Source organism: Strongylocentrotus purpuratus, unplaced genomic scaffold (assembly GCF_000002235.5).
Source record: "Strongylocentrotus purpuratus isolate Spur 01 unplaced genomic scaffold, Spur_5.0 spur5_scaffold_12, whole genome shotgun sequence".
Lineage (NCBI taxonomy): Eukaryota > Metazoa > Echinodermata > Echinoidea > Camarodonta > Strongylocentrotidae > Strongylocentrotus > Strongylocentrotus purpuratus.
In genome coordinates, this window is record NW_022145597.1 from 2292313 (window position 1) to 2364401 (window position 72089).

The following is a 72089-nucleotide window of genomic DNA, read 5'->3' on the forward strand; positions in this document are numbered from 1 at the left end:
ATAATTCATATTAAGGGTCATTAATCGTAAGGACCGCTATTCATAATATGAAATCAGGGTCGCTATTCATAATACGACGAGGGGGTCGCTATTCATAATACGAAATGAGGTTCATTACTTATAAGGGTCGCTATTCATAACACGGGAAGAGGGTCGCTATTCATAAAAGGAGAAGAGGGTCGCTATTCATAATACAAAATGAGGTTCGCTATTCATTAGACGGGAAGAGGGTCGCTATTCATAATAGGAGAAGAGGGTCGTTATTCATAATAGGAGAAGAGAGTCGCTATTCATAATAGGAGAAGAGGGTCGCTATTCATAATACGAAATGAGGTTCGCTATTCATAATAGGAGAAAAAGGGTTGCTATTCATAAATGGAGAAGAGGGTCGCTATTCATTATAGGAGAAGAGGGTCGCTATTCATAATAAGAAATGAGGGTCGCTATTCATAATAGGAGAAAAGGGTCGCTATTCATAATACGAAATGAGGGTGTCTATTCATAATAGGAGAAGAGGGTCGCTATTCATAATAGGAGAAGAGGGTCGCTATTCATAATAGGAGAAGAGAGTCGCTATTCATAATAGGAGAAGAGGGTCGCTATTCGTGATACGAAATGACGGTCGCTATTCATAATACGAAATGAGGGTCGCTATTAATAATGCGAAATGAGGGTCGCTATTCATAATACGAAATGAGGGTCGCTATTCATAATAAGAAATGAGGGTCGCTATTCATAATACGAAATGAGGGTCACTATTCATAATAGGAGTAGAGGGTTGCTATTCATAATACGAAATGAGGGTCGCTTTTCATAATAAAAAATGTGGGTCGCTATTCATAATACGAAGTGAGGTCGCTATTCATAATACGAAGTGAGGGTCGCTATTCATAATAGGAGTAGATGGTCGCTATTCATGATACGAAATGAGGTTCGCTATTCATCATAGGAGAAGAGGGTCGCTATTCATAATACCGAAAAAGTCAAAGTGACATAAGCAATAAAATAAATGAAAGCGACATACTGGATAGAGGACACCCCATGGCTACAGCGTAGGCCGTGGCTGGGGCGTAGGCCGGGGGTGGGGTAGGCCACATGGTCCAAAACATTTGAAGAAAATACTTATTGAAAACTCACATTTCTGAAGAAAAAAAAGGCGTGCCCCAATAATGAACGTGTCCGGTCACCAGCCCCCCCCCCCCCCCCCCCCCAACAAGTAAGCCCGACCACGCTGCGCCATTCTGCCTACCCTTCTGGCAGTATTCCCTTGGTACATGTACATATTAGCGATAATTCTCGTCCACGTAGTTCATAGATGGCGTAGCCTCTGTGTGTTTAAGGGTGGGGGCGGTGGGGTTGTATCAGTGTTGCCTTCGAGCGACAGAGAGAGGGTTGTAGGGACTTAAGTTATATACCATATTCAAGCTTTTTGTAAATATAATATGTCGCACAAACATATTTTCCATATAAGGAAGTTGGATATTCAGAATCAGATACAATTTTTTGTTTTACCGTAAAACATTATGCGAACGGTTGCATCCCCAGTATTATTTATTTTTTAAAATTATTTTACTTTTTAGCTTTGATAATTATAGACATCCCCATAATCTAGCTAATATATTTCCCCCCGCTACAGCGGTGAAAACAAGAAGGAAAACACACATAATCCTATCGTCATTTGTCCCGCTCGTGGGAAATCTTGCTCACCACCCTACCCCCCCCCCCTCCCGACTAAGCCTATCGTGGCTACGCCACTGGCACATTAAAGGTAAAGACCAGTATTGGAAACGCCCCAATTTCAAAAAATGAAATGGAAGCTCTCATTACCAATCATGTGAAAGAATATGTTTTGACTTATACATGATGATAAAAAATTTGCCGGGAAACCGCCTACTAATTCATATATTTGGTAAATTTGTTTCTCTCATGGTCTGTGAGAGATATAGGGTAGTCCCATATACATCTTTCTGTGTATAGTGCTTGTAACTTTACGAAGAATGGGCCAAATTTCTTATAATTTTGATGATTCCAGAACCTTGCAGATGCTAGATGCTAGATGATCAACCTTTTCTGATCGATTCCACAACGTTTCTTTCACAATGCAATCGCATGACCATAACTGGTCTTTACCTTTAAGTAGAACAAGCATGCTCATTATCATAGCCATTTAAGGACTTAGTTTGCTATTTTAAGAAACTAGTAATTGTTTAACGAAAATAATATTTGTGTAAAAAGTAACTTTTAGTAGGACTTATGGAACTACAAATTATATAGCCTTAGTCAGATTCAGGCACACAGAAGTTCTTTAATTTCAGCCAATGAAGAGTTTCAAGATTTCAGTTTTCCATGAATTATCATGCCTCAGGATACTAATAATCATATTAATTAACCTAACTTGATTTATCAAAAAACTTGATCTCCTGAAACTTTCCTAACATCGAAAACAAACGGAGTTTGACCGGACCATTAGCCCATACACTGTGAAAATGTTGGGCAATATTGTTTAAATTGGCGTGGGGCCCAGGGGCAAAGCCCCGGTGAGGGTCAAGGAAGCTGTGATTTTAAGCTTTACAATAAGGTCAGATGAGCTTCCAGGGGCCCGCCTAGGGGCCTTTGATGGGGTCTGCATGCCCTCGGAAGCTTTTCAAAAAGGTGTGTGTGTGGGGGGGAGGGGGGTTCAAACTATGACACGTTAGCTACTAAAAATAAACCACGTTTCAAATTTGGGGGCAACTACCCCCAAGCCCCCCCTCTCTCTCTCTCTCTCTCTTACTCCCACCCTTCTTCTCTCAGGCTTCCCCCCCCCCCCTCTCTCTCTCTCTCTCCTCTTTTTCATCCCCCCGTTTCTTTTCTTTCCTTTTCCTCTTTTTGTCCTTTTCTCCTTTTCTTTCGGGTGAGAAAGGTGGAAAGACAAGGAAATGGCGCTTAGTGACAGTAACTTTCGAGCCACGGAATCAAAGTTAAACGTTAAAACACCCCTGCCCTGCAAAGTCAATTTTGTAATTAACGGTAGGGGGCCACTGCACAACTCTTATTTTGCCCTTTATTTGGCTTCAGCCATAAAGTCGCTTGAGCTTGTATTTGAGCATATGTTGGTAGTAATCATAGACAGGGCGGCAATCCTGGGCCCGATAGGAGGACACGTCCCCCAGGAAATTTAGAAATATAGCTAGAAAGATATAATTATAGCGGAAAGAACGTACATACTGGGGCTAGGGATTTCCTAGAGTGCATAATGTCAGCATTCAACATTGCAAAATCTCGCTTCGTCGTTACGCCCCCTCGCCCAATAACACAAAACTATGATATGACACTCGGTCCACGCTCCCGGCCGTCATTTATCCATGGTTGTTGCAATAATTGTTCTTTTTCATTTCTACTAACAATATTGTGTGCTATCACAATCATGATTGTTTCATTTTCCCTTTAAGGCAGGCGCGTAGCCAGAGTCGAGAATGGAACAACGAATCGTCTTCTTTCTCTAATAATTTCATTAAACTATGAAACGTCAAAGCTTACGCGCTTTGCGCAAGAGGGGGGGGGATGGGAACTGAATTCAGACAAGGATTAATAATCGAGAATGGTACAACAAATCCTCTTCTTTCTCTAATAATTTAATGAAACATCAAAGCTTTCACGTTTCGCGCGGGAGGGGGAAAACTGAATTCAGACAAGGATTAAGAGTCGAGAATGGAACAACGAATCATCTTCTTTCTCTAATAATTGCATTAAACAATGAAAGGTCAAAGCTAACGCGCTTTGCGCAAGAGGGGGGGGGGGTGGAATTCAGACAAGGATTAATAGTCGAGAATGGTACAACAAATCCTCTTCTTTCTCTAATAAATTAATGAAACATCAATGCTTCCCCGCTTCATGAGCGACCCTCATTTCGTTTTATGAATAGCAACCCTCATTTTGTTTTATGAATAGCGACCCTCATTTCGTTTTATGAATAGCGACCCTCATTTCGTATTATGAATAGCGACCCTCATTTCGTTTTATGAATAGCGACCCTTTACTTCTATTATGAATAGCGACCCTCATTTCGTATTATGAATAGCAACCCTCTACTCCTATTATGAATAGCGACCCTCATTTTCTATTATGACTAGCGACCCTCATTTCTTTTTATGAATAGCGACCCTCATTTTGTATTATGAATAGCGACCCTCATTTCGTTTTATGAATAGCGACCCTCTACTTCTATTATGAATAGCGACCCTCATTTCGTATTATGAATAGCAACCCTCTACTCCTATTATAAATAGCGACCCTTATTTTCTATTATGAATAGCGACCCTCTACTCCTATTATGAATAGCGACCCTCTACTCCTATTATGAATAGCGACCCTCTTTTTCTATTATGAATAGCGACCCTCTTCTCCTATTATGAATAGCGACCCTCTACTCCTATTATGAATAGCGACCCTCTACTCCTATTATGAATAGCGACCCTCTACTCCTATTATGAATAGCGACCCTCTACTCCTATTATGAATAGCGACCCTCTTCTCCTATTATGAATAGCGACCCTCTTTTCCTATTATGAATAGCGACCCTCTACTCCTATTATGAATAGCGACCCTCTTTTTCTATTATGAATAGCGACCCTCTTCTCCTATTATGAATAGCGACCCTCTACTTCTATTATGAATTGCGACCCTCTACTCCTATTATGAATAGCGACCCTCTTTTCCTATTATGAATAGCGACCCTCTTCTCCTATTATGAATAGCGACCCTCTACTCCTATTATGAATTGCGACCCTCTACTCCTATTATGAATAGCGACCCTCTTCTCCTATTATGAATAGCGACCCTCTTCATCGATTATGAATAATGACCCTTATGGTTAGCGACCCCCATTTTGCATTATGAATAGCGACCCTCATTTCGTATTATGAATAGCGACCCTCATTTCTTATTATGAATAGCGACCCTCTTTCTGTGTTATGAATACCGGCCTTTTGTAAATTTATGAATAGGGACCCTCTTCTTTGATTATGAATAGCGGTCCTTATGAACAATGACCCTTATGGATAATGACCCTTTTCTCCAATTATGAAAAGCGGACCTCATGAATAGCGGTCCTTATGAATAGTGGACTTTACGAATAGCGATATTGACCCGCTATGTTTGAATCATGAAAGTGTGCCGATGATGATCTAATGATGATATTCATAAATACGATAATAAAGATATTGATGATGATGATGATTTATTTGTTTTAAATGACGATGACAATGATTAAAAGAGTGGTATAGCGCCCCCTTAAGGTATTCGATAGACAATTGTTATAATTAATTTACTAAACAAGCTCAAATTTTCGCCTGATTGCAGAGCCTACCAATCATTGAACTGATATTTCGACGCACTACATACGCAACATAATGAACAAGTCTAGACTGGAATGTAGTATCATTCACCTCCCATAGGCATAAGACGCATATTAAGCAAACAATCTAATGACGTCATCAAAATGAATAAATATTGGTAATAATCTTGTGAAGAATTGTCTCAGCTACAACGTATCAAAATTTAGAAGAAAATTGATCAATACTTGCAGAGATACAATCATTTTCTGTAAATATGTTGACGTCATAATATGCAAATTCGTATTTTGATTTCCAATGCCATTATGATGACGTTAAAATGAACTTAATGGCCAAATGAGAAATGAAATCATTTCTCCGACTCATATAATCAAAATGAAAGAACAATTGGGGTCTAGGTGCATCCCAAAGAGCTGTGATGGATTTTGTGTAATCATGTTTTTGCCTATATATGCTATGTATTACATGTGCTCGTGCGCACGGCAATTTATATTAAACGGACGCGCATTCCGTTATGAAATATCATGAAAGGGAAAAAAAAATGCGTTTCTTTGTTGTGTAATGGCGTAACACGCAAAAACGCGCGTGCATAATTTCCGAAATTCATTAAATGGCCTAGAACATACTCTGTTTTGATTAAAAAGTAAATTTGAGCCTTTTAAAATTCAGACGCGCGCGGATTTTGATGAGATGTTGTTTTAAATATGGTTCAGTTTTGATGACTCATTATGAGGATATGATTAAAAGTTGATTTCCACAAAATAGCGCCTGGATGACGTCACAATGATTTTGAGTTACTGAAAAGTGTCACAATTCTAAGTTATGCTAATATTAATCATCATGGCAAGTTTCATGATAATGGCTTTATTCATTCATGAGATATCCTGCGAACAAATTAATGGCAGAATAATGAATGGGAATAATAATAACTTGAATTTGTCACTTTGACAATTTAGGTTATACGTATGCTAATGTTTTAAATAATGAAGAATGTATTTCATGATTTTATATTATCTTCTAAAATGCTCTTCCTATTAAAGGTAAAAACCAGTATTGGAAACGCCCCAATTTCAAAAAATGAAATGGAAGCTCTTATTACCAATCATGTGAAAGAATATGTTTTGACTAATACATGATGATAACAATTTTGCCGGGAAACCGCCTACTAATTGATATGTTTGGTAAATTAGTTTATCTACATGGTCTGTGAGAGCCTATAAGCGCACGTGTCGCGCACGTGTGCGTATAGTCCCATATACATCTTTCTGTGTACAGTGCTTGTAACTTTACGAAGACTGGGCCAATTTTCTTATCATTTTGATGATTCCAAAACCTTGCAGTACACACCAATACTTATATGCTAGGTGATCAACCTTTTCTGATCGATTCCACAACGTTTCTTTCACAATGCAATCGCATGACCAGGCGCGGATCCAGGATTTCTTAGGGGGGGGGGGGGGGGGGGGCCCACTTTTTTTTTTTGGTCCGAAAAAAAAATCGTAACGACTCAGCCAGCCGCTAAATAAGCAAGGGGGGGGGGGGGGGGGGGGGAAAGGACACTTTTTTTTTTTGGTCTCGAAATTTGAAAATTTGACATTTTGTTCCGTTGGGGGGGGGGGGGGTGAGGTCACCTTTTTTAGGTCAGCCATTGGCATTTTTTTTTTTTTTTTTTTTAATTTAAACAAAAAAAAATCACAGAAAGGGGGGGGGGGAGGGTTGCTCCAAAATACACACATAAAAAAACCGAAGGGGGGAGGGTCAACCCCCTAACCCCCTCCCCTTCCGAAAGTGCCTACTCGTCTGAAAAAAAAAAAAAAAGTTCTTCCCCTCCCGCGCGAGGTCACCTTTTTTAGGTCAGCCATTGGCATATTTTTTTTATTTTTTTTAATTAAAAAAAAAAAAAAAATCACAGAAAAGGGGGAGGGGGAGGGTTGCTCCAAAATGGGGGGAGGGTCAACCCCCTAACCCCCTCCCCTTCCGTACGTGCCTACTCGTCTGAAGAAAAAAAAGTTTTTCCCCTCCCGCGCGAAGCGCGGAAGCTTTTACGTTTCATTAAATCATTAGAAAAAGAAGACGATTCGTTGTACAGTTTTTTACTCTTAATCCTCGTCTTAATTCATCCCCTCTCCCGCGCAAAGCTCGGAAGCTTTTACGTTTCATTAAATCATTAGAGAAAGTAGACGATTCGTTGTACCGTTCTCGACTCTTAATCCTCATCTGAATTCAGTTTTCCCCTCCTCCTTCCCGCGCGAAGCGCGGAAGCTTGTACGTTTCATTAAATCATTAGAGAAAGAAGACGATTCGTTGTACCGTTCTCGAAAATAATCCTTGTCTGAATACAGCTTTTACGTTTCATTAAATCATTAGCGAAATAAGACGATTCGTTGTACCGTTATGACTTTTAATCCTTGTCTAAATTCAGTTCCCCCTCCCACGCGAAGCGCGGAAGCTTTTACGTTTCATTAAATCATTAAAGAAAGAAGACGATTCGTTGTACCGTTCTCGACTCTTAATCCTTGTCTAAATTCAGTCCCCCCCCCCCCCCCCCCGCTTCGACGTTTCATTAAATTTTTAGAGAATGAAGACGATTCGTTGTTCCGTTCCCGAAAATTATCCTCGTCTGAATTAAGCTCCCCTGCCCTCCCCCGCGCGTAGCGCGGAACTTTTTTTTTGTATTAATTCATTAGAGAAAGAAGACGATTCGTTGTACCGTTCTCGACTCTTAATCCTTGTCTGAATTTCAAATATGTTCTTTGTCTATTCCCTTTTCTTCCTACGTCCTCTTCCTTTACACTCCTCTCTTTTTTGGCCGGCGTTTATTGGGGGACCACCCCACCGCCCCCCTGGCTACGCGCCTGCTGTCAGATGAACATATGTTGATACCTTGTCCGCCCCGGAAGCTCAGGGGTTTAAGGTTTTAATTTACGGTCCGATTAGCATTCAGGGGTCCGCCTTAGCGCCCTAGACGGAGTCCAGGGGACAGAGCCCCGGAAGTTCAGGAGTTTAGGCATTTAATTACGGTCAGATGAGCATTATTTTGATACCTGATTGTTACAATGGCAGGTCACTAATTGGCTTGGGGTCTAGGGGGCGGAGCCCCGGAATCTCAAGGGTTTTAGGCACTCAATTCCGGTCAGATGAGTATCGAGGGGCCGCCTAAGGGCTCTTGGTTGGGTCCAGGGGGCAGAGCCCCCAGAAGCTCAGGGGTTTTAGGCGTTTAATTACGGTCAGATGAGCATTTTTGATACCTTATTATTTGTGACACTAGCAGGACACTATTTGGCGTGGGGTCCAGGGGGCAGAGCCCCAGAAACCAGAGGTTTTAGGCATTAAATGACCGTCATATGAGCATCTAAGGGCCCGCCTTAGGGCCCTAGGTGGAATGCAGGGGGCAGAGCCCTTAGGATTTTAGGCATTAATTTTAATCATGGTCAGATGAGCATATTTTGATACCCCATTATAATGTGACACTGGCAGTTAACTGTTTTTTCTTTCTCGCTCTCTTTCTTTCTATTTCTCTTTAATATACTTTTTCAAAGAAAGTGTGGGGGAGGGGCTCGAGGATCCCGATCCCCGCCGTTCCGCGGGCCCTGATATGTAGGCATCTCAAGAAGCATTTTCTTGCCTGGCTGTAAATTTAGGAATTTGTCATTTTCCAACAAACGCATGAAGTGAGGAAAATTATCTCATTTCAGCATTTTGTTAACCACCGTTATGGAATTATAAATAAACCACGTTTGAATTCTATTTCTCCAACCTCCCCCCCCCTCCCCTATCAGTATGCCAGTGCCCCCCCCCCCCCCTCCGATCTACACCTTGTTGGCGGGAAAATTGCAACTGATATCCCTTACCTTTCTTCATTCTCTTTTTTTTCCTTTCCCTTTCTCTCCTCTTTCACTTTCCCTTCCCTTCCTTATCTCTCTCTTAGGTTTGCTGGGGGGGGGGGGGGGGGGGGGGGGGGGGGGGGGGGGGGGGGGGGGGGGGGGGGGGTAAGAGGACACATTTTTTTTTTTTTTTTGGTCTCGAAATTTGAAAATTTGACATTTTGCTCCGTGTGGGGGGGGGTAAGGTCAGCTTTTTAGGTAAACCATGGGAATTTTTTTTTTTTTTTAATTTTTTTTTTTTTTTTTTTAAAAAAAAAAAAAAAAAAAAAAAAAATCCAAAAGGGGGGGATTTTAGAGAAATTTAGGGGGGTTTACACACAAAAAATTACCAAAGGGGGGGGGGGGTTTAACCCCCCAAACACCCCCCTGTGTACGCGCCTGAATGAAACAGATTTTGAGCGGAGTAATTATCTTTCGACGGAGAACTTGCGTAAGGAGCTAAAACTTAATGTTTTTTAAATCAAACATTATGGGGAATAGCAAAAAACGGCTGAGCATTTATTGCACTAATTGCCAGAGGAGCATTCATGTCTTCCACGAGGCCGCACGTGTGGATCAGAGAGCAATTTAATTGTCGGCGGAGCATCGTCTTTTGTGGGGTACTTTGGGGAGGAGCAACATTTACTGTCGTAATAGCCTTTGTATTTTACGGGGCACTTTTTTTAGCGGAGCAAAATGTCGGCGGAGCAATTGTCGGCGGAGCAAATGTCACCTGAGCAAGTGTCGCTTCAGGCGGAGCAAATGTCGGCGGAGCAATATTATTGTCGGCGGAGCAAATATCACCGGAGCAATATTATTGTCGCGTTTTGCGGAGCAATTGTCGGCGGAGCAACTGTCGGCGGAGCAACTGTCGTTCGAGGAGCATTTGTCACCGGAGCAATTGTCGCGTTTTGCGGAGCAATTGTCGGCGGAGCAATTGTCGGCGGAGCAAATGTCGGCGGAGCAATTGTCGGCGGAGCAAATGTCGGCGGAGCAATGATGTCGGCGGAGCAACTGTCAGCGGAGCAACTGTAGCGGAGCAAATGTCGCGGTACACTTGTCGCGTTTTGCGGAGTAAATGTCGGCGGAGCAATCGTCGGCGGATTATTTGTCATGGAACCTACATGGAGGGTATAATAGATCTTCTTCTTCGTTTGGTATTATAAATGGCTATTAGTCAAATTTGACTATTGTTGCCAATTTCATCGCATCTCTTTTTCTTAATGTTTTGGTTAAAAATTATTTTTTTAAAATTCCCATCTCATTTTAATATAATATTAAGTCATAGTCTACCCAGTTTTAGGTAACAAAATGGAATAATATATTTTTTCATTACGGCGTAATCTCGCTGGGCTGGTAAGAAGGCATCATAGAAAGGACAGGGCCAGCGTGAGTTGGAACTGTGCCGCAGTGCGGATCGTCGTTTAATTTGAAATAATTTTTTTTCTATTTTTTTGTTACATAACACTGGGTAGACTATGAAAAAAAATCAAAATGAGATTGGAAAAAAAAAAAGAGATGCGATGAAATTGGCAACAATAGTCAAATTTGACTAATAGCCATTATAATACCAAACGAAGAAGAAGAAATGGTTAATTTTTTAGGCCTCCACATGCCAGTATTGTTGCTCCTGGATTGATGGTGAGACGGCAGGCGCGGATCCAGGATTTCTTAGGGGAGGGGGCCCAACTTTTTTTTTTTTTGCTCCCGAAAATTTGAAAATCGCGCCGGCCGAAAAGTCGCTCAGTGGGGGGGGGGGGGGGGGGGGGGGGGGGGGGGGGGGGGGGGGGGGGGGGGGGGGGCTGGTACAGAGCACAATTTTTTTTTTTTTTTTTTTTTTGCTCCCGATAATTTGAAAAACGCGCCGGCCAAAAACTCGCTCAGTGGGGGGGGGGGGGGGGGGGGGGGGGGGGGGGGGGGGGGGGGGGGGTAGTGAGCACATTTTTTTTTTTTGATCCTCAAAAAAAATTCAATTTGCACCCCCCCCTTGAGCGCCAGGGGGGGGGCCCAACCCCCAAAAAGGTAAAAATCACGTGATTTTACATGATTTTTTTCTCAAGGGGGGGGGGGCCCGGGCTCCCCGGGCCCCCCCCCCCCCCTGGATCCGCCACTGTGAGACGGTGTGGTATAGATGTTACGTGTGTGGAATTTTTTCTCTCTGTTTCCTCTTTCAAGACCCACCTCGGATAAATTAAAAACATATACACACAAGATACGAATCTAAAACAAAACAGAGTAGAACAAACAACCCCCAAAATAATACAATACGGATGAATGCCATGCAAAAACTAAACGATTTATAGAAAAATCGGATAAATAAATGTTAAGAGATATTTTTTGTCATGTTATGCCTAGATTTTTCAATAAAATTTACGTTAGAACTGAATCCTAACTATTATATCCCACAACTCATCCAAAATAATGGTAAAAATAAGCATTAATCTTCATGATTCAGATTCAATATTGAAGAAACCGACAACGCCTACATGTTATAGATAAATGTCCCCTTTTTGATTACATAGTCTGCTGCCCTCTGCGGGCGTGCATATACGCATGCAATTTCCTTCGAGTTTCAACTTTTTCAAGTTGCTAATATTCTAGATTTAGCTGTGATTTCGGGAAAAGAAGGTCAGCCGACGGACTATGGAAAACTTACTCACGTAAATATTTCAAAGGAAGAGCTTCATCAGCAAGCTTCATTCGCTTGACTTTTATGGAGGAACGTGCTTCTCTTAATTTTTTTGAGTTTTAAAGTCGGACGATTGTTTGGTACACTTGTATTTTACATTCATCTCACTCGTTCACCGGTACCGGTACCGCAGCTCAGCGCTGTCGTTATAGTTCAGTGGCTATACTGTGCTTGTGCAGTCGCCTGATCCCAGAGCTAGCCGCCTACTGTGTGTTGGGAGTTCCCACGGTCGCGGTCAGCTGTTCATCGTCATTGCTTGCTTCGCATTACAGAAACCCGTGTGCAAGTATTGCACTTCGCTTGAATAAAGTGAGTTTTCTTCAGCGAAGAAGTCATTCAAATACACCAAGATGAGGGAGTATAAAGTTGTTGTTTTAGGAAGCGGAGGAGTGGGCAAAAGTGCCCTGACAGTACAGTTCGTCTCGGGAAATTTTGTGGAGAAATACGACCCTACAATCGAGGATTTCTATCGCAAAGCCATCGAAGTTGAAAACACCATGGCGATCTTAGAAATTTTGGATACGGCAGGTACGGAACAGTTTGCGTCAATGCGGGATTTATACATCAGAAACGGGCAAGGTTTTGTAGTAGTTTACAGCGTAACGAGCAAACAATCCTTTGGAGATGTTCTCAATATTCGTGAGCAGATTGTAAGAGTTAAAGGAACTGACCGAGTCCCGATGGTACTTGTTGGGAATAAAGCAGATTTGGAGCACGAGCGGCAGGTACCCACCAGTGAAGGAATGATCCTCGCCAACCGTTGGGGCGTGCCCTTCTACGAGAGCTCCGCTAAGAGCACGCAGAATGTGAACGATGTATTCGCCGATTGTGTGGTAGAAATCATGCATATATTGGCGCCACACAAGCAAGTCAGCGGGGGTTGCTGCTCCAAGTGTGTGTTATTGTGATTTCTTACTTATCTACATTAGGTGAGTATTGTCATTCTGATCCAAACTTAACAACAATGTCCTGATGAGTGATGAATATAAACTTTCTCAATGGAAAATGAATTATTAATGCATACAATATGGATCCAGACATTGTCAATACCGGTATACATTTCTTATGGGCGGGTGTCAATTTTTCCTGGTAGGAGGGGAAAGGGGTTTAAAATCTGACAACGATTTGAATTTCCTGAGACTGGACTATTTGCTTAACCCCGGGCTATAGTATAGGTGGGGTTAAAGGGGGTCTTAGCCCCACCTATAGTCTAGTCCGGGTTAAGCTTATTACATTTTCTGTTCACACATGTATTTACCAAAGTGGGCTAGCACCACCTATATAGTAGGGGTTAGCTGGCCCTGCAAAAAAGTAGGGCTAACCCCGCAATGGTGGTGCCAACTCCGCAATTGTAATTGCAAGCAGATGAATGACAACAGAAACGAAAATAGTCTGGTACTACGCAATGGAGCAAATTAATGAATATTCACACTATACAGCTATATGTAGTACGGGGCTAACAAATTGCAGTGAGAACAGCATGAATTTTCTTATTCCGGGATAGGCGCTTACTTAGTACAGGACTAAAAAAGCGTGTGTGAAAAGCCAAAAAAGTTAGTCCGAGCTAAGGATAGTACGGGGCTAAGCAAAGTACGGGGTTAAGCAAAAAAAGTGTGAAAAGAGACTAAAGAGTAGACCTTTTTAAGAGTCGGTCAAATATGACTCATGAGTCAATTCAATACATTCTACATACATGCACATGTACATTTAAATGCTTTCAACTACTTGGGTTGTTCTCTGACTAGTGTGCTGCCTACTACAGCTTGTACATTGTAGTTCATGTTCTCTCTCCTTTCACATAAAACATTTCAATAAATTTAGGTAGGCCTATACACCGTACATGTACATGTTCGGGTAGGTTGTGTAAACATGTATTAATAGTGACATGCTGTAGTCTGAAAATAGTGGAAGCTCTTTTAGGTGACACATCAACAGACATGGACTCCATGGAGGTTGATGATTGACGACTCTAAGCTGAACCTTGTTAGAAGGTCACACACTCATCTTTGTACATCTACATTCTAAAGATAGCAACCTACTTTATCTTATATCCATGTGCACAGACTAATGCATGCACAATCTACAACTTCATTCAATTCTGTGGTCTTGATGTTGTATACCCTGCATGTACATATAACATACATTGTAGCAATATGTTGAAACGTATGGGTACAAGTTTTTACTACATGAAGTCATGTACAGTGTACATGTTCTATTTACTTGTGCAGTGTACATGTACTTTAATAAAGGAGGTCAACATGCTTTGAATCCAATCATTATTAGTTCTTTAACATGTATATGTACATGTACAGTATACTCCAAACGACATGTACCAACATTAAAACTAACAATGAAATGCATACAGTATTGTACAGAGTACATGTACAGTAGGTCTGCATGTAAATTGAACATGGTACTTTCAGTTTCTTGTGAGACCACAGATTCTTCAAACCAATACTTGGCCTTTCCTGTTTCCTGAGAAGATCATGTACCTTGATGCTCTTCCTACAATCTTTTTTTAAATTTTTTATTCCCTAAAACTTGCATTGTACATACATGTACAGTACATGTACATGTAGGCCTACATGTACGTGTACCTGAAATGGTATTGTCATGGGTATAAATATAAAACTGGCAATAACCCAATGTAGCCTACATGTACAGTGTACCTGGATGATATTTTATTTCATTAGTTTTGTTTGTCTTCTTCCATATCACTTGGCAATTCTCATTTCCTGTTAATTGTTGTGATTTATCAGGTGGGTACTTCCTTATTGATGATCACATTATTTACTTTAATGCTGTGATTTCTAAACTAAATCTAAAGGAGGCCTTGGAGTGGTTAACCATGCTTTCAGCCAGCATCAGTTGATCATAGCTTTAAACATGTACAAGAAGGACCTAATATTTAATCACAGTAATAGTACATTAGATAGCAGAAAGAAGTTTTTTTAGAAAGGAAGGAATTTGAAAAAAAAGGAAGAAAAGAATATAATCCTTTAGTATGCATAATATATTCCTTTTGAGCTGTGGTGCTACATATACAAACATGTACTGTACATATGTACATGTACATTGTACACTGTATGTGTCAGATATTCTCACCTACACTGTATATGTTTGACACTGCAGTACAGTAAGCCCTTAAAACTGAAAAGACCAATGTTGTAGCACTGCTAAATGGTGTTATGTAAATGTACATGTATCTGTATTTACACTGTGGTACATCGCATGAATGTATGCATTGAGAAGACTTGTATTCTGCCAACATGTTTCAAACAGACAGTGATTTATATTTACATACAGAGTCTGCATGGTCCTTTGGAAAGTAGGCGTGTCTGAATCAATGTTTAATACATTGCTTCTAATCTGGTCTAATCATGTTTGAAGAGTCATATCATATCTTTTATTGGTGCTACACCAGATAGGGATGAGTCAAGAAAGAAGTATTTAGGATGTGCATCTGATTTCATTGCTAGGTAGTAACCAGACACTCCTGTTCACATGTTAACTCAGTAGGACTCCAATGCTAGCTGACAACTACCTCTCAGTACACAGTGCATCATTCCTTCATGCATGTACATCTGTTGGTACAGTAATGCTGTATTTTAGTCTATTTATCATACTATCTACAAAATACATTGTACAGTGTGTACATGTACATGTAATGTAGCTCAGGGCATGTTGTAGCTACAATGTACAGTACTGTACATGTGCATCATGGCTTGAAACTATAAACAGGCTTTGAAGGGCACCCAAAATTGATGTCCAGACCTGCAAAATATTTAATTTTGTACCTACATGTACATGTACCTGTTCATGTACTGTAGTACTGACTCACACTGACTGTAAAAATGCAATACGGACCCCTTTGAATATACATGTAGGCCTATAGATATATTTTCATTATCATTATTATTATTATTTTAAAATTATAAATATTTGTGTATAAATGTGCTAGTCAATCATTTTAGGATGTTATTTCTGAAGAGCATGCTTCTATTATAAAGCCCTCTAGTCATTCACAAAATAAGCAGAAGAGTCATGTTGTCTGTTGCTTCAAATACAGTAAAGTTACATAAATCTAAATTGTTTACAATATTATGGAATATATTAAATAAAGCTTTTAATACTGGGTGATCAAAATTTTGCTGAAGTCACATTTGATAAATAGAAATTGATAATATGACAAAAATGTATGCAATTATGAAGGGTATGTTGTAATGCTATTTGGGTATATATTTATTTCATTTTCTATTGAATGTGGGACCCCTTTGTGTTTGTGACATTCTTGATTGTGATGTGTCACACTGTTTCATAGAATCTCAGTGCCATTGAACCTTGTTGAATGAAACTCTAAACCACCTATGCATTGTACACAGGATCCAGTCCTATACTAGCACCACTGGACATCAATCCAGTCTAGTTTACATGCACCAGTCTGAGTCAGTCGTAGTGAGTGAGTATTGAGTGTCTGCACTATGAGACTACTGTTCATGGACATTGATGTACAATGTACTTGTAGATCTATGCAAATCTACTGCACCTCATACCCACCATAGCCCCAGACTGACAGAGTTAGGCTTGGCTTCAGACAATGTAATTGCATTTAATATTTAGTTATTAGTGTCCAAATGGAGCCTGTGCATGCAGACTAAATCCAATCTACAGTATCACATACACACCCACATATTTCCCATTTCTATTTCGTTTCAACCCAAAATGAAACTTCAGATCCCGGTCGGTCGGTCGGTCTGTAGTGCTGTGTGACTTGTTGTACATGTACATGTATGAGGGATGGGTTGTCTGCTGGCTTGTGTCAACTCAAGTTCAGGAGAGGTGGAGAACCCTAACTCCTAAAGGAGAGATCAGAATCTGGGTCAAATGCCGGAAACTTGAATCTGTCTTCTTTGAAATGATGATACTTTGCAGATCGGTACATCATGGCGGTGGTGGTTGTAGTGGGTCTGAAGATTCATGACTAATGGTGATAGTGTCATGTACATGTACAGTGTACATGAACAGTAGTATTGAAGTTCTAGACCATACATTGTACATGTACTTCCCCTAAATGTGTACCGACATGTACATGTACATTATCATTTATGAAGAATTTGAATTGGCTAATATTTTATAAGATACATGTACCAGTATATACATGTACATGTAGGCCACAAGCAAATTTAGAAAGAAGAATATTGAAATTTATTTTTTTAAACATGGTTTGTTTGCGAAAGCCAATACTTGTGAAATAGAGAAAACTTTGTGTTTTTTTTAAATCTAAAGTATGCAATGTACTTCTGACAGCTTTACACAGCATGATGGAAAAGAGCCCATGTATATTTCCTCGCATAAAAGTGACCCAAAACTATCTGAAAGCATAGTAGATTGTATAACATTGACACCAACAGTGAAAAAAATACACGGGGGCTCGGGGCGAATTAGCCCCGAAATGCCTAAAAGAGCCCCCGAAAATCAGGAAAGAGCCCCTGTAGTTTGCATAGAGTTCAATGCAAAACAAATTTTAGATTGTTATTTCATGCAGGCAAGCTTGAAAAGTAGCCCCCGAAAAATAAATATTAATTTTTTCCCTGGACACCAACCATGGTACATGTACATGTAGTACACCTTACACCAACAAACAATTCTTCTGTACATGTACCATGTTAGTACCAACTACAGCATGTACCATCCTACAAAATCCTTTGCATTTGCATACATTGTACAGCTTAGAAATTTAGCTGCAAAATGCCAAATTCCCTCTCTCTAATATTGCTAGTACAGCATTATTTTGATGGAACCATACAGTACATGTAGCTGTACATACATTAGGTCCATAATGGAACTGTGTTCATAGGCTTGTCTGACAGGCTGGCTGGATTATACTGGTGAGTTCTTACTCTTCTTCATTCCAATAATATGCTTGAGGGCAGTAATATGGAGATGCTTGCCGTCTAAGTTCATTAGCTGGGAGTAATAAATGACCAGGAGCAATTCCATGCATAAGAGCTTTTAGGGTGTGCGTTCTTATATTCCCTACGGGCAGAAACGTAGCGGAGCGTAATGAGGCAAGACAATGCCAGGCTGTTCTATGGTTGGTGAACTTGAGGCTGTATCTCATTTCACAATGTGTCGTGTTCACATTGGTGGCTATACAACACTTTCTCCTGCGACAATCGCTATGTGCCAATTTCCTACACTATTACCGAATAGAACCTAATTGCGACCATAAACCTAGAAACTAACCTCCGTACGTACCTTTGATGATTTTGAGTGATTTTGAAATTGATACACATTTTAATTGTTTCCTTTGTTAAGTTTGTTTTGGTTTTGAGAACTGAAAACTGTACAAGGAAGTACTTTATATATTTTGATGATGAGGGTAGAAATACGTACAACACATTTTAAATGCTAACCATGGCTTAGAGTTTGAGTATTATAAACCTTCAGACAGTTGATTGATATTATGAGGATTACAGATAATTTCAAATGAAAGGTATTTTCATACAGGCCAAAAGGAATAATTGTTTTGATAGGCAGACACATTATGATTCAACAATTTATGTTTTTATGCTCACTGAAAATTGATTGCAAGCATGTTACTTATTTAAGGTATTTGAGGATCCAACACAGAAATACATTTACATACTGTACATGTACATTTGGAGCCCCCCCCCCCCCCCCCAGCCTAGGCTAGAGTACATACTGGACTTCCTTGTATTATTTTCATAATTGTACATTCATACATGTATATAAAAAAGGGAATTTACCTGCCTGTGCATGTACATGTATACTCAAATTCATGAGCAGGCAGCAGGATTATTGGTGTTTTGAAGTGAGTTGTTTTCTGTGTCTTGCCTTTAATAGGGTAGATTGACAGGCACTTGTATGGTATAGCAATGAGGGGAGATTGGGGAGGAACTCTAATGCGTTAAAGAAAGGGCAATATGTTCCTCAAGGAATTCTTGAATTGTTTTAGGCAAACCATTGCCTTATCCTCAGGGAAGCCATCCATATGTAATTGCTATAATTTGATCAATGTTTAGTTCTTTAACCTTTGCTATTGTGTAGGAGGTATATATACCGGGGGAGCCATGTTCTCACACTTTCTACTCTGTGCGGAGGGCTTTACTCCACTAAAGTGTGATCATCTTCTCTATGCTTGAACCCCTCCTTGGAATCCCCTAGGATATTTGTGGCCTTTTCTCCGCCAAGCAGCATTTCTTGATTGAAATTGAATGACATTTGTAGGACAACCAAAGGGTCTTCATGTGTACGCCAAATGTTGGATGCTCATCCAAATTTCACACTTGGATTGCTAATGTGCAGATTGGTGTGTATGAAGGGAGCTGTATTTGATGGACACATGGTACATGTAGGGGTTTATCATTGATTGGTAGATCGGTCTGATTATTGACCTGCTCCCCTCCTCTCCCCTCCTCTCCCCTCCTCTCCCCTCCTCTCCCCTCCTCTCCCTGCCACTCTTCATTATTTGGTTTCATACATGTAGTATAAAAAGTGTTGGTAATTTCTGTGCTGCATTGCATAAAAAGATAGAACGATTAAAACTGTTTTCGCTATTCTCACTATTGGCCCACACAATTTAAAGAATACTTTCTCTCATCCATTTTCGTATGATTGCAGAACTCTTCTATCTAAAAAAATGTGAATTGAAATTGTGTATGTCAGGCATCTCTAATCTTGTCTCAATAGATTTAAAAATGACAAATTTATTTCATTTGAATGAAGTCTAGCTCGTACAGTCATTGTAAGCCTACAAATAACTACAACTTACTGCTTTGAATAGTTTGAAGTATAAATAGCTGCTAATATTGGCTGGAATTGATGATAGTTATTTGATAAATCATGATTTTATGACTAAAATCAGAAGAAAAATTGGGTCGAAAATGTCCGTCTACATCTACTTTAGATCGATGAAAACATGGCAGCAATGATGCGCACAAAAGAAATTGTCACTGTACACAGTGTACCGTGCATTGAAACTAGGGCTTGCAATCAATAATTTAAAGGTTAATTACTTGCACATTACAAAATCTCAAGTTATTACAGATGAGCAAAGATTTGAACAACGCTAGCTAAGGGTCATGAATGCATGCTCCAAGGCACCTGCCAATTATGATGCACTATGGGCATGTAAAATCAATATCGGAGACAGGAAAGCTCATATTTGGTACCTGTGCCTTATTAGATTTGCATGCTTACGTCATTTCAAATGTAGGTTTTTCGTCATTATGTTGTCAAGCAAAATGGAGGCTTTTTCTTGAGGATGACGATGGATCTATCGGCATGTTCATGTCCGTGAATAACTGCGCACTTGTGCAGTGTAGAAATGTACACTTTGCTTGTGTACTGTGTGTGCTTGATAGGCAGAACTTGTTCACGCTGGACAAACAAGAAATTCTGCTCACCCAAATTTTTTTTTTTACCTAACTGGCAAACCAAGAAATTGGAAGAATTTTCATGCAGTCCAAGAGATGCAATTTTGCTACCTCACACAATTAAACCAAGAAGTTTAATGAGACAGAACTACATGTAGGAAGCTTCATCCTTATACAGTCAAACCTGCTTCAGTGACCACCTGTCTACAACAAGCACATTTTTGGTTCCCTTGAAAATGGTTTCTCTTTGAAACATGTACTAAAGGAACCTGTCTACAACAAGCACATTTTGTGTTTCCCTTGGGCGGTTGCTGTATACAGGTTTGACTGTACATGTACAGTTTGTATCTCAGTAATTGAACCTACACCCATGTACATTTTGTACATTGTTCATGTACTGTACTCTAATGTATGTACTCTTTAGTGTATTTCACAATCTGATGTAATTAACGTTGTTGAATTATATTTATTTATGTTAAATTATTTTCGTTCAATGTACATGTACTTACCTTGTTAGGCGCCTTGAGCATCTCTTGGGGTGGATACATGTATGTGCGCATTATAAATGTTGTTATTATTTTTTATTTATTTAATGTAATTCAGACAGACAAGTTGTACAAATGCAGTACAGTATGTACATGTACACATTGCACAGTATATGTACTGTACCTTCCTGTAAAAATGTGTGATGATAGACCATCACCAGACTGATTGAGTGCAGATATGACTGTTTGGTGATTTATCTCCTTCATTGGGCAGTGTTCATGAGAATGTTTACTCAATCATGAAGGCTGCAGTTGTCTGAACTCCAATTGAACTTTCACAATAATTGCTTCAAAAGACCATACACAATACCGATAACTGTGAGTGTCTTGTGGCTCATTCACATCAGGCGTGTTCTATTTTGCAGCGTACTGTATTCATAAAGTGGTATATAAATGACCAATTTAGTATAAGTTTGTACAAGTCATGATGCAATGATGCAACATATCATGAACATACTGACTTGGGGGGGATCACTTTTCCAGTATAACCTGATCTATATTTGCAAATGTAAATCATGTTGTTGACTTGTTGTTCAAAAGGCTTTGTTTATCATTGTTATGGTTTGAATTCAATCTTATTCCAGCTGTGATGATTCTTACTGGTAGTGATAAAGTTTATAAGGCCAACATGTCTAAACTAATAATCCAACCTTGCATTCAGACACGAATAAATGTTTATGGCTAAACCAAAACGGTATACCTTTATGATTAAATTTTGTGTCTCAACTCTCAACGATTACTCATGAAACAATGTATAACGAAACGTCATATTACAAAATGGGGGCTCGGGCATTGTTTCGAATGAGAAATCAATGAAGAAACTCGGTTGATTTGTGGTTGAAGTGTATGGTGACTATAACCTTTAAACGCGAGTCCTGACCTTTTCGTTTCTGAACAGGGTACATGTACAAGTCGTTTCTTGAAGCACTCTTTAAACTTGATGGTACCAGGACATTTGTCTATTTAAATCTTTTCTTGTCTATTTAAGTTTTTTCTTGTCTGATGTCATTGAGATTTATCTGTAAACAAAGTCATTAAAGGTAAAGACCCACCAGTTTTGGAAACGCCCTCTCTCAAAAAAGGAATTGGAAGCTCTTATTACCAATCATGTGAAATAATATGTTTTGACAAATACGTGATGATATAAATTTGGCAAGGAAACCGCCTATTTAGTATTAAGTTATATATTTGGTAAATTATTACATTTATCTGTACTGGATATATATCGGGTAGTCCCATATACATGTTTCTGTGTACAGTGCTTGAAACTTTACCAAGACTTGGCCAAATTTCTTATCGTTTTGATGATTCCAGAACCTTGCAATACACACCAATACTATGCTAGATGAAAAACCTTTTCTGATCGATTCCACAACGTTTCTTTCACAATGCAATCGCATGACCAGAACTAGTCTATACCTTTAAAGATGAAAGAGGGGGGGGGGGGGGGTGTCGAGTGCGCCTGTGAAACTCTGAAACAAGAGATGATAACATGACATTCAAGTTCATGTACTACAGTATATGTACATGTATATGTACATGTAGTTTGGGATCTGAAAGTGAATGGTAGCAGATTTACCTGTATGTTACAATTTGTTTCTGTTTGTTTTTACCTGTACCCAATCTGAACAAACAATTGATGAACATCAACTATAATTCAGATTTAATTCATATAAGTAGGCCTATGAAGAAGACAGGGAGCAAAATGACAAACTATGGGGCTTGTATCAGAAACGAGCTACCGTAATTAACGGTGTAATAACCGCACCTTTTTGCCGGCGAAAAATATTCAAAGTCGGGGGTGCGGTTTATACACGGTACACCAAAAAAAAAAAATTAAAGTTTCGATTTATGCCCCTCCACCTGGCGCTATGCTTGGCAATGTCTCCCAGCTCAGTAATCGATGTGTTGACTCACCACTCGGAAACTAGAACAACACTCAAATTTGTCTGTCATCTTGGTTTGAAAGTAATCTTTCTGATATGTACAAAGTTGATAATAATAATTCCTCCAATTTTTCTTCTATTACACGGCGTACCACAAGGTTCTATCCTAGGTCCTCTACTGTTTTTTAAGTCAGCAAAAAAAAAGTCGGCAAAAAAAAAAAAAAAATTAGGGCGAAAAAGAGGGGTGCGGTTAATACACAAGGGCGGTTTATACAACATTAATTACGGTACTCTTGTTCAAATGTAGCTGTTGTACATGTACATGTAGACCACTTCATGTATTTTGGGCATAACAATGCATGAATAGTGAGCTGCCTCATTTATACCAGGCCACATACATGTACATGTACATGTGTGCCTACTGTACATACATGTACATTGTATACCGGTACTATGTACATGTACATGTATGTGTTGGCTACATGTATATCAAGGAGTTTCCACTTTTTATCTCTCTGTCATTTGGGAACTCCTTGGCTGCATACACCTACATGTTCACATAGTGTACAGTGAATACAGACAGGGTGACACACTGCTTTGCTCATTACCATGGGTAAACTCCCTGCAAGTGCCAACACATTTAGCCTGGAGAGTTGTACATGTACATGTATACAGTATGTTTGTAGACTACTTGTGCATGTATGTGTTGTCATATTGCCAAGTTCACAGCAATGTCACTTGGCATGATTCACAAAGCCTTCCTAGATACTCCAGTCTCCAGGCTACATGAAACCAATACTTAGCAGTATACTTTTGCATTGATCTTCCTGTAACTTATTGTACGTTCACATGTCGCCTATTGTCGGCCTACAAACAAATATTTGAGTTGTGGTCAGCGACTGCTAAATAACAGTTAGACCCCCCCCCCTCCTCCTTTATACAATGTGTTTTTGTCTTTAATAATATTAATTGAAATTCTTAGAGGTTTTAGCTACCTTACTTTACTTTACTTTAATACATGATGTTGTAGGTCTAAGCCCGTTCATCGATCCAGGATTCTTCCATGATTACCTTGTTCAAGCTTCTTCTTTCTTTTCTTTTTTTTTTTTATCAAAGACCATTTTGATCCAGAGTCTCTAGTAGACTGTAGCACTTGTTTCATTCAGTTTGCCCCTGTATCTACAGTACATGTACATGTATACATCAGCCGCTTTTGAGAAATTCACGTTATCTTTTACACAAAAACATTTTATTCCTGTTTTTTCTTCCCTCTCTGGTTTCCACATTTTTTAGTTTTAGAGTGACTTCTATAGAAACATCAACCACACAGAGCCTTACGAAATGTCTGTATGGTTTTTATGTCTACATTGTTTGCGTGGGAAACTGCACAGACAAGCTAACCTCTACCCCTATTGACTATTGTAAACTACGGTTAGCTAAAGATTGCTAGCCTGGCTACAAGACTAAAGCTATTGTTTGTACCACATGATGCATGCTCCTCTGCAGAGCTTGAACATTTTGAGGTCATCGTACTTGATGAGATATTGTTTCTCTTTCAGTTTTCTTACATGTAGCTTTGATGAAATCATAGGTAACAATATTTTACAATGAAGAGAAAAATACATGCTCTCTTGGAATTTGAGGATCTCCAGAAAGCATGTTTCAAACCAATATTTCTAGACCAATACACTAGACCCCTGTATATTTGCCACACTTGACCCAGGTGAGGTAAATGTGTATCTGGTAGGATTATTACTTGAAATACACTGTGGGCTGATAAGGCTGCCGGAGCTAAAGCTAGGGTAATAATTTACAAAGCTCTTTGGAAGCGCATAGAGATGTTATTTCATGACGTATTATGCGCTATACAAGAACTGAACTATTATTATTATTATTATTATTATAAAGAGTTCTTAAAAACAAAAACAGTTGCAATAGCATATCAAGACATTATAATGTACATGTACATGTAGGCCACTTGTCTGAATTTCTCCTTTGAAGGCTACAGTATATCAAGAGTTGTGTTTTCCCTGCGTGGATGGAGTTGCCTCCTGTTTTGACTGACTTGGATAAAGACTACCTAATACATTTATTATAGGACATAAATCTTTTTCATCAAGAAGTGGATCACTGCTTGGCTAGGTTAGCCTCTACGATACCTGTAATATTTGAACTTCTATCAACCCTGTATCAATACTATAATGAACCTCTCTTCTCTTGTATTGGGTCATGAAGCACAAGGCCATTGTGTATTGAAGCAATAGATCAAAGTCAATTGTAAGGGTTGTATAGGGAAGCGCCAGTAGCTATATACCAGTAAGCCTTGCTTTTCACAAGTCATTGTCCTCTCTATAAAGCATCAATAGCAATAAAGAGGGGGTAAACTCCCCCCCCCCCCCCCCCTGTTTATCAGAGTACACAATAACACCTGCATGAGGTGGACATAAACATGTACACTGTAAGTAGGCCTACTGGTCATCTCCATTGACTCTCCTTATTGTAGGACTGTGGCTGTGCTTGTGGTTTTTAAGTTCTTCTTGTTGGAAGCATTGCAAATATACAGTACAGTGTACGTACTTCTTGGACCCTTTGGGCTTTATCTTTGCTTCTTTCCAACTCTCAGGTTATAAACCTGTTTACTACTACGACACTGTACGTACAGGGCTACAAATGATGTTAGCATCATTTACAAATGCCTGACTTAATATGTACATGTACCTGTACATTGTACATAATGTAGATTTTGGGATAAAACTGCAATCTTTTAAAGAGAAGGTTGAGTTCTGGGAAGAGGTGAAAACTAATTTATGAACTTTATCATTCTTATTATGCAAGTGTGGAAGAACATCAGATAAGACATGTTCCCTGAAAAGCATGGCTCTTCAAATGCCTTCATATTCTAAAAATTTCATGTTCATGGTAAAACTCGGGGGGGGGGGGGGTAGGTTTTTTATGCCACGTGTTCGTGCAGTCCCATATACATCTTTCTGTGTACAGTGTTTGTAACTTTACCAAGACTTGGCCAAATTTCTTATCCTTTTGATGATTTCAGAACCTTGCAATACACACAATGTATGCTAGATGATCAACCTTTTCTGGTCAATTCCACACCGTTTCTTTCACAATGCAATCGCATGACCAGAACTCAACTTCATCTTTAAAGCATTTGTTTTTTCTATAAAAATTGTTTTAACATCCCCCAAATTCATGTTCTTGTATGAAAAAACGAAAATGAGTAAATTATTTCATATCAAAGGATTCAGAGCCAGCAGAGAAGTTACACATTGTCACAGAGCAATGCACATTTGTGATTGAAGAGAAAGGCAAATATAATGGTGGTGGTACTGATTACTGAATTGATGTCACATGAGAACTCAAGTTATCCATCACACAAATGCAACTCCTGTGTCTCTCTGCAGATAGGCAAACCCACACTGTATACAAAGTATCAACATGTCTACACCCATCAGTCAGTACTGTATTGCATTTCACATGCGAAAGTTTACTCAGTACTGAGAGGAAAGAAGAAAGGAGAAGGCAATGAAAATAGAGAGATGAGAGAAAGAAATATATATATGCACAGTACTGTGGTGGCAGCAACATAAAGGCTCTATATTCATGTAGCATAGATGGAGAAAAAAAGGGTTGATAAGTAGGAGAGAGAGAGAGAGAGAGAGAGAGAAAGGGGGGGGGGGGGGCAACAGAAACATGTAGGCTGTATTGCATTGCCTGAAATGAAAGTTGAAGTAGTGTATTATTTGTGCAGTAGATTTACAGTAAGGGATCTGTGTCTTGAGGATTGATTTTTCCTGTTTGTTTTTCTCCCTCCCTGCTTATGAAATCCATGATATGAAAAACGATTGCATAGACATTATGCGGGTACATAATTTAGCAGTATAATGAGCCAATCTGGCAACATTTTGCATAAATGCATAGAGGAAAATGTTTTTTTTCTGTCTAGTTGACATTGAAAAATGTATCTTTTTGTGCTGTATCATTGATTATTACCCGTATCAGACATCTGAGCTGGTCATTTACAAAACCGTATTGCCCTAGTTTTCACTAGCAGTGGGAACGGAGGGGTATATTCTTTGTATTTTCCTTGGTCTCCCTGCGCGTATTGACTTTGCGTGTAGAGACGAGTGAAAATATACCTTGGTATTTTCCACGGTCTCGCATTTTCATTGCGCATCTATTAATATTATGCGTACGAGAACCTGCGCACTTTGCATGCACTGTATTGTGACGTAATAATCAAACCAAATACACACTGTTTGTAGTGTATCGAACATTTTGTCAAGCACTGGATGCAAAGTGTTGGTTTGACAAAGTTTGTTCAGTTCTTGAGATTGTCATGGTGGATGTCTGTATTTGCTCTAGATGTCTGATTTGGATAACAATAAAAATATTGACTGGCTTTACTTTCGAGGGATATCAGAAATATTGACCGCGCTAAGACCATATTGCCCTCGTCTTTCGACTCGGGGCAATATGATCTGAGCTTGGTCAATATTTCTGATATACCCCTCAAGGCCAGTCAATATTATATAATTATTGTGTCTGTATGGAGCCAGAAGGGCATTAACTATAGTTTGTTGGTGTAAAACGGTGTGATTTGATTCTTGTTTGGCTCCAAACAGATGATTGATAAATGAATTTATGAGACAAATTTGTCTTCTAAAGTTTCATAATTTCCTGTTATTTTTTTTTGCTTTGCATTCAGAGGTGTTTGGGGTATGGAAATGTGACACCCTCTCCCCCCTACACATCAGTCACCACCATTAAAACTTCTTTGTTCAAATATTATAAAGCCCTAATATTCAAAGAAATAGCATTTTGTATTCACTGACAGAAAAATAGATAAGTGCGTGGGATTGTTTACATGGATCTCTACCCATGGGCATTGTCAGTGTGTTGACACATCAGTGATAATGACAAAGAACTGTCAAATATTTGCTATTTAGCAGCATTTGAATTCCAAGCTTATGGAATTGGATTCAAGGTTGTCTCTTCTCTTTGTTGACTCTAAATCGTCATCCCAAGTTTGCTTTCCTAATAAACAGTGGGCAGTGATTGTGAACACAATCTGCTACCTGGAATACATCAATTAATTGAGAATGTGTAGGAATATGACTCATTCAAAGGGTAGGCATAGTTTCTGGTACATAATAGTCATGTTGTTATCATAATATACGTGTAGTTCTGATATTTGAGGAATGCATAAAACTGAAGATGGTACATACAATGTAAAATGGCTTTCTAGCTTGCAGTGATAGGCTAGTTTTCGAGGACATTTATGATTGGTGATAAAGCATCTAAACTGTACAACTACATGTACATGTACAGTCATTCCAAAGAACCTGAAAAGTAAAGGAACAAATTGTTTCTGACGGACTTTCTAGGAATTTCTTTTTTGATGATTTCAGATTCAAATTCTGCTCATATAGCTACCTGTTCCAAATTCATGGACATTTATTATCTTTGGATTTCTTTGAATGTCTGCATTTGTACATGTACATGTACATGTACATTGTACTTTTAAAGTTTCCTCTTTTACACTACTGTAGGTCCATGGTACTGATTATTAGCCCTGTTGGTTTTGTCTTGATGCATTATTTTGTCGCCCATGGAAGTGTGAACTCCCTATTCTTGAATCAAAGAAACCTGGACTTAACTTGTTAGGAAGGTCAGAGGAGAGCAAGATTTTGATCTGAGTAAGACTTCCTTCCTGTTTCCATGTATCAGCAGCTCTATTCAAGGAACAGTCTTTGATGATGTCATAAAGCACTGAATTGATCAGGCTTTGATAACAGATTAGTCTGTTTATCTGTGATCTCTTCTTGACCTTTTGTCTTGTAGGGGATAGCCCTTGAGCTCAAGATTTATCATCACAGGCTAATACATACAGAGTACATTTGGCCTACACATTATCTGTTCAGAACTGTATTAGCCCAGAAGGGTGTCAACAATGTAAAAAGGAGTCGACTCCCCTCTACATTGTCAATCCCGCATATGAAAAGTACATAGACTTATACAGTGAATTCACACAATGGACACTGGTTTATCCTTAGGCCAATGGTTCTCTATAATCAGTCAAATAAATGCAAAACATGACGTGCAATGTTTTCAATAGATATATTTTTTCTTCAAGAATGTGGATTATTCAGTATGTACAGGTACATGTACATGTAGAGTATTACTTTTAAATTAATGTGAAAATGATTGTGTGTATATAGATTTATTACAGTTTGATATTGTGATAGACTTGTGAATGGTGATGCATATATTTTAATTACAAAAAGTTTTGTAGGAAAGTGTCATGAAATAATTGAAAGTCTGATTCATTGTTAACTGTACATGTCAGTGGTTTTATTTTAATTTATAAGATTATTACACAAAAATCAGGATACATACTGCTCGTTGAAACCTATTGCAGTACATGAAGGTGTGTACATGTAGTCCATGCATGTTCCACGTACCAAGCATGCCTACAAACTAATGTTTGTAAGTTTGTACTTGTTATCGTGTCTAGAATAGGCACTAAAATGTACATGTATCATGGCATTACTGGTGAGCATTGTGTGCATGAAGTAATTGATCTAATGAACCAGGATTAAGAAGAATTAAAGAGGGATCAGTGGAAGAGGAAGAGCTAAACAAACCCTTTGTTTACAAACAAAAGACTGAGATAATCCCCTGCCATCATCACTTACTATCCATCCTCTCAATTAAACTATTAGGGATTATCTTATCTTTATTAAAGACAGCAGCAAACAAACAACTCTGCCCTGATTAATAACCCTTCAAGGTGAATTACATAGAGTATCTGACAGTACTTGAACCCATGTGTGTATTTTTAAAGCCCCCTTCCCCTTCAGACCAAAGAATAATTTTTTCCTACCTTTTCTTATAGGGAGTGGCTTGTCAGATATTTTTTTATTTTTTTAATTTTTGTTATGTTTAAAGTACATGTAGCAAGTCTTAATACCTGTACATGTTATATTTTTGTTTCTGTTGCTCGTCAGAGATTTTTTGTTTTTTGTTTTTCTTGTGCCCACCTCCCATTGGAAAAACACCCTCTGAATTTGAGCCCTACTGCCACCTCTGGCTCTGCCTTGTGGATATTTGTGAGGGTTGTTTGGTAGATACCTTCCTCAGTAGATTTAACCGTTTTAAAGTCCTTATATATGTAATAAATTAGTGTTTAAAAGAGAATCTTGTATTCCTTTATATCATTATTTCTAGACTCAACTTAATATCTTTGTGACAGTGTACAGTACAACATGTATAAACTGTATGTACTAAAGTTGGATATTTGGTAAAGAAATCACTTTCAGTATAAACTTTTAGCCAAGACAGTGATATCCCAATCTTGCTGTTCTTTATCAAACTTAATTCAAGTTTATGAAAAAAGTCCCTGAAGGAAATACACTGTTTTTGGAAAAGTTTTGTCAAGATTGACTTTCCTTCCTAGAGCTCTGAAAGCATCACTTAAAAATTAAGATGGAGTTTCCAGGTCCTTATACAGAGTAGCATGTCTGTGTACTCTAAGAAGCCTTGGAACATGCTGGTGTTCGACTTCAAGTGGCTTTGTGAAATATAAAGTGACAGAGATAGAAGAGGTTTTTATGATGAGCTTTCAGTGGATCTGGGGATCATTAGAGGACTCGGTGAGAAGACTCCTCATTTGTCTTCATTATAATACTGTTTGGATGGACGGCCAGTGAGCTCCATGCATTGGCTGCTGCCGCCAGCGTATAATGCAGACAAAAGCAATTTCTTCAGTCTTCGAAGTGCCAACTATCTCATGCTTTCTAAGGGAGTGGAGGGAAGGAAGCGGACCTTACCAGATGCATTCTGCACAGCTATGACTGATAAAATTAAGATAATGGTTTGATCTTCTTTAGATACCTACACTGTATGTGCATGCTTTTGATAGAAATTGACTAACAAACCGCCATGAATGGAAAATACATTGTAGCATAGAAAAGTGGACAAGGAAACAAATACATGTACAGTATATGGCTTAGATTTAAAATAGAAGAAAGCAGTTTACTTTGATTTCAACTGTGGTCTGGATTAATAGGCATTGGTTTCAAGCTTTTAATTTTATTCCACTGAGAGTACAAAAAAACAACTTAATCATCTGCTCAGAGCTAGAAGGGCATTAAAGGTACTATGTCCCTTTCGCAGCCAACCTCAAATTCTGTAGAACTTTGCAGGAATTATGAATGTGTCATGTATGTCCTATCTGTGAAATTTAAACGTTAGTAGTGTCCTCATATTCAAATTATGCAAGGAAACCCGTTTACTTGCTAGACTTCACTGTCAGACACTATTGAGTGACTGACTGGCTTTTTTCTTCTTTGGTAATAACATACATGAAAAGAGTTGTAAAGGGTACATGAGCATTTGTCTACATCAATAACCCACTTCTTGTGATGGCCAAGATTAAACTGATTGAATCTTTGCGCAGCATAAAACGTATGAAAAATTCGGTACAATTGTCTGAAAATCAAGACTATTACTTTTGGGCTCTATAGCCCTAAAGTTGATTTGACAACTAATAGTCGTTATTTTCCCACTTGAAGACATTTTCAAGCCCAACCTTTTTTAGGGAAGTTCTAAATTATTATTATCTTTCAAATGCAGTTGGAATTTAACTTTTTCATTTTTTTGGCCTGCAAATGGGACATAGTACCTTTAACTAGATTGTTATATTAATTTCAAAATGCCCTTCTGTCGTATGCAGTGAGCAATGTATGTTTGTGTGAGAAGGACTTTGGAAGGAATAAGATACTGAATACATCAAAGCCTGACTCAGGGCCAATCAGGTATTGAACGACTACGGACGATGCGACCGCAGTATATTCACGTGCGTGCAACATACGTTTTTGAAGTCCATTCGTTTGCGTGCAGTTGTCCAAAAGAAGTCGTAGATGGCGTTAACCAGTATTTGCCATGCTACACCCCCTTTAAGTAATCCATAGAGTCTGGCATGCACTTTATTGCATGTCCCAGACTCCCATGTGTGTCTGGTACTAGCTGATGTATAGCTGTGATTGAACGAACGAACCACATTTGCACTCCCCAATAATAAGCATTCTTATTGATGAACCAACCAAAAAAACGCCCCATTAGCAGTACGCTTCATTTGCTTCCACACTTAAGTTCTCAACCAATTTTCTAGTCGATTTCAAGACAAAGCGGTTTCTTGGCTAAAAATAGAGTTTGTGACCTTTCATGGAAAACTTCATTCAACCCGGGCCCAATGTAAGATTGATTGGGAATGCTTCTGACTTCAGGCTCGCTGGATGAATGCACCTGCAATGTAGAATATGTGCTTTCCAGATAGACTAGCTATCCTATGGAGTAAACTGTAATCCAACAGTAACGCTTCCTGAAGCAGTTTGCAAACTTTGCGTATACATGTATTGATGTAGCATGCCGTAAGCAGTCCTAAGCAATATTATCACAGTGTTTTAGCTAGCTAGTGAATGTTAAAGATAAAGGTGAGTTCTGGTAATGCGATTGCATTGTGAAAGAAAAGTTGTGGAATGGATCAGAAAAGTTGATCACATGTAGCATGTAAGTATTGGTATGTAATGCAAGGTTCTGGAGTCATCAAAATCATCATAAATTTGACCCAGTCTTGGTAAAGTAACAATTAATCACTGTACACAGAAAGATTTATATGGGACAACACAAATGGTGTCGGGGGCTAGTACTACCTTGATTTCCTTATCTTTCTATGCTCATTACTTAGCCAGTATACATTTTCTTCCAAAATTGTTTGGCACGTGACATTTATTTGTAATCTTGAACATTCAGTGTAAGTTTTGTTAGATTCTGTGAGAATTCATTTTCTTTTTTTTACCAGAATTCAAGTTTATCTTTATCCTTTGAGATTCTGCATTTTGTGGGGAACCTTGTGAGATCCTTCACATGCCCAACGTGACATTACATACATGTATACATCTTGTCACATACAACTAGAAGAGTAATAGGGATAGTACTTCAGGGTAGAGAAGCACCAACTATCAGCCATAAACAAGGTCAGGCACTATTATCATTCTCTTGGGTCCTTCAAAGGCAGCTCCAAGTCCTGTACATTTCCTCTCTAATCACACAGAAAATGTTGATGCTTCAAAGTTTAAACATGATTATTGTGAGCTTTTTAGAATTCTTAGAAGTCATTAGTCTTTGGAGAATGCAATAACCTTTGAAGTTCTGCACTTTTGAGAACCTCATGAAATCCTTGACATACACTGTACTCCATATCGGACATGATGACTTCTTGTGGCCAATGAGAAGAGTCATGGAATCAAAGCTTTGTATACTGAAGCACTTGATGCCAGAAGTTCTGTACTGTCTGGAGTTCTGCACTGTCTGGGGTGGTGAAGTGCTGTGAGTATTGGTCAAAACCAAAGTCAAGTGCAATTAATGTTCCTCTCAGGTTCTTTACTCACGCAGTAGAGTTGCATCAAACATGATTACCTTCTTAGCATCCATTAACCTCAGGTTCTGCACTTTTGAGAGCATTCATGACATCCTTGTCAAGTCTCATGTAGGGGAGGACAATGGGACTTGCCATCGACTTGAAGGGCTAATGCAGATGCTTTTGGCATACTTACATTTACTGTAATAGGCCTGTTTTCATCAGCTCGAGATTGCCAAATACCCCACTATTTCAACTATCCTGATCGCAAATTATCCAGTTACTTTGCGTCTTCATCAGCCCGCAGTTGCAATTAGCGGGATATTTGGTCGGGATTATCATCCCAAGATATCTTAGGATAGTGTGCAAAATATCCAGCTATTTGTCCAGTGCGTCTTCACCAGACCGAAGACTCGCACGATGCGCGAACGCTGAGCAAAACATCTCAAGCTAATTTCTCAAGGTCGAGTTTCAAGTTTCGAGGTCGAATCTCGAGCTGATGAAGACGCGATTTGTAACTTCGGGATTATTTCCCAAATCAGTAATAGCGGGCTATTTGGCAATCTCGAGATGATGTAGACGCGCCTATTGTCCCAAGAGCTCTCTCTGGGATGATGAAATGCATATAATGTATGAGCGAAAATCCCAGGTCAGATACAATTACTATCCCTCCTCCTATAAAGGTTAAGTGCAGTTCTAGGCTCCCTGTCTATTCACCATTTATGCACATGTTTTTTTTTCTACAAAAAAAAAGATTTTGTTATGATTTTATCAAATATAAGCCCACACAGTGTCAGTAACTCTCGGTGTCTTACCAATACCTTAACCAAATTAAGTCCATTTTTACTTTAAAGTACGTCCGTGTAAATATTTTTCCATTTGGAACTTTAACAAATCACATAATATTGATTTCACACCAAGAAACATTTTGAAAATGTAAGAATTCAATTTGAACTTGAACTAAATTATGTGAATTTTTACAGCAAGTTTAGATCCGGCACCCTCAAAATATCACATGTAATGTACATAAATTAAGCTTAGTGCATGGAGAAGTCTCTAGTTTGACAGTATTTTGATATACATGTAAGAGTGAGCATTCTGTGTCTTGGGTCTTACTCCCAGACACATCTGATGTGAGATGGGAGGACTTTGTCTGTATCTAATCCAGATTTCAATGTTCTCCCATCTCCTTCCAAAATCGTATCATATGGATCTAAGTATTAGGCAAATTCAAGGTCAGGAGTAAATTATTCCCCCTAGGCTCTTCACGGCTAATGGATGTTATACTCAGCATGCACCACACTCATACCCCTTTCATATTCACTGCTAAAGAGGGTCAAGTCCAATCCGACCCAAAAGTAAGCCAATAATTTGAATGATGTCGGTAGTACTTCATCCTACACTTATTTTGGTATCTAGTCTCTGTAGGGCTTGACACTAGCAGGCATCTGGGATGCATGGGTGCCCATAATCTAAATAGTCCAAACCCCCTAATTTTGTACCGGTAGGGTTCATTCATACAGACTTTAAAATTGTCATTCTGGACCTTTTTTGAAAAATGTGAGCTCATGTGGAGCCCTGCAGGCTATCCTGGCTCTAATAGTAGACAATGTCGTCTGGAGCCAGAAGAACGTTAACTGTGTGTAAAATAAAGTTAATGCTTTTTTTGGCCCTGAACAGACAGTGTGATGTGTATTTTGCTTGCACCTTTGAACATTAGACAGCTGTAGCATATTTTGGGTACAATTACAGATCTAGTCAGTGGCTGTAGCTGATACTGCAGACTTGACTTGACTCTATGTGAAAACAGTATCATTCCTTTGTCCCATGTAGAAGATGTACAAAACCACAACCATTATCACTAACCGGCCTTTGATGATGACAAGCAAAGGAAATGGGCAACCATCGTTGTCTTGCGCCACAATTACTGAAGACCTCTTTTAAGCTAATTGGACATCTTTGCCACAAATTTGTCCTATTTGATCAAGTTATTGGGTTATTGTGATGTCGTTGTGCCCGAGGTGTCTTTGTGGGATATGCATGTACATTGTACATGTACACGTGTCATCGTAGAGCTTGCATGTTTGGAGTTAGTTTTGAATACAAAATGAAGCATATGATCTGTTTGGAGCCAGAAGGGTGTTAGGCCATGTAAAAAATATACATGTTTAGCGTCCCCGCCCGCTTTCTTTTTTGGGGGCTGCCTCCTATTTTTTTTTTTTTTCTGAATTTTTTTTTGAATTTTTTTTAAAAGAAAAAACAAAAACAAAAAACACTGCTAAAATGGATCTATTGTCGGCGGCCGTCATGAATAGCCCTACTGACAGGGAAAATGTACCGAGAGGCCATTTTGAGCGGCCATTTTGAAGAAAAAAAGGGCCTCCTCCTCCTTCCTATTTTTCAAAAAAACAGGACGCTAAACATGTTTTTTATTTTATTTGGCCTTAACGTGTACTATGACATGTACATGTAAAGTTATCACCCTTCTGGTTCTGAACAGTCAATATTAGACTTCTATTACAACATCACTGAATGTACAATCATAATTCATACAGACAGCTTGAAATATCAAGCTACATTTTTAGGGGAAAAGAGTGAGGGGAATTAAAGGAGAAATACCCCTTTATGAGAAAAATAAAAGGTGAATGAACTTTAGAGGTCTCTGAATGATAGAACATTAAAATGGTGCCAACATTGCAGCCAGCACATTTCCGTACATCTTAAACACAAATAATAATGTGGCCATGTGTAAGTAAAAAGGGTGACAAACAAGAAGCCTGCAGTGTTATCCTATTCTATCTATGCCAAGTGTGTCCTCAATACATCCATAATGTGCTTTGTTTACACTAGAGCTTTATTCAGACACAATTTGGTACACTGTACACATTTTCATGCACATGCACCTTCTCGAAAGACTACTCTAGCAGCAAAACTAAGTGAGTAATTTAGTGACGAGAGGCTGTATTTGAGGGTTAAAACAAAGCCTGCACAAAATCTTTATCTAATAGCTATTTGACTAATGTAATTTTAGTGGAAAGGGTGCTGTATGAATTGCTGCTATTATGATTCTTGACTTTCTTGTATTATTTTTGTATACTCAATGTGATGAAAGATACAGAAATGGAAAGCAGATATCACTCATCTCATTTGGCTAGTAACATACTTTCAATTTGAATGGTTACTTCTTTGTGACAAATTTAGTACAAAAACTATTTTTGTTCTCTCTTTGATTTTGAAAAAATTGGGGGATGGGGGTGGGGGCAGATTTTCTATTATAATTTCCACCTTTTTGTTGTATGGTGCATTATTAGCAAAACCTAATTACATGTAAGTTGTCTGAAGCCTCGTGTTAATCTGAGGTCATGTGTATTTGTTTTCCCCTTGTGCGAATAGGCCTGTCCTCATCAGCTCGAGATTGCCAAATATCCCGATCGCAAATTATCCAGTTAGTTTGCGTTTTCATCAGCCCGAAGTTGCAATTAGCGGGATATTTGGTCGGGCGATCATTCCAAGATATCTTGGGATAGTTTGCAAAATATCCCACTATTTGGCAAAAAATCCTGCTAATTTGTCCTGTGCGTCTTCACCAGCCTGAAGACTTGCACTATGAGCAAACTCTAAGCAAAATATCTTGAGCTAATTTCTCAAGGTCGAGTTTCAAGTTTCGAGGTCGAAGACGCGATTTGTAACTTCGGGATTATTTCCCAAATCAGAAATAGTGGGCTATTTGGCAATCTCGAGCTGATGAAAACACGACTAATGTGATACTTGTGACTGAAGATTTGGAAATCAGTTTTGGGGTACTTAACCTGCAGGATTCTAAGAAGGGATGTAGCGAGCTGTAGAACAAAGCCAATGGGTAGTTGGTATTACAGAATGGGGTCAGATAGTTTGAGGGTAGATAAAACATGAATGTCAATGGTATACCCTTAGAATCAAAGAGGATTCTATGTCTGATGTGGGATGGTAGGGGATTATTGAATGTCACTCCATGCATCCGGGTGAGGTGTTTAGTTACAGTACTGCCTTTGGTTTGCCAGTGCCGTATAGAAGACTGCTGTTGCCCTTTTATCTGTTCACAACACAATACTCGTAAAGGTCTAGAAATAATAGTAAGGTTTTTAATATTATCTTCTCCATTGTACCTGTACAATTATTTTTACATGTACTTTATAAAATACACAATACATCGTGTTTGAATCATTAAAGTACTTTTGAACAGGATACTACATTAACTATAGTGAAATGTGATCCATACATTCATTACTTTGACATACGTTCATGTAGGTGAGTGTTCAGCAAGGCCAAAGGCGTACTGTTTTTTCGAAAAATAGGAAGGAGGAGGCCCCTTTTTTTTTTTTTTTCTTTCAAAATGGCCACTCAAAATGGCCACTCAAAATGGCCGCTCGGTACATTTTCCCTGACATTCTGGCTTTTTTTTCAAGATGGCAGCCAATAATTTTTTATTTTTTTTAAAAATCAGAAATAGATCCATTTTAGCAGTGTTTTTCATGTTTTTTTTTCTTTAATAAAAAAAATAAATAAAACAAAATTTCAACAAAAAAAAAAAAAATCAAAAAAAATCAAAAAAATAGGAGGCGGCCCCAAAAAAGGAAGCGGGCGGGGACGCTAAACAGGTATATTTTGTTTACATGGCCTAATGCCTTTGACACAAATCTAAATGTATAATGTATTACATTATTCACACAAAGTCTATGTAGGTATTACCTTGTAAATTTGGCTCTGTTTTATAATTATTTGTAGACCTAAATTTAGGAAATATACTAATTATAATCAAGGACATTTCAGTGAATCTATTTTAAGATCTGAGACATGCATGATGGATAGCAACCTACATGTACGTTTGCAATGGAATTGAACAGTGTGGTTAAAGTAGAGACCCTTGAATTGGACCCTGTGTGACTTTGTGTGGTTGATAAATAATAGGGTCAAAAGCTCAGACCATTCTGTGTTTTCTTACCACTAGTCACCATCATACATACGTAAGTACATACAGTAGATACAGGCAGAGTCTAGAGGGAGAAGAGAAAGTGGTGACTAGTAGGAATGTCTTTGAATGCTTGGTATTGTCAGAATTGGGATTAATCCCGGGATTAGACTGGATTGGGTATTAGTCATCAGTCTGACTTATCCTCGCCTCAAGGCTACATGCATTTTTGTCCTCAAATATAAATATTCTTTGAAATAAATGTAGAGAGTATTGTTAGAAAGTAGAAACTTATTATAATATTACTTTGTTATTTAAAAGTAACAGTACTGTACATGTACACTGTAGTACATGTATGTACCCCTCCCCCTTTTTTTTTCCTCTCTCTCTTTATATACAGTGTATCTCTCTCTCTCTCTCTCTCTCTCTCTCTCTCTTTCTCTTTCTCTTTCTCTCTCCCCTTCTCTTCTCTTCCTATTTCTCTCTCTTTCTCTTTCTTTCTCTTTCTCTCTTTCTCCTCCTTTCTCTCTTTCTCTCTCTCTCTCTCCCTCTCTCCCTCTCTCCCTCTCTCTCTTTCTCCCTCTCTCCCTTTCTTTCTCCTTTTCTCTCTGTCTTTCTTCCCTTTCACGGCTCTACCCCTTCTCAGCTACAATGTAGCAGCTCAAGTTGGTTTATTTCCTCTTTCCCCTTTAATTTCTATGGGCCCTTAGCCCCTTTAACAGTCTTACAGTCTTACATGTACCTTGATCATAATGCTAGAGTAATGTGATAGCAGATACATTCTGTACACTGTACATGTACATGTAGCTATAAACCAATGTACTACACTTCCTTCAAGTTAACGCACTTTCATACTGGTTCTTCAACCAAACCAAAAATAGTTTTGTTTCCTACATCATGTCTACAACAGTTATCAGAAATTCATAGTTTCATAGTTTGAAAAAATGGAAAGTGGTATGGTAGAGAGAGGGAGAGAGAGATGTAAGCCAAGTACCAGTACCATTATACTTGTTATCCGATTCTTTGATGTCTCACTTTATCACATGTCTCCGTGCACAGTATCTGCCAATCCATATATATTTCCTGAACATGGGGTCATGCAAGGTCATGTGCCGTAAATAGGCTGGTAGGTTCACCCTGTTTATAGGGTCAACTGGAGTATAAACAACAAAACATGGGCTAGTCTGTGGGTTCAGACTCACACAAATGCATGTCTAGCCTGCAAGTAAGACTTTGCTTTGATATGTAAACAAATAAATCATAGGGATTTACATGTAGACTCTATTTATGCTTCAAAACAAATATCAATACAGCCTTGAGTCTAGCCTAACTTTGTCAGTCTTTTTATCACAGACATCAAGTTGTATTACCAGTTCCATGGTTTTGTCTAGAATTATAGCTCATCTGATTTGCATTATACTATGCACATGTACATGTAGTTGACACGGTTTATTATCCTTGCAAGCTGAAACTGCAACATGATTCTTTCTTTCACTGTGCTACTTCAAGCCTTCAAGGGGGAAGTCTACCTGAATAACTGGGTTTTGATAAAAGCAGAAAAATGACAAACAAATTGGTAAAAGTTTGTGTAATATCCAATTAAAAATAGGAAAGTCATGAATGTTTATATGTTGTCATCAGTGAAACACAAATTGGCAACTCTGTGACTTATCTTGCAGGCTCCTCTTCAATTTTCTTTGGACAGAAAATGTCATTAACTTTCATCACCCTCATCACCTTCATTATCATCATCATCATCATCACATTCATCAACTGTTCTTGTCCAAATTCAAGAAGTGTAACATTAAAAGTTTATATAAAAGGTGTGATACTGATATGCTCAACCTTGGCCAAAACAACAAACTCAAAGAGCAATGTACAATGTACATGAACATTACTGTCTTGTCATCTTGCAATCTGTTACTTGTTTACTTTCACTATGCCTCTGGTAAAATGCTTGTTCATTTGATCAAGCTTGATTGCATTTCATATTTCCCACTTCTCTTGCTCCACTGCTTACCTCTACTCTCAGCGACCCCATCATCTGATTTAGTTTGACAGCCGACCAAATATTCGACGCCCCCAATCGCAAAATTTGTCTCTGCTCCAACGCTAGCGTTAACGATAATCATGCGACAAGTCAGGCGTGGACCTGATGAGTTCTATGGCCAGTGAAGAGAAACATCATTATGGCCAGTCTTCATTTGTCTTTTGTTTATATATATATGTCTCCAATTTTTTTGCCCCATCCCCCCCCCCCCCCCCCCCCCCCCCCTCTCTCTCTGGTAAAGTCATTACTTTTTTCTTTGCTTTTGTAATTTTGGCTTTTTCTCTGAAATTGCCATTAACATCTTTTGGTTGGCTGATTGCATCTTGAAATGACCAACTGACTGATTACTTGATGTGTTTTTGCCATTCTCAGACCTGATTATCCCCTGTGAGCATTCACTGATGTTTCTTGATCCGAGATGTTATTTAGCTACTTCTTCTTCATAACCTTGCATGGACCATTGGGGGAAATACTACAACTCCATGGGACTTTAGTCCTTGTGAAAACATGTTTATTTGACCAAAAGCAAAAATCCATAGATGACGATTCAAACTTTGTAGACATGTTTATTTGAGCAAAAGCAGAAATCCATAAAAAAAAAAAAAAAAAAAAAAAAAAAATGAATAATTTTTTTTTTAATAAAAAAAATAAAATAGAAATAAATAATTAGAAATAAATCAATAAATCAATAAAAATAAACAAACAAAAACAAAAAAAGCAACACCAAAAAAAAATCTTGTGGTCCTGAAAAAATGTGATTAAATTGTTAACATATTTCAATGGGATTTTGGTGAACTTGTACTTATACAGTGTATACCTGTATGGCAATTTTGGGAAGCGATGCCCAGAATGCTACCCTTCTTGCAGGCTTTACATTCATATCTCTTCTTTTGTAGTCATGTCAGCTATAAATAAACATGAATAGTGATATTGCATTGATTATCCATGCCCTTAGTATGAACTTTACCAGCTACATGTAATACATTATAGCATCAAGTTACTTTTGCTTTCGAAGAAAAAGTTTACAGGAACCAGGAAGCTCAAGATAAATTAATGATTGAGGCACTTAAAGCTAAATGTCAGACTTTTATAAGCCACACTACGTACATAGTATGGTTTATAAAAGTCTGACATTTAGGCAAAAAGAACCAAGTCTAGTCGTTCTCAAGCCCATGCATCAGGTATCCCCTAGAATACAAGGAATCAGGAATCCAGTCCAAATTCATTCCTGTTTGTTGTAGTGTGAAAAAAAAGCCATAAAGTTGAACGCCTCTTGTCGTTTTTGCATGGTTTGTTTTATGGCGGGTAGTTTGTGGTATAGGTGTGATATCCCTCGTTTATGTCCATGTCAGTATACATAGTAATGGCTTCATTCATCAATTGATGCTTTTAGTAGGAAACACAGCAGTAGTATAACTATAACAACAGGTTGCTGAGGAAATAACATGTGTATCTAACATGTGTATGTGTATTGGCTAACCTGATGTATAAGTGATATCTTGTCATAAATTGGTTGTTTTTTATTTGGGATTGCATTTGTCATTCATACCTTCTTGTGGATTATATTATTTCATACCAATATGATGCCCAGGCAATTATTCTGATTGGTAGACCTACATGTTTTGGCTAAGGAAATGTACAGTATAAGGAAAGGGCCTACCAGTAGTTTATAAAGATGATGTACAGTATATTATTTTGCTTATTCTTAGATTTAGATAAACCGTCTGTTTGGTGCCATGTACAGTGTAGGGCATAAACTGGATGAAACTCTAACATACATGTACAATGTGTATGTATAGAGTAGACACCATTTTGGCTTCAAACAGATTAAATGAGTTCTGTACAATGTGCAGGATAAATGTATCAGTTTCTACTTTCTACAACAATCAAATGTACACTTCATGGTGTATGGGGATAGCTGCGTATGTTGTCAACTGGGAATCTGATTTGTGTTAAACCCATTGACCTGGTAGATAGACCCAAATACTTTTCTTGGTGTTGGTTTACAAATTATTCCTACAGGTTGTACAGAGGTGATGTGCTCACCAGGGAACTACGTACCGGTAGTCTAGAATCCAGCCACCTTTTTGATTTCACAATCTCTTTCTCCTTTCTGATGCACACGCCAAAGATGGCATATTTTATGGCATTTTAATGTTGGCCTGGGAGACATTCTAGTATTGTGATAAAAGGTCTAAGCAAACTTTATGTAAAGATTCTTGCCTTGGTTTCATTCCAGAATAAATGAAGGCAGTATTATAGGCTTGCTAATAAATTCTTGTAGGGCCTTCCATAAAATCTACTCTTGCTTTCATAGAGGTTTAATAAAAGATGTGCTTTTTCGTGTCAAGTCACATAGATCTATTAAAGTTATTGTATAGTCAATCTATTTTCAATATTTGAGGCTAAGCCTACATGTATATGGAAGCATTAATAAAAACCAGCAGTTGACAGTGCAATGATCAAAGCTGCCTTTCATGGAGTAGAGAAAAGTTTGGGGTCATGTCACGATTGCAATTACCATAATGACCCGCTGTGACCCTGACTGAATTATCCAATTGATACCCTGCAGGGTAGCGTGCTGTATGGTAGCTTGGAAGTGAACAGACAGGACACTTTTTTCATATTTTATCATGGAATTTGAGGGGGGCGTGTCTACTTGATCCAACAGGTGTATGAATGAATGCTGGGAAATGAATTGACTGGTCGGTATAGTCTGGATGATACAGTGAATGGTATGGTGTGAGGATGGATTGGTTGGAATCAGTGGACCTAAAGACAAGAGGTGATATTGGTTCTGACCAGAGTCATATATTCACAGAGTTTGGCCAACTTGGTTTCACTGGGTCACAACATGGCATATATTCTTTTGTTTTCTGCTTGCCCAACAAAGCAGTAGTCGCCATATTGTGTCAAACTTGAACTGGGTTGGCCAGACTCTGTGTATAGATGGCTCTGGTTCTGACATGAACCTGGCAAATGGAAGATGTACTTTCAGTGAATGAGATTTCTAGCAAGTTTTCTTCTCCATAGACATGTAGAAGGTCTGTATGTTTTGCTGATCTACTGTACGTGTACACATGTACATGTACATGCCTACTTGCACATTTACATGCCTACTTGCACATTTTTCATGATACAGTCAGACCTGTCTACAAGCGAAGTGGTCTTTGTAGTCAGGTTCCTTTCATACAAATTTCAATGAGAAACCCTTTTCAAGGGAAACAAATAAATGTGGTCTTTGTAGACAGGTTCCTTTAGTACAAGTTTCAATGAGAAACCCTTTTTAAGGGAAACAAATAAATGTGGTCTTTTTAGACAGTTGGGCAGGTATGACTTTATATAAAAACTATTCACATTGAAAAATAATTTAGGTACTGTATGTGGTTTGGGGAGCAAAATTTATGAGTGCAACATTTTCTTGTGTCTTGTATATAACAAAGGGTTCATTCATACACATTCATACATGGCTTTTTTCCCCCTTCATATCATACAACAGTGGAATTTTGACAGCAATATAGAGCCTGTTCACATACATGGACAGCATTACCGTGAGATATGATATAAACATCAACTGTGATCTGTTATCGGAACCTCACTTTGATGTGGGACTGAACCAAAATATCAATTTCATTTGGATCACATTGATTCAAGTCACGTTAATTATAATTCACTTTTAAACAGGCTAAAAAAAAGGTGAGATTTCAATCTTCAATCATTGTTTGAACCTCATAGTTTCTTGTTTGCCACATCAGCATCAGCATAGGGTTTATAATTTATAGTAACCTTTTCTTAGTAATACTACAGTGTAATTCATGTCTCATTCATCCTTGAGTATGATCGACTTGCTTTAATATGTTGTGTATTATAAATGGCTAATTACATGTAGATGTATCAAGACAAACACACTCTAGTGCAACCTTCTGATGCTCTTATTAATGCAGCAATGTATGGACTTTTATTGTTGAATGGATGTTTGTGTTTGTGGTGTAATTACCTTTTGAAGGTAATGTAATCGGCTGATGCAAAGTGGTATACCAGTATTAAAATGGGAAGGTGAGAGGGAGGGGGGGGGGGGATACATATGCAGGGGACGAGAATAAAAACAGAGAAGAGAGAGATAGTAGAGAGTGAGAGAGGGGGGGGGGGTCAATTGTTAGCTCAGTGGGAGGGAAAAAGAGGGCAAAGGAACACCAAAATGATGTACCAATAAAGCATAGAAATAACAAATATATATAGATCATAGAGATGAATCAATCCCATGATGTTAAGAGTTAGGCTTGCATCAAGGTGAAAATATAGTTTGTTGCCGATGTAAATAAACATAGTCATATTGTATACATGAGTAGATTATGATATTTATTTGACTGAAGTCCCTGAGTGCAGAAATCTCCCTGTAAAGGATCACATACAAGTACAGTATTTACATGTAGCCTCTGTCCCAAGCACACACTTTTCTTTCCAGATGAAATATATCCATCCATTCAGCCTTGAATATAGACTATGTATGTAAACATATTGAGCCAGGCAGTATGATAAGAGGTCACAGACCAGGGAGACTGCATGATCTCAGGTCTATGTTTGGACAAAGATCATTAGGGTCAATTGATCTTATCATCCTTTGGGTGGAAGTCTGTGAACTTGACTGATAATGGTATCGTCAGGAAATGCTTTATTGATTACATCTGACTTTAATTAATGTTTTCTTATCATTTCCTGTCATAAAGAATCCTTAGAATTTGACAAATGTCCACCCTTATTATTTTTCAAATTCTTGAAGGTTTTATTACTTCCTTGTTTTAGGAAATGCTTAATATTAATTCTGCCTTTTACCCTTTACGATGTTCCATATTACATGTAGGTAAAGGATTTCAGTGCATTTTATAATCAATTTAGATTATTACATTGCATATATATTGTACGTAGAGAGCCAGAATGATGTTATATCTTTGTTCAATAACAGGACTTGATATCCTTCTCAATAATATATCAACAGATAATTTGTATTTTGATTCAAGAATAAGTTCCTTTTTATATACTGTCATTTGCATTCAATGAATAGCAAAACTTTGTGCATTTATTCACTGTCTCTTGTTTTTTCTCTTTTCTTGATTCTCTCAGTCTTCCAAAAGAGTCACACCCATGGATTTCCTGATGCAAACAAAATGCAACTCAAAAAACATCGAAGCCAAGAAAGATGCCATCATCATCACCATGGTAACATGCCAACCTCCGGTCAACATCCTCCACCAGTCATCTCATCAGTCAATCCATCCATCCGTTTCAACCCTTCTGTCCATCCGTGAAACCATCACCCTTTGACGTCCAAGAAGGATGCAAGATGCAGCGGGTCGTGAATGATCATGACGATTGTGAGTGGCGAGTATTCCTGGGGACGCTGGGGGATTTGAGAGATTGTGATCAATTCTTAGACATGTTCCTCCACTCAGGATCTCAGGGGTGCAGGATGAGAGATGTGGCACCGGTCTGAAGAGGCGATGATCGGATAGTGGCCTCTCGTAGCTTGTGGACATCATGTGACCATTGAGGCAGGCAGCGAAGAAAGCAATGGACGGAAAGCCTTATGGAAATGAATTGTGGGGTGTGTGAACTAATACTTAGCATTTTGAAACTATATCAAATGTATTTAATCTAGACAAAAAACAAAGACAACATAATGTGATGATTATTAGAAGATGGAGAGCTGCATTTGTAACTCATTAATCCAAAATGGCAGGAAGAATCCTATGACCCCCATTAAATGTTGTACAATATCTCTCTAGATCGATGAAGAGAGACAAAATAATGAATCATGCTTGGAAATTTGGAAACTGGAAAACGGATTTATTGCAAATAAAAAATGTTATCTCGAGGATGAAAGATTGGTTTATTTTAATGGATACAGGTTTAATTTAAATGCAATGAATCTCTATAATATACAAGTAAATTGCAGTTTTCATAATACGAATAACTTGGCTGGATTCAGCGCTAGATTCAACTGCACAGTGATTACTCAACGATTGCCAAACTCTTTGTATGTCACCTCTCTCTCTCTCTCTATAATGCATACTGCATGGATCAAACGGTGCACTCGCTCTCTACACTGAAAGCATTGTTTACATCCAAGGGCACTTTTTGCAAGAAAGCTTTCATTTTTTTTAATTATTGATGTCTGGAAATGTTTTTTTCGGAATCAGAATGCATCAACCACCCAGTAAAAAGAAATGCTGCTTTCCGTGTGCTTTTTCCTCTGAGGATAAATACAAGCAACTCAACAACATTCGCTAGCAGGATATATATGCCTTGGAATCCGTCATCGCTATAATCATCAGGATATTGTCAGCATCGCTTTCAAGATGTCTTCGATTTTAAGTTTTTGTTTTTTTGCTGAACATTCTTTTTTATAAACATGCTGAAGTGTGGGTCTTTGCATGTGTATTTCTCTCATTGTCTTGTTTGTTATCGGCTTTTATGTGTTTTTACTTTTTTATGTTTTTATGTTGCTGTATGTGTGTGTGTCGATATGTTTTTGTTTTGGCACTTGTATAATATTTTATGAAAGAGCCCTATTGTAATTCTCTCTTTGATATGTGTATGATGCAGCACAGACCATGTCAAGGCATTTCTATGATTTCTAGTAAGATCAATCTTATCCTGTAAAGCTTGAAACTTTCATGAATTTTTAAAACTGTCGCAAATTGCGCAAGTTTAGATTGATTTCAATTGTGATTTTATTATTTTGCCGCATGAATCTTAGCCAATCGCAAAATTCGCAAAGATGTCATGCACCTGAATGTTTCTGGCTTTACAATTACGGTAATATCTCTTAAGAAGTCAAGAATCAATCAATCTTAAGATTGTAAGGTAATTATGGAGTAAATATGGCTTCCCCTGTATTTTTACTTTTTTTCATTTTGTAAATGTCAATTTTATAATCCTATAATATCACTAATGCTAAACCTGTCCCAATTTTCTTCAGGACTGTCCTTTTCCTAACCTCTATCCATTAATGATGGAAATGTGTGTGTTCAATCTACCAGGGTTTTGATGGACGGATATTAATTTTTAGAGCTCCAAGGGAGAGGCAACGTCGTGACGCCATTAAAAATGCAACCCCCAATAACGCTCTCCAATGGGCCAGCAAAGATGGACGATGAAATATGAACAAGAAGTTTTGTTTCATTTATCAATACCTAGTCAACCATGTAATACCCTATGATTGGTACGAGACAAAAGGTTTGACGGTGTCTTTGTTTGAAGGTATTCTTCACATCTTGTCTCTTTGTCTTGGGAAATGCTGTGTCCTTGTAAAAGATCTCATTAGTGCAGTAATTCATGGCTGAATAGAACTCAATGTCACCATGTATTGTTGTGGATCCCTCGCTCCTTTTCATTCAAGTCATATCATTATCTAGTGCTCATTGCGGAAGCTAATAGTCAGGTGGCAAAATTGGGTAGTTTGATTGGTTGCAAGAAATAGTGATAGTGTAACATATAAAATTCAGGCTTAATTCATTCTAGTATTAAACCATGATAATTAGAACTGTTGTGGGTAACTGGGTGGAAAGGGGCAATTTTATACCGAATTAAAAAAAAAAATCTTCTTTAAAATGTTCATGTAGGTAGATCAATTTAAAGTTCATTATGAATTTATATTTTCATAAACCAGGTCTTGTGTGTATGTACAAAATATATGCACGCGTCTGAGGGTAAACACACACATTGTACGTTGAGGGCCAAAAGGGCATTCAAACTTTGTTAAAGCAGATAGGATTTATACAGCCATTTTGACTCTAAAACAGAGGAAACACTTCTTCTGGTGGATTAGCAATATGGCATTATATTTCAGTTGACAGAGAAAGGATTTAAAATTTAACGAGTCGGATATGAGATCCATTGTAGGTTACAGCTGTCTTTTTATCCCTGTATTGAACGAAAAGGATTTAACCTCAAACCCCCAATGATATGAACAGAAAATTGAAAAGATTGGATTTTCTCTCCAAAGCCATGCTGATATGAACAGAATATAGGATTATTGTATTGATGGTGAGATAGATTGACTCTGTATGTCACTCGTATTCATCAATCTATCAACAACTGATCATTGCCTGGCTGAAGGGGTTTCCAAGGCAACTAAAGAATGGGTTCTTTTCCTTGGATGTTAATTTACCCCTGATTTGATTAGATAAATCAAAATGTAGAATCTTGTTCCCCCAAATTTTTGCAAGAAAGTTATGAATAATTCAAATTTTAACAATATGTGTTTTCTTTGTTTGGAGCCAGAAGGGTGTTAATTGTGTGTTTAAAATAAATACCCTTCTCCCTCTGGGCAGCCTTAACTACACACTTAATTTCAGAATATCTTCCTAAACTCACCTGCTATTCTTTCAGACATAAAAGTTTTAAATTGGTTTATTTGAGTAGGGTTGGATAACTCTGGCAACAAGATTTACATTTCCAGGGCTCCTGCCAGACTGGTTATTAACTTGCATTATCGCTGCAAAATTTGTGAAATCTGGAATACCGTAATCCTGCTTTAGAATTATAAGAAGTAGTATTGGCGTACCTGACCTAGATGTACCTGTTTACTGGTTATGAATGTTTTGTCCCTGCGTGCAGGTGTTTTTTACCTTCTCCACTTGTTTTTTTTTTTTTGGGGGGGGTTTATTTTTCAGTCATTGATCAAATACATTTAATGTAATAGCAGGAAATAGTGTTGTTTTTAACAATATCTTGTTTTATTAAAATCGAAAGTGTGTCACGCAGCTGAGAGGGGCTTAGTTGTGAATACAAGAGGGACAAAATACTGAAACTGTAAAAAAGGCTGCCAGTATATGCCATGAATTATTGAAGTGTTAGCATTCTATTTTAGTTCCTACACCTGTACATCTAGATCAATGCAGAACCTTTCCGTCCATTATTGTACTACATACGTCATGGGTAGTCTCAGTGGTCTGTGATTCAAAGAGCTCAGTTTTCAGATTAAGTCTATTATTGTCTTGATGGCTGTGATAAGTATTCAGTGTATACTACGTGGGTAAAATATCAAGGTTTTCTTGAATTTCTTCAGAAAATGCATCAAAAGCAAGCTCACCAGCTCCCTTTAAATATACTTTAATGTTGAACACGAATTGTGAAATGAATCTATGATGGCCTGAGGGCAAACTGTCGTGCAACGTATCGCAAATTAAATTAACTTGATGGAAATTGCTTTCCGGGTAATTTACACAAAATGAACGAATGTAAAGAGTAAAGGTAGAAAGTAGAATGTAGGTCCAGTGACTGAAAATTTACATATTGCAGGTAACATTGAGCTCAACACGTTAAGTATATTTGTATTCTAAGAAGTATATCAGTGGTATTAGAAGCCTCATAATTATATAGGGCATGCATATATGATGAGGAGTATACGTCAAAGCTGGCGGCCTTGTTTCTCACCTGAACCTACGACAGCCTGTAGCATGGTATTTCTTGCCAGATTTACGTTCTAAAAAGCCTCACAGGAAATCTCTGGATTTCTTTTTAAAATGTCAGAATAGATCAGGGTGTTGATGACATCTGAGATTGAACGGAATAACCTAACTCTGTGCCTGGTTCATGTAGACGCTCAAAGTACATGTTATAGATAGTATAAACTAATAGGGATCCCAACTTCTCCTGAGAGACAATTAAAATGATATGAGTTTTAAATGGTATGACTTGAAGCAGATATTCTGAATATACAGTACAAGTATAACATGGAATAGAATGTTTACTTGTCCTTTTAATAGGGATGAAATGTTTGATACCTTTTGCTACCAAGCAGCGCAGTAATAAAAAGCAAAATAAAGACATAATTACTATCATTTGCAGCCTCCTAGGCATGTAAACAGTGAATTGATAAATACCTAACGGTAGTTGGAAATATATTTAACATTACTACTATGAAAGCGCCATATTAATCAGTGGTCGATTAGGACAGGAGATATTCCTAATTTCAGTGAAATAATCACTCAAGTCATTTCTCTAGGCTAGAAAATGCCTCGATATCCCATACTAGAACATTCATGGAGTAGGGTGTTGACTGCATTCTCCTAGCAGACGACATTCAGACCATGGTCAGTCCCATTCTATCCAGGGGGTCATCCATTCGTCCATCCATCCATTGCAAGAGATAGGAACTGATTCGCAGCTGGCCAAGCGATGAAAGATTTAATTAAACTAATCAAGAGGTTATCTCACAAGCTTCCCTGTCCACTCTAATGTGTCACTTGCTCCAGGAAGCGTCATTAATTTTCACGAAACGGAACGAGAGATCGCGGGCGGGAGTGTCGCGTAGCGCCTCCGCTTGCCTGCCTCAGAGGCCACGGTCTTGGTCAAGTGGCTTGGTAGTCTCACCTCCAGACTAACCGCAACATTGCATAATTTGTAGCAGAGATGATTAAAATGGTGAATTAATTTGTTACCCCCATATAAATCGGAATCAAGTTGCTTTCTGATTCAGCTATTTCCGAAACAAGAGTGTATTGCTTCTTTTTAGTCTGTAATGTCTTTATTTTCTTTGAACATGAATTTTCAATGGTTTTTCTTAAAAGTTACCCAGCCTATATTTTATTCAATGGTTTAATGCCATCTAGCTTATCATTGAACTTCTAATTGACAGTAAGTTACACTGTAACTCATGAAAATGACACTGAAGTAATACAGCAAAACATACAGAAGTAGGCATACAGTAGGCTGACTCGTATTCACACTTGGGATTTGTTGCTTGTTTTTGTATTCATAAACAGGATAGGTCTATGTGAAATTAAAGTCAGCTGTCATGTGCATACATATTACATTGGATCTACATATCATTGCTATTATCAACTGCAAATGATTGTATGCTGATTGCATATTAAGAGAATATCTTTTGAAAGGCAGGGCTATATTTCATCTATCAGGACTTGGGAGCCAGGAGGGCATTTAATAACTCTATGTCAGAGCAATAACGCCCTTCTATCTCTTGCTCAGCAGCTGAGGGATGTTGTGATATATTGGCAGTAGTTCAAGGCTGTGGTTTATCTCAGATCACATGTCAAGTTTCTGATCAGAATTATGCATTTGATCAGTCTCCAAGCAAGCCAGTTTCCTTGATGAGAAAAGATTGTGGGTATTTTATTGAGGTCAACTAATGGGTTGTTTTGTGTTGATCATGGCCTGTGATAAGTAGAGCTTCCCATACTAGCCTTGGTGCTGTTCAGACTGTAGGGAATGCATATGAAAATCGTATAAGGCCATGTAAAATTGATTTCATGTTGATCGTCCCCGCCCGCTTCCTTTTTGGGGGCCGCCTCCTATTTTTTGTTATTTGTTATTTTATTTTTATTTTTATTTTTTTTTTTTTTTTGATTTTTTTTTTTTTTGAAAGAAAAAAAACATGAAAAACACTGCTAAAATGGCTCTATTTCTGATTTAAAAAAAAAAAAAATTGTCGGCGGCCATCTTGAAAAAAAATAGCCTCGACTGTCGGGGAAAATGTACCGAGCGGCCATTTTGAGCGGCCATTTTGAAATATCAAATATCAAATAACATGGTACACCCTCCTCCTCTTTTTCAAAAAATCCGGACGATCAACATGTAATCAATTTTACATGGCCTAACGGAACGTTTTATAAGCATCATCGTATAGCGACAGGGGTGAACAGAGTAGAAAACAATATCATGGAAATACTATTCAAAGAACAGTTTTGAAGGGGTCAATTGACACGGCAGTTGGTTAATCATAAATTTGCACTCACGATATGAAGCCCCGCCCAGTTATACGATTATCATATGATACAGCGTTCAGTCTGGAGCCGGATGCTGGTTCGTTATTGAGTTTTAGTTCAACGCAATGCTCAAATAAGCGTTTCAATGTGCTACGTTTCTTTATACGACTATCGGACTATTAAAATGAAAAAATGCTTAATTTCATGTATAGCTATACGAAAATCGTCTAGCTACACGATAAATCCCGGTAGTGTGAACACAGGGCTAGTGTGTGGGCCAAGTCTACATGCTAGCTTGCTAGCTGACTGCATCAAGATCACATATCTTTGTTCAGTAATGCATTGCCATAGATGGCAGTTAACCTACATGTACATGCATCAGATGTTATGTATAAATGGGTGTGTTCGCCCAAACTTGGCATGATAGCAATGACTGTAACAAACTTGCCGTGTATGAATTAATGTAAACATGGCCTATTGATCTTGCAGACTTGATACAATAAAGGGAGAAGGCATGGATGTACTAGAGCACATATTTTTGAATTTCCTGTAAATATTTTAGGCCTACGTCATTAAGGATTCAATTGAGAATGTAAGCTGCTCGCTCATAAAGGATATTAATGTAGAATTTAAATATAAAATATGAAATATAGGCATTTGATACTCCTTCAAAGAGAGAGGAATGATAGCAAAGTTTAACAAAAAATTAAAACAAAGAAAGAAATTGCATGTATTTGTGTAATATAGATTGCATTGTTTACACTGATTCTATGTCCGGTGCTCCTCTCTGCATAAGTGAACTTATCTAGACAAAGAACATCAAATATTACAACTCCCTGTGTACATAGAGGCAATTAGATTGTTTTATACGGTCGAGCAAATTTAGGTTTCTAAATGAATTCAATTTGTATCACGTTTGAGGGGATATAACAATGAACCGATGGACCGTACAAGGGTAATATTCAAGGGGGCTGATTGCATGAACGCATGCATAAAATCAACATGATTGCTTCCAATCCATGCTAGCTCAATAGGCCTGTTTTCACTATCTCGCGATTGCCAAATAGCCTGCTATTTCTTATTTGGGAAATAATCCCGAAGTTACAAATCACGTCCTCATCAGCTCGAGATATTTTGCTCAGCATTCGCGCATAGTGCAAGTGTTCGGTCTGGTGAAAACGCACTGAACAAATAGCTGGATATTTTGCCAAATAGTGGGATATTTTGCAAACTATCCCAAGATATCTTGGGATGATAATCCTGACCAAATATCCTGCTAATTGCAACTTCGGGCTGATGAAGACGCAAATTAGCTGGATAGTTTGCGATCGGGATAGTTCAAATAAGGGGATATTTGGCAATCTCGAGCTAGTGAAAACAGGCCTCATGATACGAGTCATTCTGAGATGGATAGAGAGAGAGAGAGAGAGAGAGAGAGAGGGGGGGGATGTTGATACTGGTATTATTGCTACGATCCCTGGCGTACAAATTACACACACACTAGAGGGGACTCGTTTGATCGGCTCTGCAGACCCGGGTTTTAGGGGCTGCCCTCAGAGAGGAGATGGAAAGAAAATATGTGATGAGTAGCTGGCTAGCTAGCGAGATAGGAATTCCATACTCGCCTGCACTCTCAAATGGTAGCACTTGAATCCTAATACACGACTCTGTGTCATATTCACATTAAAGGGTAAATTAGGCGTTACGTTGACATAGTTTGAGCATCTGTTTGTTTTGGCTGGATGGGAGATGAGTGTAGTATAATATTTGCACTTCATCAAATAGATTGATAATGATATAATACTGATAATTTGTGTTAACAACAGTGATCATTTTAATAAATAATCACTTAATTTTTTTTTCTCATTATTATTGTTAATTGATCGTAAATACAGCCAGTTGAATTGTGATACATGGAAACTGAAAATGAGCATAAAATACATCAATGAACATCATTAATCATAACAAGACAGACTTAAGATGGTTAAGATCTACATAAGCCTGTATAATTATGAACAATGGCATATTAAATATTTAGATTAAACATGTAATTTATTGTATAATTGATTGTTGTAAAGCGCATAGAAAATCTATTATGCACTATATAAAAATGACTTTATTATTATTATTACAAGCTTTATTTAGAAACCATTGATGAAAGTAGGTCATAAAGTATCAAATAAATCAGTTAACTGGTTTCATATCCTAACCATATTTCATTTCATGTGGGGGTAGTATAGTAGGAGTGTCGTTTGAGAGGACACTGCACCTTTGTTGGGTACAAGATGCTATTTTCACAGGCATGTCATTTCTGCCCTGAATCCGCTAGTTTTGGCTATTCTCAACATTCTGCTTATCCTGCTCCTGATAAAGAAACATTGTGCACCAATACTATTAGAACAGTTGAACAAACAGGGTAGGTGGGTCATTTCAAGATATAAATATAGGAAATTTAAGAATTAAAGTTCATGAAGCTCTTACTCGAGGGATGAATGCACCCCTTTTCAGTCAATTCAAGGTACCAGGAAACTTGAAAGGTTCCTGAGGTCAAAACGAACACACCAAAAAATGAAATGAAAACAAAATCAAATGAAAATATTTTTCAAGTGAGTGCAAAATAACAGATGTACAGATCATTGCTTTGTAGGTTGGCTAGTGACTAGATACATTGTATCTTGTTTATTCTCTCCCATCTCCCTGAATTAGACTTAAAAAAGCAATGATGACGTGTCCCTTTAACTTTCACCAACTCATTGCCTCATACATGTAGGTTGGGTAGTACATTGTATCTTGTTTGTTTTGGAACAGACAAGGTGCTATGTCCATTGTTAGTCCCATTCAATACAATCTGTGTTGGCATACCCATAGGGCCTTGACCTGAAGTGCGAAGCCTCTGCCAGCTCTTTCATTTCGTCTCTGCCCTTCAGATAAATGTTTGTCACTGAAGGTGTCATCGTTTTGCCATGGAAATTAGCACTCGCCATGTTTCCCTTGTCCACCTAAAGTGGTTGGGGATTGATTTTGAAATGTTTAAATCTGTTATCTCTGATAGAGTTGTAAACAAACGTAAAGACAAGGTTAGGATTATTACTGCCCGTTATTTTTGTCCCTGAATTCAATTGATCAGACTCATCATATCATGACCTTAATCATATTATATTAATAAATTGTGATCAGACAATTCAGTTAACTCATTTGGTTAATTATTAGATTACATTGTTAAATCAACCACAATGTCACACATCAGTGGCAGATCATATAATCATATCTTTATGAGCTTGTTATGACATGTGGCAAAGTACACACAAGACTGATCAACGGGAAAAACCATAGGGCATTATGCCGGCCTACATTTTTTACAGGCTAAGAATAACATGGTATTGGGGACTATAGGACTTTGTGGATTGAAAGAGAGACAGTACAAGATGAGATGCAAACATAGGCCTACATGTGCATTTCAAATGTCAAGACACTTTCTGTCAAAAATGCCCAGCATCAAGACAAAATGGTTCGCATTTAGAACACAATTCTAGAGTGGTTCGCTTGCCACTTTCATGGTTGTCTTAGCCATTAACCTAGTAATGAGCGGAGACTATTCATGTATGTTAAGCCTTTATGTGTCTGTGTGTAGTTTGTGATGCTCCTTGCACCCACAGCGTGCATAATGTTTACCCATAGGAATACCCCTCTGTGAGGCCCATCCATAGATGCTTTGACAGTAGAGGGTTCACACTAGGCCGTATCTTCGGGAAATTGAAGATGGCTTTGAGAGCAGCGCTCTTGAAGATTCCCAAGTGCTTTCTAATTAAACATGCTTGTAGGAATGTGATCAAGGTTTGAGCAGGGTTTCATGTATGACAGTAAGCATGTTCTGGTGAGGGAAATGAGAAACTTAACCACAAATTTCTTGCTATCATCATACATCTTTTTCACTTTCAAGTTTGTCTCTTGAGCCACTTTCAGGTATTTGCTCATCTTCTCTCTGTCTCTCTATCTCTTCCTTCCTCTCTCTCTCTCTCTCTCTCTCTCTCTGTCTCTCTATCTCTTCCTTCCTCTCTCTCTCTCTCTCTCTCTCTCGCTCTCTCGCTCTCTCTCTCTCTCTCTCTCTCTCTCTTGCTTGCTTTCTTCCTCTCGCTCTCTACCTCTACCTCTCTCTCTCTCTCCGTAGTAGGTCCATGCTCTCTCCCTCTATATATGTTATTCCTTTATACATTCTGACTGTTTTTATAAACCTCAACCCATGTTGAATAAGCAAAGACCTGATTCTCTCTAGTACACCACATACACTTCCTGGTATTGTGGTTTTTCACAGCCATCTCCCATCCCATAAATCATATCTCATTACATTATAACTTACAATTACTGAATATACCATTTTGATTTGATGAAGATGGTACTACCTAGTACCTAGTGTAGTGTTTGAATCCCTATACAGGAAATGAGATGTGTGTTGAGAGCCATAAGGGCATTAACTCAATCTACAAATAGGCCTAACGCCCTTCTGAATCCGAGCAGATGAAATGTAGTATTCAGGTTATTGTGATTTCTTTTCTGATATGAATATGTTAATGTTACAAACAATAGCATTTCAGTTTACCAGGGCAATAGTCTAGCTTACATTCAAGTGGGAACAATTTATTATACATTTACCATTAATAGAAATGAATCACATATAAATCAATTAAAAAACTACCATAAGTACAGTCAGCTGAGAGCCAGAAGTATGTTAACTCAGTCATGTAGTTATATCCTTCTTGCTCTCAACAGACGATGATGTATTATTAGCGCCGCTTGTTAGTTCTATTCCCTTTGTTTGAGTCTATAATTCATCAATCTTGGAATTGAAATGACTTGTAATGAACCATGTTATCTTTATCGTTGTATATGATTACTCCATCTGCTTAAAGGCAAAATGGCTTTACCCGAAAGTGAAGTGACAAAATATTAGGTACCGGTATGTGCCTTTCTAGTTCTCTGCTGCGGATGGAGGGTTTTAAAGTAAACAGTAGGCCTATGGACTGCATAATGGAAAGATTTGTTTCATTCTAGGAATTTAGATCATTGTTGATACTTAAACACTCATTTATTAATTACTTTCACTTTCCAACTCACAAGAGTCTCCCAGGCTATGCACAGTTCATTGTCTGGGATAGAAACTAAAAATGATGTGTGTGGCCAAATGAGATGTATATAGTTATTGATTGCATAATAGTTAGTACCAGTAGGGCATTAATCCATCTACATGTATGTTTACAAAGAGATAACGTCCTTCTGGCTGTCAGCAGATGCTTAAGTACATGTACATTGTACATGTAGGTACGTGTTTGTTTACATACAGTATGCATACATCATTCTGGAGGTCTACTATTGCTGAAATGTGCATACATTTACAGGTATTATAAATGTTGTAGAAAAAACACTTTGGAAGTTTCAAACAAAATGATTAAGATTAATTCAGTTCAAACGATATTGCCATTGTTCCATTCATTTTCCATTTGAGTGCAGCGACCACAGCAGGAAATTCGCAATGACTAAGAGCTGTATATTTGCAAAGGTATTTCAATGAACTTCAGAAGATATAAGAATTTTACTTATGTTTAATAGACTTTTGTGGTTATCTAATCTAACTGTCAATATCATGTGATCTTTCTACATTAATCCATTACATCTAGGGAAACCGAGGGGCCCTTTGGGTATACAAGAATGCAGTACCCAATGGGTTGTATAGAAGCTACTTCCAATCGGCGATGTTACAATACATCAGGCATACCGGCCTACTTGCTAAGCATGATGCATGTAATTAAAAACAAATAGAAGGAAACAAAGTCTGGCGGACGGTTGCTAATTGTCCATTAATATAAACAGGATATAATTTACTACACAGATTACATCAGATGGTTTATAAATTGAATGAAGATGTACTATATGAGGTCACTTGCTAGCGATGCATACTTTTTTTTTCTTACAATTAGCATGATAATAGGTTCGAACAGAAATTATAGTTAACAGAAATATGCATTTATTCATTTTCATATTTCCAGTCATTTTTGATACATTTAATGTATCATGTAATGTTTTGCTAAATGGGTTTTACAATTGAGCTGTTTCTAACCCATCCAACCTCCTAACTGTGTTTATAGAGATACTTCACAATCCCAGACTAGTATTTGAATACATTTTAAATCTTTTCTTTTTTTAATATATCAGCAAACTGGCCTTTATAAACAGGTAATCTTTGTACAGAATAGGAGATTAGTATAGAGCAATTATGGACCTCTCCGATCCCATAGGGCCCATACCTTGATCGTAGCAATACTTCACAATACTATTAGCATAGCTAGGAACTCATGTAGAATGTCTAAATAGATGTACAGTCAAACCTGTATAGAAAGACCACCCGTCTACAAAGACCACATTTGTGTTTCCCTTGAAATTAATGGTTTATCATTGAAACATGTACTAAAGGAACCTGTCTACAAAGACCACTTTTTGTGTTTCCCTTGGGCACTCGCTATAGATAGGTTCAACTGTATTGGTGAACTGGTCCTTATAGACAGGTTATGTTTTTACCAGATGGCTTATATTTTACAATGAAAACCTATCCATTCTCCCCACCGTACTCTAATTAAATAGGTACAATTCTAGGGTAGTATAGGATTCAATGTAAAATGAAGTTGTTATGAAGAGTTAGAGGGAGGGTTAGGAAATCCCCCACAGACAGCCTAATTTCTTCCCTCTAATCAAGGAGGAAACAGGCGACATGGTTGCTAACGACCGTCTTCCTGCCCCCCGTTGCTAGGGAAGCCATTTTGAATGTGCTCCCCACCTGATCCCATTGCCCTAACCGTTCATAGGGCTGAGTAGGATTAATGCAGAGATTAGAAGGTACAGGACTACAGGTTATATAAACCTCTTTCATGTGAAAACTAGTTTTCTTTTATGTTGGAAGTCAGATATGTATTTACCTCAAGCCATTGTTTGAATAGACAGACCCTGGCCAGAGATGCTTCATTTCGGTAATGAGCAATTTGGGGTTCTTGAGGTTGTGTTTGAACCATGGATTTCCATCTACATGTACTTCTCTCATCCTCTCAAAGTCTGTTTTTTTTCATTCTGTATTTTCCCTCTCTCTCCCTTTCTCACTCCCTCCTTTTCCTCCTTAGCAATTTAATATATTATATGTGCCACTGAAAAAAAAAGTACATTTTGATTGTTGATACAAAAACAAAATTTGTGATATAGGGGAAGCCATTTTATTTGTTTTTTTCTTCTTTTTATCCTCATTATTTAAGATATAAATGTGATTCACTGACGGTGTATATGGTATGGTTGTCTTATTTGCATGTACTTAATCCTGACAGATACAAGATTCATGAGCTGTTATACATCCCACTTATATATTAAATTATTATCATCACCATTCATCCCTGTAAGGCTGTAAGAAAGTTAAAAGAAATATTCAAGGAACTAATTCCTTTTCACGACACCTGTTTTTCATTGTGATATGTACTGTATAATTAGGTTTAGCCATCGGATGTATGTGTCTGTACAAATACGAATTTTAATCCCGCAATATTGTAAGATGGATGTTTTTCTTCACTGTGTGTATTTTTGTAAACATACTGTATACATGTATTTATGACTGTATAGATTTCTCTTGTTGGCCAAGGGGATAATGAATACCCCCTAGCTCGGCAAGACTAAGAGGCATTTCTTTATTGTGTATATATGTTTTGAGGTATATTTGAAGAGATTATCTTTCATAGATGTATGTATCATAGACTTATCGTAGAAACATATCTTTGCTTTTATTCATGTCAATAATCATGTTTAAGTCATCTGTACCTTCTTTGAAAATGATATAAAACTGTAAGCACGAAAAAGATAACACTTTAAAACTATTTCCTGCAATATTGGAGAATTTTTCTCTCTTAATTTTGAGGAAGGAAGTTTAAGAAATTGAAAATAAGATAAAACTGTAAGCAAGAAACTTTTTTAATGGCTGTTTCCTGCAATATCAGAGAATTATTCTCTTTTGATTTTGAGGAAGGAAATGTAAGAAATTGCAGTTCTGCAATGTTGTTTCTTTAAAGAGTTTTAGTGTAATTTAAATCTATTCTACTTTTAAGACTTGTTGAGTTGTGAATCTATCCACGTGTCACGTATGACAAGGAATAGTCATTGATTTTTGTCATGTGCCCCCCCCCCCCCCCCCAGAAGGATGTGAACAGTAGATTTAATATCTTGATGTAGGCATGAGCTCTACCTTCTATTGTTGGTACCAAACAAATTATTCTGTAAATTGTCTCAACTGTTCTTTAATAGTGATATTTCCTAACCTCTCTTTTATTTCTATTATCTTTATATTTCAAACATTTGACCAAAGTTTGAGTTGTTGTTTTTCTGTCAGGCACATCACAATATTAATGTTCAAATTTTCATTCAAGAAAGCACAAAAAGTGTTGATTCACATTTTAACTCATTCAAGATCTAACAATTTTAAATCAAAATAATCATGTGAAAACAATTTTAAAATTTTAACTCTCTATAATGTTCAGTATGGATGTTGTACATGTCTGCAGATGAATTTTTAGTAGGCTAATTTTTAGTCATCAAATCTCAAAACTTTTGTTGTAATAGTGGATGAATTTGTAGAGTCTTTCTTTGCCATTTTGAGCAAAGGAACTATGAAACACCGGTGCTATTAACCAGGTCGGTTAGTGTTATTCAACAGTCAGAGTATAGGTATAACAGTATTGCAGCTCATTTAGTAATAGCTTTGACTTCGTGCCAGGATCGTGTCCTTGTAAAGTGCAGACCAAAATGCCAAGATTTATGTTCATGCGTGTTACAGGGTATTTTTGTACGAAACGGTAAGCCTTCTCCGAGAGATACGTCTCTCAATAACAAAACATTTGCAAGGTTTGTAGAGAAGGCTCGTGTGATTAGTATGATCATCCCTTATGGGGCCATAGGGAAATACCTAATTGAAGAAAAGAACCTTTCAAGTGACAACTCACTCACTCAGATATACAGTAGTATGCACACTTGTTTTTCTTGCAACGATATCACTGTATGTAAGCACACACAATTGTAGCATGTAGTAGTGACTAAGAGATTTGGTAACAAGAGGGTTATTTGTCATGTGTATAGATTGTGAGACATTTCTCCTGTCTCCAATAAATGTTGCCAAAAATGAATGAATAAGGAGGCTGTCTGTTTCTAGGTACCTTGCTCATGTTAACCCTGTTGGATCCTAAATGTGTTCTCAATTCAGAGAATAAGTCAGCTAGTGTGAATATTCCTATGTCAGACAGGCACATTATTGGAACAATTAATTGAGTCTAGAACCAGAGAATAGTAATTTGCACAACTCCTTGTTAGAATTTAAATATGAAGGCCCAGGGGGGGGGGGGGGGGGGGGGGGGGAGAAAGTGATATAATTATAACAAAGGCTTGTTAAATTGTTTTGACATGGTGCTACAATCTCACATGCCCACATCATTTGTTGATGGTTAAAGAAGTATCATTGTATATATATACAATCAAAGTTATATAAAGTGATAAAAGGGGGGGGGGGGGGGGGGGGTACGGGTTTTGTGTCAACACTCAATACAAATGAAGTTGTCACATTTGCCATTGGATTACAGGTACATGAAAACATAAGCATCAGACAAACTAAGCACATTGAGTATGTTTAATTGAGGATTTGTCCAATCATTTACTGGTATTTATATAAAAGGTACAGTATATAAAACATTGCATGGAAGTTGTTCAATTTACCGTTTGAAGTCTGGATTTCCAAGTTCTCCTGAGTCTGTGAACACATCACATGTAGGTATACATGCACATTTGTGATATATTTACCTTGATATCAATGTACAGTATGTTATAAACAAATTATGCAAACAAAGAGACAATTGTGTCATTAAAAATATGGAGAGCAAGTTACAAGTAGAGCATTTTGGTATCAGGAGGGTTAAACAGCTTTGACTTCATGATTGGCTTCAATCGAAACCAGAGAAAGGCCATTAAACTTAGGACCACACTCCCATAATTGCCTTGCTTCCAGGCTGAAGGAGCTCTTGAAACTACCCCCCCCCCCCCATTGAAATATTTTGAACTGAGTCTGAAGTATATAGACTATATCTCCTTCTCATATGAGAGACTGATAGTGAGATGGTGTAGTCTATATCCTGGAGATGTTGTTAAAAGTTAAAACATTGCTTTTCAGTTTGAAAATTAATCAAAACATGTTTCCTGGAAGGTAGGCTATGGTGCATGTTTTATGTGTGGTGAACTTATTCTTCAACTCAGTAATGCTGATCTAGTGTGAATGTTTCACTTGTCATGAACAAAATACTAGAGTTCAACCCTGTTTGTCAAGAGTGCACCCCTATAAATCAGACCAGACCCTAATAAGGATCAGGTTTTATTTTTTGATTATGGTGAAGATAACTCCTAGACCACACACTGAACGTTTGATGTGCTCCAAACCCCTTTCACACTTACAATGTATAGATCTGCATGAGAGCCGCAACTAATCTGCAAACGATCTAGTTCTCCTTAGACTTAAAGGAGATGGTCAAACAGTGAACTGGATCTTGAAACACAGTCACAAGCATCTCTTCAATAATCTTGTAGCATAAGAAAGAACTTTATACTAAACTCAATTTACAAGAAATGCATGCTTTGCTATAACAGCTTTAATGGATAAGCTCTAAGTATGAATGGGGTCTAGGGGATGAAGTCAATGGGATCACAAAGTGTAGCAAATGGGAATCTCTATTTTTGTATGAAACCTAAAGTTGCCTTTAAATGTGCGTAGCGCTTGAGTGATATAATTAGGATGTTGATAGCATGTACATGTACATGTAGCTGTCCTATGGCTTGTAATGTGGCTGAGAAAATGTCTGAAAATTGCTCATTTTGACATAAGACTACGTACAGGAAATCAAATGTGTGAATGTTTCTGTAGTCTCTTACATAATCAAGATTTATGTTTGTGGGTCTCCTCTGTATCGTCAGAAGTGAATACCGGTACCATGAAATATTGAAATTGTCTGGGGAAGATATCTATGACAGTGTATGCAGTCATATTGAAGCACACAAGTTTATAGTAAGAAACAGAAATATTCAAACTGTAATGATGAAGTATCAGTCAGCATTTTTACAATGTTTGATTAGTTATCTGGTTGAAAAGAATGTATTCATGAACCAGTAGTTGACCCTTGACACTCATAGACTTCTCTCAGACTTGCTGAAATGCTGAATGATTCAGGTACAAATGATTTAAGTAGCTTAGACGTCATCAACTTTGAAATATGATGTTGAATTTTACTTGACATTATTAAATACAATTTGTCATTTTCAGCTTGCATTTCTGCTCTAGATGTATATATGGTTGTCAGTAACGTACAAAAATGGCATCGATTTGAAGATAAATATCAAAAGTACACGCAGAACATCATTTGGGTCGAGTACTGAGGGATGTGTACATTGATTTCATTCAAATCAACTTAAATTAAGTTTATATGCAACAGTAAGATGGGGTCAATATACATGTATTTGTTGTTTTCTTATAAACTCTGGGTGTGCACAATGATAAGCGTAATTAATATAGAATCAGTCAACGATGACAACAATCCTGTTTGAAACATGTTATTGTCCTTAAGCAGCTTCCACGTCACCCAACGGTTGTGATTGGATTGGGGATTACACTCATGGCTGCCTATAGAGGGAGCTATTGTAGAAAGTGCAGTACAGCTCCACAGATTCTTGTACAACACTCTACGTGACTGTATGTGTAATTCGTTGACACCCTTCCTATAGTAATGTTCACTAATGTAATGTGCACTTGTATCAGACACTCAATGTAGTCGAGTTTATGAGAGACTTGAATTCTAATGCCAAAATGTACAAAATGATCGCTGTGTACATTGCATAACGAAGAAGGCTGTTGATATTTTTCTTACTGTTAAAACAAGTGATCAAGAGAATGTTGAAATTGTATAGCTAAAATTGAGAAACTGATAAAATGTTTTCAGTTATTTTTAAGATGATATTGTAATTAATAGGTATAATAACTTACTAACAAATTCATATCTATGAATGATACTTTTGTTTTTGTCTTTATAATAAAACAGAAAACAAAATTGAAATACATTTTTATTTGTGGTCTGTTTTTCATCAGTAAGAAATTGATTTCTTTTAATATGGAAATACATGTATGTAAATGTAAGGAGAGAGAATGGAGGAAGAGAAAGAGGGAGAGATAGGTATGAAGAAAGGAGGGAGGTGGAAGGAGGTACAGAAGAGGAAGAAGGGAGGGAGAGATGAAAGGTGAGAGAGAGAAACAGAGAGAGGGGGGAAGATAGGGGGAGAGAGAGAGAGAGGGGAAGATGGGGAGGGAGAGAGAGAGAGAGGGGGTAGGGAGGGAGAGAGAGAGAGAGAGAGAGGGGGGGGGGGGAGATGGGGAGGGAGAGAGAGAGGAGATAAGGGAGGGAGAGAGTGGGGAGCTAGCAAAGCAGAGAAAGTGAGAAAGAATGGAATAAGAGAAGAGAAAGAGATACACATGCTAGGCCTTGCAAAGAAAGACAAAATGGGTGATGATATTATCAGGAAACTAGGCAATCAAGATAATGTATTCACATAAGATGAGATAATTTAGCGTTGAATAACACAGAGGTCGATGAAGTGGGGGAAATTCAGAGGACAGTTCATATTTTAATTTTTTCTTTGTTCATAGGCAAAGTTTAGAATCACTTTAACAAAATAAAAGTATTTATATGTAAATGCAAACCTATTTTTTTTGGTCATCTAACTCAATATTCATATGGTTATTGATGTGGTCCGTACCCTTATAATAATTATATCGCCCTCGATTCCTCCCCCCCCCCAAAAAGGTCACCCCTCTCTTTCTCTCTCTCTCTCTCTCTCTCTCTCTCTCTCTCTCTATCTCTCTTTCTTTCTGTAATCTTTCTGTTCGCTGTTTCTAACCCCGCCCCTCCGGACCTTCTATTTATTATCATATAGACCTTTTATTCCATTACAAAGGTATCCCCTTTCATCAATATTTTTCCTCCATCAAAATCGTTTGAATTTATTTTAATTAACAGCAGTGTAATGTCACACAGATGATGTTCAACATCATTCTTCCCATCACCCATAACATTGATAATCAATCTGCCATTCTGTCGAGTTGAATTAGCAATGATTGTGCGGTGAGTGACCGAGCGTCAGTCCAACTGTTAAGGTAGCACTAGCATCCAGGGGGAGGGGGGAGGGGGGCGCACGGAGTGGGCGGACACATGAATTGTACATGAGTATGACAAGGCTTTAAAACAAGTTGTTGTATTGCCCTTTGCGACCGACCCCAAAATCTTAAAATGTATGGTCGGCATTTTTTTGTAACCGTTTTTTTAGAAAAAAAAATGAATAAAACAAAATATTTATTGAAGCATTCAAAATTGAAGAATATCAGCACAAAGAGGGATAAAAGCAACATAAAAAAGGAGAAAAAAGAAAAAGATAACCTACCGACCAGGTGCTGTCACCTAAAGAGCAATACAATATTTATTTTGTTAATTTTTTAGACATAATGTACATGCAGTTTCTTGAAATATGCTTTCAGCATCCGTTATTTACTGTGGGAACTGTTTATTGTAATGGATTACAAGAAAACATTTTGGACAAAACTGATTAATTTGCCAAACATTTATTTGGTTTTGTTTTCATCCAAGTGTCCTCTCTACATTCTTAGCCCCAAATCTTGTTAAGATATGAAACTCTTCCTTGATGCCCCTCTGCATGTAGTTTCAACATAAGCCCTACTGTTTTGAATTTTTAGAATCGAATGTATCGCTGTCCAAAGACCTTTGAAATATGAAACTGCGTGCACTAGACAAAAATAAAACATTAAAAGTTGTTATAGCGCCATATTTTAATAGCCCCAATGGGGCGGGGTGGGGGGGGGGGCTTATTTATACTAAGCGCACCGCACACTATACGATTTGACTACCATCCGATTTTTCAAAGAATTTTTAATAGCATTTGATATGAACGTTCGAACATTTAAAATCGTTATGACCCAGGATCTAGTCAGTCATACATTTCGCGGGGTTTCATACTTCCTAATTGGAGGAGGAAAAGCTAATTCGGCTCAAAATTGTAGCCACGTTAGACCAGGGACCCGTTTCACAAGGCCTTTTTCAATAAAAAAAAACGACAAAAATCTGTGACAAATCTGCTGATAACCATTCAGAAGCAAGGATTTCGCTAGCTCATAACAAAACCTGTCATTTGTCACTGATAACAGGTTTTGTGAAATGGGGCCCATGCAGTATAGCCTATATACCGTCGTTATGTTCATCATCAGAAGTTATTGGCTGTCATCGCCCATGAGCGAGAAGCATCCCCCCCCCCCCCCCCCCCCCTCCCTCCCCATGACCACAACCCTCCTCTATTACACTAGCTTATAAATGGTAAGATCATCATCAGAAGCTATTAGTTGTTATCGCCCATGAGTGCGAATCAAGCCGGAGACGACATTCGAGCCGTGTGGGTACAACACAGAGAGAGAGAGTGCGCCCTCGCTGATGGACTCGGCAGCGGTAGGGTTTTTGAAGACACAATTTTGTTAATAACATCAACGGTGTGAGTTTCATAAAGATAAATGAGGGCATGGCTAGTAACTCCGTGATGAGCGATAGTCCACTGTGCGTGACACACTGATCTATTTATATTCTTCAGGTTATATTTAGATGTTTCTTTTAAGAGATAATGGAAGGTGATGGCTGACACAGGGGCATCGTTAGACGGACAGTCCCTATTTAATTTTTTCGTCTTATACTATATAGTTTACATAAAGATTAGGAATTTCTGTTTGATTGTTCAATCACAATCGGCAAATTCTTGTATCCCTGTCAGCGAATGTGAAATTTAGAATGAACATTTTGTTTCTGTTTGTCGAAAGCCCCTCCCCCGCCCCTCCCTTCCGAAACGTCCTTTGTGATTTTTTGTTTAACGATTCATTATCATAGCTTAGGTCTTTATTATAATCTTCCGTATATGTTGGCCGCATACACACTATGAACATGACTGACAAAGAAAGCGGACAAAATATAAGTTCCTCAGGTAGATAAAGGAACATCCCTTCACTGCTATTATGTAAAAAGGTGAATATGCATGTGACACCTGTTCTACACATTTTTACATAATAGCAGTGAAGGGATGTTCTTTTGTCTACCTGAGGAACTGTTTATTTTGTCCGCTTTCTTTGTCAGTCACGTTCATAGTGACAATTGCGTTGTAAGGCTCCTGATGTTAACACTAGTGGGTAGCACCACCTTTAACTAAATTAACTTTGGTCTGTGATTTAAAAATCAGAATTGTGAAACGCATTGCGCTCAGTTACGATGATTATCTAAAAAAATATATTAACTAAATTAAAACTTAAAAAACGCAACGATTTTGCTGCTTCGTTATTTCTGAACGAGTCTTTAAAGTGCAGGAAATAGCAGGAGAGAGAAAGAGAGTTCTTACACGGTTAATGAAGCCTGTTGGTAAATGGTCATCGACGAAATAAAATAAATGGATGCCGCTGCACGATTCTATCGCTTTTAGCAGAACAAAAGGAAAGGTCAATCGATCTGCGAAGTTCTTCAGATGAAAACGAAAGGAACGCAGAAGAGAGGAAGATAGAAAAGACAAATAGGAAATTGGGGAGAGACATAGAGACAGAGAGACAGAGAGAGAGAGAGATAGTTGAGGGTATAGACAGAGGGAAAACGAGAGGTTAAGAGGGAGGAGAACGTGTGCATGAACAGGAAATTGATGTATACAAGGGGGAAAGAGAAGATGGGAGAGAAAGAGACGAGAGACAGAGTGAAAAGAGAGAGTAAATGATAGAGAGAGAGAGAGAGAGAGAGAGAGAGAGAGAGAGAGAGAGAGAGAGAGAGAGAGAGAGAGAAGAGAGAGAGAGAGAGAGAGAGAGAGAGGGATATATATAATATAATAGATACAATTTTATCTGATCAAGTATGGGGAGAGCAAATACCTGATATTAATGTGAGTATGTGAGTATGCTTTTGGGTTTGACAGGCTTGCGCTGAAAATTATGTACGTCTGGATGAGATTAAAATTACAGACAACAATTATTTATCTCATATTTGGAAACATCTTTGACTATTTTAATGAGCACACATCGTTGCGCGACGAGAAAACCCAGATAGTTAATATACCTATTGATAAGATACACCATACTCTCAAAGCACTGAAACATCTTTTTCGACGTCGATTTCGATAATGCCAGGGCCCTCGATCATGCAAGTCATAGGTCGTATCCCATGGTGATCGAACGATCGATGGATGGAGGTGAAGAAACTGGAGGAGCGTGTTCGTACCGCCTTTCTCGACTCCGATGATGAAAGCACGAGAAAATCGCGAGGTCGACATTCGAGGTCGTTTAGGAAATCATCTGGTACCAGTTGAGGATGGAAATGACCAAATTCAGCTTTCGACCAGTACGAGAAGCAATACCCTTCCATTTTTCTCCTATCGTTGTTATCAGCTGCACCTGGAATCTTATTGATAACATGATAAAAGTAATCAACAACAACAAATCCAAGTTGACCCTTTAAAAACAAATTATTAATCATTTTTCCTTTGATCCTATACGGTGCAATAATATCCCTGGTTTATCGGTAGTCGATACCTCCTTCTCTGTCAGTCACTGGATAATAATTGCAGCTAAATCAGGTCTAGAAGCAATTTCCTCCTAACTTTACTTGAGGAATATTATAGCCCTCCTCCTTCTTTTCAGTGGGTTTGCTGTGTTACCCTTTACACAGTACATAGTAATTTAATCCGATTTTACGTTGATTCTGTTTCTGCTTCTTCTTTCATCAATAGCAGACAGCAATGATCAGGTATGTATTGAAATTGAATATAATACAAAATAAAGGGTGTGGTTAAAAGGGATGATGTTGAGGAGGAGGAGGAGGAGGATTAAAAAGGTGATGATGATGATGATGATGATTGTGATTGTAATTGTGATGATTATGATGATGATGATGATGGTGATGGTGATGGTGATGATGATGATGATGATGATTGTGATTGTAATTGTGATGATGATGATGATGATGGTGATGGTGATGGTGATGATGATGATGATGATGATTGTGATTGTAATTGTGATGATGATGATGATGATGATGATGATGATGATGGTGATTGTGATTATGCTGATGATCATGATGGTGATGATGATGGTGATGATGGTGATGATGATGATGATGATGGTGATGGTGATGGTGATGCTGATGATAGTGATTGTGATGATGGTGATGGTGATGATGGTGGTGATGATGGTGGTGATGGTGATGATCGATGATGGTGATGATGATCATAATGCTGCTGATGATGGTGATGATGGTGGTGATGGTGAGGAGGAGAAAGAGGAGGAATAGGAGGATGGTGATTGCACTGATCAGGTAACAAATGTGATGGGAATTAGTCTCTAAATGGATGGCCAGGCGGGCGGGGACAATGGATGTTAGACACTATCTAGGGCATTAGTCTGCACATATTCGAAATAAAATTACACCATCTGAGGCATCAGTCTGCACATATTCGATATCGTAGACTTGAGCTCTTCACGTTTCGTCATGTTCGGACGGACGCTCAAATCGGCTGATCAAATCGTCACATTCTTCACAGCTTTCTACATAGAATCAACACGGAGGGATCCAGGATGTCGTCTGCTTTCTGCAGGCTTGAGATTGATTTTTCCCGCCAATTGTCTGAAATATGAGGTGTACCGGTTGTCACTTAATATCTGGCATGCAAAAATCGGTCACTGCTTGAAGCAACCAACCAGAGAGACGCTGACGATCAGTAAAAGGTATTTCGATCGCAGCTTGCTCGTCGCGGCGGCGATACCTTGGACGCCATTGGTCAATATGTGCGATCACGTGGTTATTATTGTCGTCACTCATCACCATTGTCCCTGCATGCCATTATCATCTTCGTCATCATCACCATCACAAGCATCATCATCATCGTTATCTCCACAATCCTCCTCCTCTTCCTCCGGGAGGGGGGGGGGGGGGGTATACTCAGAGAGGATGTGCCTCTCTAATTCACGAAAAAAAATCCAGAAATTGTGAAAATTGGGCTTTACTTCGAGAAAAGATCCCCTAAATGATCCTTAAAAATGGGTAGGGTTTCAAGCGGCACACCCCCGTCCAAACCAAGCTCTTCCTCATCATCACCATCACTATCACCATCATCCTCCTAATCATCGCCATCACCATCACCATCCTCATCAACATCATCTTCATCATCATTATCATCCTTGCTTTGGCCTCTCCAGCGCCATTCCTTAATCAATGTGAAATTAACTGTGTGTCTTTTGAAGCTTATTAATGCCATAACTATTAGTTAAACACGCCACCCCCACCCCAACACACACACACACACACACACACAAACTCCATTTGGAGATCTATGCCAGGCCAACAATTTCTGTAATAGATTTTTGTGTAAATCAAAAATTAAGAAAACAGTAGCACCTCTGACATACAATCACAAAATGTCTCCAGGAAAACAAACGAAAGGAAAATCATGAACTAGAACAAATTTAAGCTGCCAAGAGTATACATATAGACTTTATTTCATATCATTGAGACAGGACAATCATGCATGCATACATGTCCGCTGCTAAACACATAATATCACATACAGTCTGCTGGCAGCTAGAAGGACATTAACTCTTTGTTAATGTATATGAGTTAACACCCTTCTGGTTCCAAACGCATAGCATATATCTTGCAATTTGAGAAGAACGGCCTTTGGGATGCTATAGTCACTTGAGAAACATAAGGGCACATCTTCATCGGACTGAATAAAGGCCTTCAGCCACCGAAGTGATAACATATTGAAAGCACAATCACTTAGGGGATGGTCACTATAGATATGCATTACAAGAATATAGAGGTCACAGTATGCTACATCTACAACTAGTCTATGTATATGTCAGTTTGCTTATTACAGTACCATCCCAGTTAAATATAAATCCAATGTTTGTTTTTTATCGTTTACATTGATTGTCTTCACAATACAACCTGTTGAGAGTGAGTACGGCAATGATGTACATACTTCTTCACTGAGTTAACATACTGGTTAAATTCAGAGTTAAATTAAGAGTCAAATTCAGCACATAATGTACACTACTTACAATGCTAAGAAATTTCATACTGCCTCCACATTTAAACATCTTTGAGTTGGTAAGTTTTGCTCTCAAATGTAAGAGTTAATTATCTACATGTAACGATCATTTTCTTCTGGCAGTTTACCGTGGCAAGATACTATTTTTTTAAAGCAATATACACATGATTCAATGTACAAGCAAAGTCACTTGACATTAACTCCATTAACTCCAAAGGACCATAAAGGAAATTCGATTAGATGAAGAATATATTCAGCTTTAGCTAAAAATTTGTTATCAAAGTGGCAACACAGTATAAGATGCAATAGAGTCGACTAAACACTGGTGTCGCAAGATGGAGCTGTGAATTGTGAATCTACTCATTGTATTAGAGATTGAAATTGTAGTCATAAAGGAATGTGATAACGAAATGTTCTCCACTTTACATATTATATTTCAGTCAAAAATAATCTGTGAAAAAGAACAATTGACACACCCCACTCTCGAGCTATATACGTTTGAGTGTGACATTAAAGTCCAGCTTAAAAAAATAAAAATATGCATACTGCTTAAATGGATACATCAAGTTCTTGTGGTCTAGCTTTTTTACTTCAAATAGGTACAAAACAATGATAACAGACAAATGCACATTTAAAAAATCATTATTCACATGTAAATCAGAGTTGTAAAGTCTTGGAAACTTTGACAGTAGAGTCCCACAAGTTACAGAACTATCCACAATATGGACGGTTTCTGACCATCATGCTCATATCTTATGTGAAGGACTATCAACCATTTCAACTCTTTGTCAGCTTTGTCAGACCAATGGAACAACCAGGGGAGTGCCACAGTCAACTCTTGTCACACAGACAATGTACATGCATAATACACTCCAAACAATGCACATACTATAGTAGACTTTTGATTCATGGCTAATATAGTTAACTAACCTCAGCTAGACATCCTCCAAATGGAGGCATTAACCATCATCAGTGAACT

At 38.0% G+C, this 72089-nt stretch overlaps 1 protein-coding gene across 1 annotated transcript; it reads left to right on the forward strand.

Moving 5' to 3' along the window:
* Positions 1 to 11783: 11783 nt before the first annotated feature.
* On the forward strand, positions 11784 to 50074 carry LOC753090 (ras-related protein Rap-2c). The gene is made up of 2 exons (XM_011666396.2): positions 11784 to 12814; positions 45273 to 50074. Exon 1 carries the CDS (start codon positions 12236 to 12238, stop codon positions 12791 to 12793), a length of 558 nt encoding a protein of 185 aa, XP_011664698.1. The 5' UTR covers positions 11784 to 12235; the 3' UTR covers positions 12794 to 12814; positions 45273 to 50074.
* Positions 50075 to 72089: the final 22015 nt, after the last annotated feature.

Coding starts and splice junctions, on each gene's coding strand:
- LOC753090 (XM_011666396.2), top strand. CDS start 12,236: ATGAGGGAGTATAAAGTTGTTGTTTTAGGAAGCGGAGGAGTGGGCAAA.